The sequence below is a fragment of the Salvelinus namaycush genome, chromosome 8 (assembly GCF_016432855.1).
Source record: "Salvelinus namaycush isolate Seneca chromosome 8, SaNama_1.0, whole genome shotgun sequence".
Classification (NCBI taxonomy): Eukaryota; Metazoa; Chordata; class Actinopteri; order Salmoniformes; family Salmonidae; genus Salvelinus; species Salvelinus namaycush.
Window position 1 is genome coordinate 175,834 of NC_052314.1, and position 69,364 is coordinate 245,197.

The following is a 69,364-nucleotide window of genomic DNA, read 5'->3' on the forward strand; positions in this document are numbered from 1 at the left end:
AAATGTCGGAAACATTAACCTGCTTGACCTTGCTGTAGGTCATGTAACTGTCTGTTAAATACAATACGCTTTGTGGACTCCACCGGACAGATGTTGCTCTCTGGTTTTGTGATAAAGACAAAGGTGTGGTTTGAATTTATTCTGCCACTGTGTCTTCTTATTGTCTCGGACTTGGTAATTATATATTAATAACAGTGATTTTACCCACGCACCGATACTGGTGGGACCTCATAATTGGCGTGGATGTAATGTGGACACCCCCGCTTTAGGCTTCTGTGGGACTGAACCTGTTGATGTAAGAGCTACGGAATGTTTTAATTACAGGCTATGTCCTGGCGTTCTCCGTTCTATTTTACAATCTGTATCATGTCATTAAATATCAGCCACTATCGAGAACCACGGTCAGTAATACCCACATACATTTATAACTGTCACTTGAGTGTTCGTTCTCCTCAAATTGTAGCTTACATTGTTGCCTCATTCCATTCTATCGTATAGGACCCCACCTATTCAACCTCTATTGTACACTTTTGTACACCTTCCAATGTTTCATGGATTCAACTTGAATATGAACATTTTCAGGATGAATCAAACCGCTGTATTTATTATTTATCAATATATTTCGTGTGAAAACACTGTTGAATGAAAACTCCACCAGTAAATCTGTTGGCCTGCAAGTGGGTGTATTCAGTGATTAAATTACATTTATTCAGCGCACGCGAGGGAACCACGCCTGCAAAGCCCGTTATGTAACTTAACAAGGTAAGTATGAATATAAACTGGTGAGAAGTGCGTAGGAAAGGCGTTCATAAGAAGGGCGTAATTTCGTAAAATTGGAATAGTGCCCATAGTGAATACACACATGCACTGCTTGAGTTCACATGAGGTGCGATCAGTTTATCTCGCCCGTTGTACCGGGGCTTGTATTCAGAAGAAAGGTGTGTCGACAACGGTTGAACCAGTGAGTCACATTACGCAACGGTGCACCGGCCAAGTTATATCGAGCGCACAGCAGTGAGCAAAACGGACCACCACTTTCCTGATCCGTGTCGCCAGAAAGCATTTTCGACGTTGATTTAGCCCTACATTCAAATAGTTTCTATGCCCATTGTTGCTCGTCACTTTTACTTGGCTGACTTGACTAAACAGAGTGTTTTCTTTAGTGACAGCTTTAAAGAATTCCAATTCACGTCTTCTAACGTAGTTTCGTCACGCGGTTAATAATCACGATAATGCGCTGTCCGTCACCTTTACCAATAATACCATACCTCATAGCCCTGTAGTCTATAACAATAATACCATACCTCATAGCCCTGTAGTCTATAACAATAATACCATACCTCATATCCCTGTAGCCTATAACAATAATACCATACCTCATAGCCCTGTAGCCTAGAACAATAATACCATACCTCATAGCCCTGTAGCCTATAACAATAATACCATACCTCATATCCCTGTAGCCTATAACAATAATACCATACCTCATAGCCCTGTAGTCTATAACACTAATACCCTACCTCATAGCCCTGTAGCCTATAACAATAATACCCTACCTCATAGCCCTGTAGCCTCTAACAATAATACCATACCTCATATCCCTGTAGCCTATAACAATAATACCCTACCTCATAGCCCTGTAGTCTATAACACTAATACCATACCTCGTAGCCCTGTAGCCTAGAACAATAATACCATACCTCATAGCCCTGTAGCCTATAACAATAATACCATACCTCATAGCCCTGTAGTCTATAACAATAATACCATACCTCATAGCCCTGTAGCCTATAACAATAATATCATACCTCATATCCCTGTAGCCTATAACAATAATACCATACCTCATAGCCCTGTAGTCTATAACAATAATACCATATCTCATAGCCCTGTAGCCTATAACAATAATATCATACCTCATAGCCCTGTAGCCTATATCAATAATACCATACCTCATAGCCCTGTAGTCTATAACAATAATACCATACCTCATAGCCCTGTAGCCTATAACAATAATACCATACCTCATAGCCCTGTAGCCTATAACAATAATACCCTACCTCATAGCCCTGTAGCCTATAACAATAATACCATACCTCATAGCCCTGTAGTCTATAACAATAATACCATATCTCATAGCCCTGTAGCCTATAACAATAATACCATACCTCATAGCCCTGTAGCCTATAACAATAATACCATACCTCATAGCCCTGTAGCCTATATCAATAATACCATACCTCATAGCCCTGTAGTCTATAACAATAATACCATACCTCATAGCCCTGTAGCTTATAACAATAATATCATACCTCATATCCCTGTAGCCTATAACAATAATACCATACCTCATAGCCCTGTAGTCTATAACAATAATACCATATCTCATAGCCCTGTAGCCTATAACAATAATACCATACCTCATAGCCCTGTAGCCTATAACAATAATACCATACCTCATAGCCCTGTAGCCTATAACAATAATACCATACCTCATAGCCCTGTAGCCTATAACAATAATACCATACCTCATAGCCCTGTAGCCTATAACAATAATACCATACCTCATAGCCCTGTAGCCTATAACAATAATACCAAACCTCATAGCCCTGTAGTCTATAACAATAATACCATACCTCATAGCCCTGTAGCCTATAACAATAATACCCTACCTCATAGCCCTGTAGCCTATAACAATAATACCATACCTCATAGCCCTGTAGCCTATAACAATAATACCATACCTCATAGCCCTGTAGCCTATAACAATAATACCATACCTCATAGCCCTGTAGCCTAGAACAATAATACCATACCTCATAGCCCTGTAGCCTAGAACAATAATACCATACCTCATAGCCCTGTAGCCTATAACAATAATACCATACCTCATAGCCCTGTAGCCTATAACAATAATACCATACCTCATAGCCCTGTAGCCTATAACAATAATACCATACCTCATAGCCCTGTAGCCTATAACAATAATACCATACCTCATAGCCCTGTAGCCTATAACAATAATACCCTACCTCATAGCCCTGTAGCCTATAACAATAATACCATACCTCATAGCCCTGTAGCCTATAACAATAATACCATACCTCATATCCCTGTAGCCTAGAACAATAATACCATACCTCATAGCCCTGTAGCCTATAACAATAATACCATACCTCATAGCCCTGTAGTCTATAACAATAATACCATACCTCATAGCCCTGTAGCCTATATCACATCACATCTTATTGATTAGGCTAATCACTATGAATCAACAACAATGTAAATAAACCTAAAATAATCATTCTTGAAAGTTTAAATCAATATTGTATTAACTTGGCGGATGTTTTACCCCTAAATCATTTCTCTCTTTGTGATAATCTAACTTCTCAAAAATATTTTTCTACATGACATTGTAAAAGAACGCTACAAACCTCTGAAACGTGTTTCTTCGACGATAACGCCCGTTACTTCCTTATACTAGTATTTCCTGTTTCAACTACTGATGGGTCGTTCGATAACGAAACGTTGTTTTTGAACGATCTTTTTGGTGAACGTCGGTAACCGAATTGCATCGGTGAAAGAGCCGTTCATTTAGCTCCCTGGTTTACATACAGCTACGAGGTGCTTTTTCAGCTCAAAACAACGATTACCTGCAGATAAGTAACACAATAATTCTCTAAAGAGGGTGAATCCTTACTGCAGAAACAATAAATAGTGGGGAGAGCGCGTCATTCTTGTCAAGGCTTTGTAGTGCGTAAAAAACAACAGGTGATCTAATAATTGAAATACTAGTTATCCAAAAAAATGTAAACGCCAACTTACTTTTTTGGCCAAAACTTTTGTATTTTCCTGATGTTATGAATTTTAGTGACGTTCCCGAATGTATTTCGTTATTTGGTCCTCAAAACTTGAACTCGAGATTTACCATTTGGAGAACGCAGCGTTTCCCGCAACCATATGATTGGTCGGGTAAGATAACGCGTCATCACACTCCCTCATCTGATTGGTCGGGTAGGCGGATCTTCTGACTTTGTCCGACTGGGAAAAATCGATTTGAACGGTCCTCTTTCTCAAGCGCTGACATCGTATTTTTCTGAGTTCCCTGTTGTTGTGAACGCGGCATAAACTTTCCACATTAGCCCTTCATTTAGTTTCAATGCCCATTGCTGCACGTCACTTTTACTTGGCCGAATTGACGAGAAGGACTTTTATTTTTCAAAGAAACTAGTTTACGTGATACACGTCTTTCTCCGGGAAGTGAAAGAGCGCAAAGATAATCATCACGATCATGTGGAGTCAATCGCCCATACCCTACCTCATAGCCCTTAAAACAATCATTTACAGAAGAAAAGGTGATGTCTGTGTCTGAATGTCTGTATCGGGATAGCCTGCTCCTTTAACGACAGAACTAACAGAAAATACTGTCAGCTTGAGACCTAAATATCCCTGGATAAACATTCACAATAATGTGTTTGTAAAAGTGAATTCAAAGGCTGTGTAGAATGACTGTATATCCTAATAATGCATTGAAGTAATATATTTATTTTATTCAGCCTAAAGGCAAAATGTATTGGCATGATGTTGAAGTGCTGTTGTTGATGAGTTGTTGAAATGCTGAGCGCTCCTGCCAGCCTCTAGCATGTCACACATACTTCACAATTTATTTCTGAACTGGCCTTGAAATAATAATAATAATAATAATATAGGCTAAATGTCTTGTTCCTGACTGATTCAGAGTTAGTATGTTGTTTAGTAGCCAGTTGAAATGATGAAAGTCATTGTTCCTGACTGATTCAGAGTTAGTATGTTGTTTAGTAGACAGTTGAAATGATGAAAGTCATTGTTCCTGACTGATTCAGAGTTAGTATGTTGTTTAGTAGCCAGTTGAAATGATGAAAGTCATTGTTCCTGACTGATTCAGAGTTAGTATGTTGTTTAGTAGCCAGTTGAAATGATGAAAGTCATTGTTCCTGACTGATTCAGAGTTAGTATGTTGTTTAGTAGCCAGTTGAAATGATGAAAGTCAATTGACAGTGACAGAATCCGACATTATTTCCCAGCAAAGTCCATGTTTTTGTTTCCTCGGCTATAGAAGGTTGCAGCACAGCCTCTGAATGTCATAGAGACAAACCAATGATATTCTGTATGCAACACAAATCCCTCTTGTTGTTAGTAACCTAAAGTCAAATTAAAATAAACGCTGTTTATGTGAATTAAGCCTCGAATTAGCCTACTTTCAGCACATATGCGCTGTTCATCTCCGCGGCTGCCGCTTCATATGTCAATTATGTAAATGAATTAAATATGGTTTATTGTTTATTTCTATATTTAATTGAAATGAATCAGGGGAGCCCAGTTGAGACCAGTGTCTCATTTGTAATGGTGTCTTGAGGACAACAATTCCATCAATACAACAACAAAAGATTAAAAGAAACTACAAGACAGCTGTAAATACATTCAGCACTGCTTGAGATCACATGAGGTGCGATCAGTTTACCTCGCCCGTTGTACCGGGGCTTGTATTCAGAAGAACGGTGTGCCGACAACGACTGAACCAGTGAGTAACATTATGCAACGGTGCACCGGCCAAGTTATATCGAGCGCACAGCAGTGAGAAAAACGGACCACCACTTTCCTGATCCGTGTCGCCAGAAAGCATTTTCAACGTTGATTTAGCCCTACATTCAAATAGTTTCTATGCCCATTGTTGCTCGTCACTTTACTTGACTGACTTGTCGAAACAGAGTGTTTTCTTTAGTGACAGCTTTACATAATTCCGATTCACGTCTTCTAACGTAGTTTCATCATGCGGATAATAATCACGATAAGGCGCTGTCCGTCGCCTTTACCAATAATACCCTACCTCATATCCCTGTAGCCTATAACAATAATACCCTACCTCATAGCCCTGTAGCCTATAACAATAATACCCTACCTCATAGCCCTGTAGCCTATAACATCACATTGGATCATATTGATTAGGCTAATCAATACGAATCAACACCAATGTAAATAAGATGTGACTTATTATTTTGTAAAGTTGAAATCAGTATTGTACTAATTTAACAATTCTTCAAACGGCTTTCCCTTAAATCATCTGTCTCTATATGAAAGCCTAACTTCTCCACGACATTTTTCTACGTTAAATCATAAAAGACTCTACAAACCTCTGCTGTTTTAGTCTTCTACCCGTAAAGTCCATTTCTTCCTCTAGGTCCTTAAACATGGACTTCCTGAGTTGGGACATGAGGTGGAGGGAGGGAGAGGGAGAAGACATGGAGAGGTGGAGGGAGGAGACAGGGACAGGTGGAGGGAGGGAGAGAGGGAAGGAGGGAGGGAGAGAGGGGGAGGTGGAAGGAGGAGAAAGGGGGAGGGAGAAGACATAGAGAGGTGGAGGGAGGAAAGAGTGAGGGAGGGAGAGAGGGGAATGGTGGAGAGAGGAAGGTAGAGAGGTATCAGTGATATACTGTAAAAGTAGTGCACTATAAATGGAAAAGGGTGTCATTTGAGGGTACGCACTCTATACACTGTGGAGTAACATAGGACCTTATAGATTATTGACATAGGATCTGTCTCACTAACACACACACACACACTTAACAGACTGACTACAATAGATATATTACAGTAATGATATACTGTGGTATATATTTGAATTTATTACAATAATGATATACTGTGGTATATATGTAGAATATATTACAATAAAGATATGTTGTGGTATATATTTATAATATATTACAGTAAAGATATGCTGTGGTATATATTTAGAATATATTACAATAAAGATATGCTGAATAAAGCTGTAATGGAACAAAATTTGGAAAAAGTCAAGGGGTCTGAATACTTTCCGAAGGCACTGATAGAGGTTCATGAGAGAGACTGAATATCAACACAACCATTCTCAGAGCCAGTTTCCACAGACACATTCTCAGTTACCCAACTAGCCAGGACTTGACCCATACCAACCATCTCTGGCGTGACCTGAAAATAGCTGCGCGGCAACAGTCCTCATCCAACTTGTCAGGATCTGCAGAGAAGAATTGGAGAAACTCCCCAAATACAGGTGTGCCAAGCTTGTAGTGTCATACCCAAAAATTCACAAGTACTGAGTAAAGGGTCTGAATACTTATGTAAATGTGATATTTCCTGGTTCTTTAAAAAAAAAAAAATCTAAAATTTCTAAAAACCTGTTTTTGCTTTGTCATTATGGAGTTTTGTTGAGGGGAATAAACATGTTTTTTTTTATAAGGTTGTAACGAATCAAAATGTGTTAAAAGTCAAGATGCTGTATCTCCATGAAGACCAACAGGTCCCTGTATAATGATTCCTAGCTTGGCAGTGGTCCAGTGGTGTCTGGACAGAGTTCTACACACACAGGGAGAAAGAGAGAGAGAGGGGGGGAACACAGACACACACAGGGAGAGAGAGAGAGGGAGAGGGAGGTACACATGTAACAGTATAGCTTTAGTCCGTCCCCTCGCCCCGACCCGGGCGCGAACCAGGGACCCTCTGCACACAGACAACAGTCACCCACGAAGCATCGTTACCCATCGCTCCACAAAAGCCACAGCCCTTGCAGAGCAAGGGGAACCACTACTTCAAGGTCTCAGAGCAAGTGACGTAACCGATTGAAACGCTATTAGCGCACACCACCGCTAACTAGCTAGCCATTTCACATCGGTTACACACAGACACACAGGGAGAGAGAGAGAGGTACACAGACAGACACAGGGAGAGAGAGAGAGGTACACAGACAGACACAGGGAGAGAGAGAGAGGTACACAGACAGACACAGGGAGAGAGAGAGGTACACAGACAGACACAGGGAGAGAGAGAGGGGTACACAGACAGACACAGGGAGAGAGAGAGAGAGGTACACAGACAGACACAGGGAGAGAGAGAGAGAGGTACACAGACAGACACAGGGAGAGAGAGAGGGGTACACAGACAGACACAGGGAGAGAGAGAGAGGTACACAGACAGACACAGGGAGAGAGAGAGAGAGGTACACAGACAGACACAGGGAGAGAGAGAGGTACACAGACAGACACAGGGAGAAGAGAGAGAGTACACAGACAGACACAGGGAGAGAGAGAGGTACACAGACAGACACAGGGAGAGAGAGAGAGGTACACAGACAGACACAGGGAGAGAGAGAGAGAGGTACACAGACAGACACAGGGAGAGAGAGAGGTACACAGACAGACACAGGGAGAGAGAGAGAGAGGTACACAGACAGACACAGGGAGAGAGAGAGAGAGGTACACAGACAGACACAGGGAGAGAGAGAGAGAGGTACACAGACAGACACAGGGAGAGAGAGAGGGGTACACAGACAGACACAGGGAGAGAGAGAGAGGTACACAGACAGACACAGGGAGAGAGAGAGAGAGGTACACAGACAGACACAGGGAGAGAGAGAGGTACACAGACAGACACAGGGAGAGAGAGAGAGGTACACAGACAGACACAGGGAGAGAGAGAGGTACACAGACAGACACAGGGAGAGAGAGAGAGGTACACAGACAGACACAGGGAGAGAGAGAGAGAGGTACACAGACAGACACAGGGAGAGAGAGAGGTACACAGACAGACACAGGGAGAGAGAGAGAGAGGTACACAGACAGACACAGGGAGAGAGAGAGAGAGGTACACAGACAGACACAGGGAGAGAGAGAGGTACACAGACAGACACAGGGAGAGAGAAAGGGAGATATCATTAAGGTCTACATTTTCATCGTGACTATGTACATGGTTGGGGTCACTTCCATTTTAATTCCAGTCAATTCCGAAAATAAACAAAATTATAATCCAAATTGTCTTAATTGAAAAGCATTGAGGAGAATTGGAATTAGAATTTCAGTCTACTTCCTGAATTGACTGGAATTGAGTGGAATTGACCCCAACCCTGACTATGTATTGGTTTACCAACATTTCTCAATATATTTTTCACTGATGAATTCTCACACCAAGGGGCCATTTTAATCCAATCAAATGTTATTTGTCACATACACATATTTAACAGATGTTATTGGTCCATACACATATTTAACAGATGTTATTGGTCCATACACATATTTAACAGATGTTATTGGTCCATACACATATTTAACAGATGTTATTGGTCCATACACATATTTAACAGATGTTATTGGTCCATACACATATTTAACAGATGTTATTGGTTCATACACATATTTAACAGATGTTATTGGTCCATACACATATTTAACAGATGTTATTGTGGGTGTAGTGAAAATGGTCTAAAGTTGGCAGGAAGGTGAGTGTCTGTCTGTCTGTCTGTCTGTCTGTCTGTCTGTCTGTCTGTCTGTCTGTCTGTCTGTCTGTCTGTCTGTCTTCACATATATCTATATTTCTTAATTATTTTAGATTTGTCAGTATTGTTAGATACTACTGCACTGTTGGAGCTAGGAACACAAGCATTTAGTTTAGCAGCTGTGAAAAGGGTTGAGGGTTTGAATGGTGCATCAGAAGAGTCCATGGTGGTGGATAGGCCTACACTGCAGGATGCAGGGGTTTCCTTTCAACAGCAGGATCCTGACATTTTAAAGGTTAAGAAGGTGGACTTTGTGGCCTTTATAGCTGTGGTAATTAATGGCACTGCAAAGGTGGAGAGAAGGTGGACTTTGTGGCCTTTATAGCTGTGGTAATTAAGGGCACTGCCAAGGTGGAGAGACAAATAGTGAGTAAAAAATACCCTAAATATGTTTAGAACTACAAATGAACTTTCTTCTGTCGATTCTTCTTTTTTTATGTCACAATTCCAACCCCAACCCTCCTCTTTTATCCGGGCTTGGGACCCAAAAGAGAAGCTGCTGCGGAGTTACTTAGTTTTTATTTCGTTTTCTTAATGTGGTTTGGTTTTTAACCTTATGGTCCACTTAGGAGCCTACAACAAGTCACAGTAAAACATGAACGTTTTTAATCATTACATTTTTTACATTGTATACAAAAACTATCTAAATGGACCGAAAAAAGACAATAGAATAAACTGTCAATGGCAATGTGAGAAAATTATGGTAACTAGTCTGGCCCTAATTCAGGTTAATTTTTTATTTTAATGTAAATCAGGGCGGGATCAGCCAGCGGCGACTTCCCGCATGCGCGATTCATTTGCAGTCTGGACGCGGAGGGGTGAACATCTCCTGCTCTGACTGCAGCGCGACGACTGGGCCGCCTGTGAGTGCTTTGGGACGGGGGTGGGGCCCACGGCAGCACCCGCTGCTCGTTGAGAAGAGTGAGAACGATACGTGCCTTCACGTCAGAGTCTCCAAAAGTCTCAAATAACACCAGAAAAAGTCGCTAGATTTGTCGCTAGTCGCTTTTTTGAAAATGTGTCGTTAGAGGGGTCTGAATACTCGCTAAATATAGCGACAAAGTCGAACCCAAATTGGCAACACTGCGTCGTTCTGCCTCCCAGTTTTGAGGCACGAAGGTTATAAATTGTAATAAATTCCGTTGTGTAATTGTAAACTAATGATTTGAAATTACAGGTAATTTTCAGTCATTCTGTCTATATCAGAACATCTAACAAGCTATTCGATTTTTAAAATGTTTAAATCAATATATTTTATTATATTGTGAATATCAAAATAATAATCAAACTTATGCTATATGCAATATTGTATAATTGTATTGGTGTATCTCATGCATTTCAATGAGTACAAGCTGATCAGGCTGACCTTCGGCTATATTTGGACCAAAACGGACGGACTAAATACAGCCCAGTTTTCGGGAAGACAATTTTGTGGGAAATAAAGTCCATGACCAACAGACCTGATATAGTCCTGATATAGTCTTGATATAGTCTTTATATAGTCCTGATACAGCCGAAAATTAGCCGTACGTGGACGTCACGTGCTGAGTGGGACTCGTCATGGCCAGAAAAGGTGAGGAATTTATTATGATGTATTATGTTTATAAATTAAATATTGTGTAAGCAAGAAATGTCACATAACAGTCTCGTCATATATTCCCCATCTGCACCAGGCTACTACTAGTCTACTTTTGTCTTCTTGCAATGCAAGACTTCCACCACTAGAAAGTGTAAGGACGCCTGGTCTAAAGTTAGCGGGAGGATTAGCACATTCTCATGTCAAGTTCACTTTTTATCAATGACAACATTTGCGTGAAAACTGGCACATGGATGTTTTGTGGCATATTTTGTGTGTAGACAACGTTTACAAATGAGGCCCCTGGTATTTTACATAGAGCAAAATACTTGAAATAGCTGATCTATTTACTGCTGTGAAGTGGGTCCAATTAAACGAGAGATGGGACGAATGGTAACCTCGTTGTAGGCCTGTATGCTACCTCGTGAGAATGAAACCATCACAGAAAAGGTGAGGAATTTATTATGCAATAATCATGGAAACGAAATAAATAATAACCTAGGAAATAAACGGCTATTTCTAATGATTTTAAAATGCAAAGATAAACTGAATGGATGTTCTCTCTTCTCACTAACGGTAAATGCAGAGATAAACTGAATGGATGTTCTCTCTTCTCACTAACGGTAAATGCAGAGATAAACTGAATGGATGTTCTCTCTTCTCACTAACGGTAAATGCAGAGATAAACTGAATGGATGTTCTCTCTTCTCACTAACGGTAAATGATTACATCTTGTTATCAACCTTGTTATTGTTATGAATAAGCGTGTCCATCATATCCCACATTCACACTAAATACTAATCTACTGGCCTGCTTGAAATGCAATACTTCAACCACTAGAAACGGTGCATACGCCTGGTCTAAAGTTAGCGGGAAGGAGAGTGTGTGTGAGTCTGTGTCTGTCTGCGCGTGTGCTTTGTGTGTGTGTGTCTTCACATATTTCTATATTCTTCTACTTTAGATGTGTGTATTATTGTGTATTGTTGTGTACTATGGTGTATTATTGTGTATTGTTGTGTATTGTTGTGTATTATTGTGTATTGTTGTGTATTATTGTGTATTGTTGTGTATTATTGTGTATTATTGTGTATTGTTAGATACTACTGCACTGTTGGAGCTAGGGACACAATAATTTCGCTACACCCACAATAACGTCTGCTAAATATGTGTATGTGACCAATAACATTTGATTTAATAAATGGCCCCTGGGTGTGAGAATTCATAATTGAAAAATATATTGAGAAAGGTTGGTAAACCAATACATAGTCAGGGTTGGGGTCAATTCCATTTAAATTCCAGTCAAGTCAGGAAGTAGACTACTTGTGTGTGTGTGTCGCTGTCTGTGTGTGAGTCTGGCTGTCTGTCTGTGTGTCTTCACATATTTTAATATTTTTTAATTCCTTTCTTCTACTTTTAGATTTGTGTGTATTGTTGTGTATTGTCGGTATTGTTAGATACTACTGCACTGTTGGAGCGAGAAACACAAGCATTTCACTACACCCGTAATAAAATCTGTTAAATATGTGTATGGACCAATAACATCTGCTAAATATGTGTATGGACCAATAACATCTGTTAAATATGTGTATGGACCAATAACATCTGTTAAATATGTGTATGGACCAATAACGTCTGTTAAATATGTGTATGGACCAATAACATCTGTTAAATATGTGTATGGACCAATAACATCTGCTAAATATGTGTATGGACCAATAACATCTGTTAAATATGTGTATGGACCAATAACATCTGTTAAATATGTGTATGGACCAATAAAATGTGATTTGATTTAAATGGCCCCTGCGTGTGGGAATTCATAATTGAAAAATATATTGAGAAAGGTTGGTAAACCAATACATAGTCAGGGTTGGGGTCAATTCCATTTAAATTCCAGTCAATTCAGGAAGTAGACTGAAATTCTAATTCCAATTCTGGAATTTGGTTTACTTTCTGAATTGACTGGAATTAAAATGGAAGTGACCCCCATCATGTACATAGTCACTATGAAAATATAGACCTAAATGATATTTTTAGTAAAAGTTAAATACTGTGTTATCCTGTAGTGTTTTAATCTCTCTGTGTGTCTGTGTCTATTTCTGTGTGTGTGAATTGGTGAGATATTGAATAAATAATGAGTTGATTTGTATCACATTATTCTAGGTCAGTTTATTCCAAACCTCTCCTCTGGGACCCCTAAGGGGCTGCATGTTTTAGTTCTTACCCGAGAACGAACACCTTACATTAAACTAATTAACTCATTATCATCAAGCCTTTGATTAGTAGAATCAGTTGTGTTAGGACAAAAACATTTATTTAGTTTTTATTCAAATGTTTATCTACCTGCCCAGGGACTACAGTTGAAAACTAGCTCGCTGGCTAAATCTGTCACATTTACAGACATGTTGATTGATGTGCAGAATCTCTGTCAAATACATTTTCAATAAATAAAATGAAAAGGAATGAAATGTATTTATGTGTCTCTGTGGTCTTTAATAAATGTGATTAGTTCAATGTAACGTAATCTACTACACATTGTAATCAGTCTGTTTTGGGTTCTGAAGATTCATTGTCTATCATTTGTTACCCATCCTGTCATGTGACCCTAACCCTACCATAACAACACAGATATGACCGTCTAGCGTCCTTCTGCCGAACCTGGTTGTTGTCACACTGCCCTCTGCTGGTAGCACTGCAAAACATCACTCAATCAAATCCTGAAATAAAATAATACAAAATACACTTTTACCAGATAGAATATGAATTTATGGGCTGAACACCTGCATGAAGTGTATGAAGACTTTATATGACATAAATATGAACGTATAATATATAAACCTATACGTGTTGAACCCGCCCACTGTGTTGAAATGGGAATTAGCCAACATTTTATAAGGAAGTAGAGAAATAACGGTCGAAGAAACATGTTATGAGGTTTGTAGCCTTTTACAATTTAATATAGAAAAGTGTTTTTGAGAACTTAGACTATTGTACAGAGAGGTGATCTAGCGGTAAAACATCCGCAGAATTGTAAAGTTATTACAATACTGATTTCAACTTTCAAGAATAATAATTGTAGGTTTATATGTTGATTCATATTGATTATCCTAATTAATATGATGTGATGTTATAGGCTATGAGGTATAGAGTCGTTGTTATAGGCGATTGATAGCACCTTATCGTGATTTGCTATCCGCGTGATCCCCAACAGTCGACACTTTGCGTTGTTTCAATTCCCGAAAGAAGACGTGCATCGGAAATGTGTAAATCTGTCGCTAAAGAAACTAGTCCGTCTCGTCAAGTCGGTCAAGTAAAAGTGACATGCAACAAATTGGCACATAAACGATGTAAATGTTGACTAAATCAGGGTTCCCAAAAGTCGGTCCGGCTCTGAATTACCTGAATTTGAAACTCGTTGTCGTTCCAAAACGTTTTGCAACGGTTTGGTACGGTGTGCTCTAAGTAGTACACCCCAGCTCAACAATCAAACGTACTTGCCAGACAAACCAATGTTTCGATTTTTTGACATTTTCTTGCATAACAAAGCAATGCGTATCACCTTGTAGGCAACTATTAAACCAGAACAAGAAACGATGGTGTGTAGGCTGTATTCTCTTAAAGGGTTAGGAAGAAATATCTGTCAGCTATTTTAAATTAAGCTCCCGAGTGGCGCAGCGGTCTAAAACATAGCTACAAACCCGGGTTCGATCGCGGGCTGTAACCGTCCGTGATCTGGAGACGCATAGGGCTGCGCACAATTTGGCCCAGAGTCGTGCGGGTTAGGGGACTTAATGTTACATAAATATGAACGTATAATATACAAACCTATACAAACCTATACGTGTTGAATGCGTCGACTGTGTTGAAATGGGAAGTAGCCAACATTTTATAAGGAAGTAGAGAAATAACGGTCGAAGAAACATGTTTGAGGTTTGTAGCTTTTTACAATTTAATATAGAAAAGTGTTTGAGAACTTAGACTATTGTACAGAGAGGTGATTTGGGGGGTAAAACATCCGCAGAATTGTGAAGTTATTACAATACTGATTTCAACTTTCAAGAATAATCATTTTAGGCTTTTATGTTGATTTATATTGATTAGCCTAATTATTATGCGATGTTATAGGCTATGAGGTATAGAGTTGTTGTTATAGGCGATTGATTGCACATTATAATGTCTACTACCGTCTTTCAATGTAAAGTAGATGTCTATAATGTATTTTAGTTGTGTGTGGAGCCCATGTAGACTAGCTGTTGTTATGGAGTGAGGGGATCCAACCAGGTGGACTAGCTGTTGTTATGGAGTCAGGGGATCCAACCAGGTAGACTAGCTGTTGTTATGGAGTCAGGGGATCCAACCAGGTAGACTAGCTGTTGTTATTGAGTCAGGGGATACAACCAGGTAGACTAGCTGTTGATATGGAGTGAGGGGATCCAACCAGGTAGACTAGCTGTTGTTATGGAGTCAGGGGATCCAACCAGGGAGACTAGCTGTTGTTATGGAGTCAGGGGATCCAACCAGGTAGACTAGCTGTTGTTATGGAGTCAGGGGATCCAACCAGGTAGACTAGCTGTTGTTATGGAGTCAGGGGATCCAACCAGGTAGACTAGCTGTTGTTATGGAGTCAGGAGATCCAACCAGGTAGACTAGCTGTTGCTATGGAGTCAGGGGATCCATCCAAGTAGACTAGCTGTTGTTATGGAGTGAGGGGATCCAACCAGGTAGACAAGCTGTTGTTATGGAGTCAGGGGATCCAACCAGGTAGACTAGCTGTTGTTATGGAGTCAGGGGATCCAACCAGGTAGACTAGCTGTTGTTATGGAGTGAGGGGATCCAACCAGGTAGACTAGCTGTTGTTATGGAGTCAGGGGATTCAACCAGGTAGACTAGCTGTTTTTTATGGAGTCAGGGGATCCAACCAGGTAGACTAGCTGTTGTTATGGAGTCAGGGGATCCAACGGTAGACTAGCTGTTGTTATGGAGTCAGGGGATCCATCCAGGTAGACTAGCTGTTGTTATGGAGTCAGGGGATCCAACCAGGTAGACTAGCTGTTGTTATGGAGTCAGGGGATCCAACCAGGTAGACTAGCTGTTGTTATGGAGTCGGGGGATCCAACCAGGTAGACTAGCTGTTGTTATGGAGTCAGGGGATCCAACCAGGTAGACTAGCTATTGTTATGGAGTCAGGGGATCCAACCAGGTAGACTAGCTGTTGTTATGGAGTCACGGGATCCAACCAGGTAGACTAGCTGTTGTTATGGAGTCAGGGGATCCAACCAGGTAGACTAGCTGTTGTTATGGAGTCGGGGGATCCAACCAGGTAGACTAGCTGTTGTTATGGAGTCAGGGGATCCAACCAGGTAGACTAGCTATTGTTATGGAGTCAGGGGATCCAACCAGGTAGACTAGCTGTTGTTATGGAGTCACGGGATCCAACCAGGTAGACTAGCTGTTGTTATGGAGTCAGCTAATGGTGATCCAAGTCAAATCAAATGAATAACATATTGGACTGTGTATGTTTAATATCATATTGGACTGTGAATGTTTAAATACAATATGAAGTCTTTGTCCACAGACAGTAAAACTGTTGTCATTGTTAATGGTTCTTCAACAATGTTCAGAAATATTGACTGTTCCCCTTATTTCATATTGTAGCTGAGTGAGCTGTGACTTACATCTAAAATGAGTCTCTCTGGGGAAAGATAGGAGGGGACCACTGCCTCTAAAATGAGTCTCTCTGGGGAGAGAGAGGAGGGGACCACTGCCTCTAAAATGAGTCTCTCTGGGGAGAAAGAGGAGGGGACCACTGCCTCTAAAATGAGTCTCTCTGGGGAGAGAGAGGAGGGGACCACTGCCTCCAAAATGACTCAAGACACCAGTTCTAAGAGGTAAGAGATTAAATGTAAAATATACAGTTCTCTTAAAGATGTGAAACTAAGTGAGAAGTGTTCCCACATTACATAAAATGTAGGTCTACATCATTCATTTAAAAGCCCCAAATGGATTTACCAATTGCAGACTGTAGCTTTAAAAGAAACATCAGGACTTCTAGAAGTTCCACTATACAGTTGTTAAAATGAAGTAGATGAGGTATTGATGTGATATTGATGAGGTGATCTGTCTCCCTGTTTTGTTCAGTGTCCAGAAGCCCAGAGCAGAGTCACCTACAACCAGCCTGCTATCAATGAAGAGTGATCAGCCACTTGCTTTCAGCCAGGAACCATTACCAGATGACAATAAGGAAGTGGAGAGTTTGGACAGTGAGGATGCATTAAAGATCACAAACAACCTTCTGGACAGAAGAAGTAAGACTGTGTTTCATTCAATATTACAAAGAACGGTACAAAGGCCCTTATAAAACACACCACACAAACTTATGAGTCCCAACTCTCATTGTTTTCCTACAGGTCAAACTCTGCTGACAGTCCAACAAGACATTAAGGCTAAACTGATACACAAGTATCAACACATATCTGAAGGAATTGGACACCATGGAAACCAAAATCTGTTCAATGACATCTACACAGAGCTCTACATCACAGAGGGTGGAAGTGGAGGGCTCAATAATGAACATGAGGTTAGACAGATAGAGATGGCATCCAAGAAACAAACCACACAAGAGACATCAATCAAATGCAACGACATCTTCAAGCCTTTACCTGGACAAGACAAACCTATCAGAACTGTGCTGACAAAAGGAATCGCTGGTATTGGAAAAACAGTCTCTGTGCAGAAGGTCATCCTTGACTGGGCAGAGGGAAAAGCAAATCAGGACGTTCATTTCATGTTTCCTCTTCCTTTCCGTGATCTGAACCTGAAAAAGGACCAATACAGTCTGATGCAACTTCTTTCCCACTACTTCTCAGAGCTGAAAGAGATTGACAGCATTGAAGATGGTGAAACCAAAACTGTTTTCATTTTTGATGGTCTGGATGAGTGTCGACTTCCTCTAGACTTCAAAAACAATGAGAAGTGCTGTGATGTCACGAAGCCAACCTCAGTGGACGTGCTGCTGACAAACCTCATCAAGAGGAATTTGCTTCCCTCTGCTCTCCTCTGGGTAACCTCAAGGCCTGCAGCAGCCAATCAGATCCCTCCTGAGTGTGTTGACCAGGTGACAGAGGTACGAGGGTTCAATGATCCACAGAAGGAGGAGTATTTCAGGAAGAAAATCACAGATCAGATTCTGGCCAATGATATCATCAAACACATGAAGACATCAAGGAGCCTCCACATCATGTGCCACATGCCAGTCTTCTGTTGGATATCAGCCACTGTCCTTGAGATGATACTGAAAGAGGCATGGAAGGATGAAGTCCCCAAAACTCTGACCCAGATGTACTCACAATTCATACTCATCCAAATCATCGTGAAGAACAGGAAGTACAACAAAGCCACAGAGACAAACCCAAAGGAACTGTCTCAGTCAGACAAAGAGATTATCCTGAAACTGGCAAAGCTGGCTTTCCAACAGCTGCAGAAGGGCAACCTGATCTTCTATGAGGAGGACCTGAGAGAGTGTGGCCTTGATGTCACAGAGGCATCAGAGTACTCAGCATTGTGTACAGAGATCTTTAAAGAAGAATCTGGGCTGTACCAAGAGAAGGTCTACAGCTTTGTGCATCTGAGCATTCAGGAGTTTCTAGCAGCAGTGCATGCTTTAGAATCATGTCTGGACAAGAAGGAAAATGTTTTCTCCCCCAAAGCAGTCACTAGTGATGATGATGATGAAGATAAGGAGTCAATCATAAAAGCAGTCACTAGTGATGATGAAGAGGAGTCAATCATAAAAGCAGTCACTAGTGATGATGAAGAGGAGTCAATCATAAAAGCAGTCACTAGTTATGATGAAGAGGAGTCAATCATAAAAGCAGTCACTTGTGATGATGAAGAGGAGTCAATCATAAAAGCAGTCACTAGTGATGATGAAGAGGAGTCAATCATAAAAGCAGTCACTAGTTATGATGAAGAGAAGGAGTTAATCATAAAAGCAGTCACTAGTGATGATGAAGAGGAGTCAATCATAAAAGCAGTCACTAGTTATGATGAAGAGAAGGAGTCAATCATAAAAGCAGTCACTAGTTATGATGATGATGATTACTGTGATTATGGTGATGATGATTACAATCATGATGAAGACGAGAAGGATGATGAAGAGGAGTCAATCCAGTTGTCTGACTTACACAGGAGAGCAGTGGACCAGGCCTTGAAGAGTGAGAATGGACACCTGGACCTGTTCCTCCGCTTCCTTCTGGGTCTCTCACTGGAGTCCAATCAGAATCTGTTACGAGGCCTTCTGACACAGACAGGAAGTACAACACAGACCAATGAGGAAACAGTTGAGAGAACAGTTGAGTACCTTTCAGATAAGATCGTGGAGGAATCCTCACCAGAAAGGATCATCAACTTGTTCCACTGTCTGAATGAACTTGGTGCCAACTCTCTAGTTGAAGACATGCAGACCTCCCTGCATTCAGGAACTCTTTCAGAAATAAAACTAAAACCTGACCAATGTTCAGCCCTGGCCTACCTGTTACTGATGTCAGAGGAGGTGCTGGAGGAGTTTGACCTGAAGACATACACCACATCAGAGGAAGGTTATCAGAGGTTGCTGCCGGTAGTGAAAACCTGCAAGAGAGCAAGAGAGCACTGTAAGTTCTGTTATTGAGTTGATGTTTACAGTATCATTATAATGAAGGGTTTGTATATCTAACAGATTATCTCCTCTCTCTAGACTGGATGGCTATCTTCAGGATCCACTGTCTTTATAGTGTTTATATATTTGTAGTAATTATGTGTTATTATGTTTTTAACATTATTTGAACATCTTGGTAAATATGCAGAAACATACATAGATGTGATAAATATATGAAACTAAGGTAAAATATCTTGAGTGAGTTAGTATGTTTTTAACATAGTCTAATCATGTCCTTTTGTTATTGTCTTAATGCATCTTATTATTATTAAAGCTTTGCATATTTAACAGTGTATCGACATATCTCCTCTCTCCAGACTAGCTGGCTGTGAACTCACATATGAATCCTGTGAGACTCTGGCCTCAGCTCTGCAGACACCAAACTCCCCCCTGAGAGAACTGGACCTCAGCTACAATGACCTGGGAGACAGAGGAGTGGAGTTGCTCTGTGTTGGACTAACCAGTCCACTCTGCAACATACAGACACTAGTGTGAGTTAATAATCTTCGGTATGAGTTATTACGTGGATGTTTTAAACATGTGTTAATCATGTGCTCTTCTGCCCTCTAGTCTAGGTCAGTGTGGTCTGACAGAGGGTGGCTGTTCAGATCTGGCCTCAGTCCTGAGTTCACCCAACTCACAACTGAAACAACTGGAGCTGAGAGACAATGACCTGCAGGACTCAGGAGTTACACTGCTGTCTGCTGGACTGGAGGATCCAGACTGTAAACTACACACACTGGGGTAAGTACAGCTGTTTCAGTCAGGTCGGTACTGAGCTTAGTAAAACAAATACTCTATAAATCTGATGTTTCATCACAATATTTGTGTCATGGACAAATGGATGGGTGTCCTACAAGATGATTGACACCAGTACATCAACCTAGACAGCTGTTGTGTGTCTCTCTGTAGGCTGTCTGGCTGTCTGGTCACAGAGGAGGGCTGTGCTGCTCTGTCTTCAGCTCTGAGGTCAAACCCCTCCCACCTGAAAGAGCTGGACCTGAGCTACAATCACCCAGGAGACTCTGCAGGGGGACTGCTTTCAGCTGCTCTGGTGGATCCCACATATAAACTGATGAAGCTGAAGTAAGTCAGAATAGATGTCCTAATAGTGTGAGCAGCGGTTGTGTCATATGTAGTGTAGTAGGGTCAGTAACATGAGGACATGATGGTAGAATTAAGGGGAAGTTTACTCAGCAGGATGAGCACTCCAACACAGCATACATCATCACCACATGAATACTCTTCTTCTGCATCTCTGATATCCTGTTGGAATTGTTCTCCGTTCTGTATGCAGTAGGTAGGATAGAATACCTGTATGTCTCTAGTAATGAATTGTACTCTGTTATGTATGCAGTAGGTATGATAGAATACCTGTATGTCTCTAGTAATGAATTGTACTCTGTTCTGTATGCAGTAGGTAGGATAGAATACCTGTATGTCTCTAGTAATGAATTGTACTCTGTTCTGTATGCAGTAGGTAGGATAGAATACCTGTATGTCTCCAGTAATGAATTGTACTCTGTTCTGTATGCAGTAGGTAGGATAGAATACCTGTATGTCTCTAGTAATGTATTGTACTCCGTTCTGTATGCAGTAGGTAGGATGTTTTATTAGGTCTTTGTCAGTCAATAACCTGTTTCTCCTACAGTGTGGATCATGGTAGAGAGTGCTGGCTGAAATCAGGGCTGAGGAAATGTAAGTCTCATCAATCCTAATTAACTGCATATTCAGAACTATAGTAACATAGTAACTAATCAATACTTGTTCTGTAACTACAAAACAATCTAGAAGAGAAAGAAACGCACACCTATTTAGGCGAGGTGCTGGCTAGCGGAGTAGAAAACTTGAAAATAAAAGAGAGCCGCACACTCTAGGAGCTCAGATGCAAAAATATTTAATTTTTAATTTAAAAATATTTTTAATTTACCAACGTTTACCAACGTTTACCAACGTTTTTAATTTAATTAAATATTTTTGCATCTGAGCTCCTAGAGTGTGCGGCTCTCTTTTATCTGTAACTACAAAACAACATTTTATATGAAGATGTGGTTTCATTAAAAACTTCTTGTCAATAGGGGGGCGCTATTTTCACTTTGGAAAAAATCGTGCCCAAATTAACCTTTTCTCAATAGGGGGTGCTGTTTACACTTTGTAAAAATTTCGTTCCCAAATTAAACTGCCTCGTACTCAATTCTTGCTCGTACAATATGCATATTATTATTACTATTGGATAGAAAACACTCTCTAGTTTCTAAAACCGTTTGAATTATATCTGTGAGTTAAACAGAACTCGAGTTGGAGCAATTTTCCTGTGAGGAAGTGAGAAGTCTGAAATCATGCAGGCTGTTCTGAGGTCGGTTTATTAATTTGCCTGTCTTCTATTGGTTGAGATGCACTGCATACGCCTTCCACTGGATGTCAGCAAATAGTGAGAATTGGAATGGAGTTGCTAGGCAGATCTGAGGCCTTATAAATAGGCTCGGAACGTGAGGTCCCCTCTTTCCTTCGTTCGCCATGACGCAAAGCAGACCTCAGGATGGCGTTCTAGAATGCTCCCGTTATAGCCCTTAGATATATCCGGCTCTGATTTTATTCGATATAGGTGTTAGAAACATCATAACGTAGTTATTTTAAACCGAGTTATTTCAGTTTATGTGAGTATATTGCGATTTTCGAAATTTTCTTTGTGCTGCGCAATAGTGAGTTGGGCACGTCTTCGCCACATGGCTAATGTTTACAGCTAATTCCAAAGTTGAAGGCGACAATCTACAACCGAGCAACGATTCTTTTGGACAAAGGACAACTTGCCCAAGATTCTGATGGAAGCTCATCAAAAAGTAAGAACTATTTATGATGTTAATTCGTTGTTCTGTTGAAAAATGTAAAACTCCTATTCCGCCATTAATTTCGGCACGGTCTCGCTGTAACGCACGCTGTATGTCTAGTAACGTTAATTTAAAAAAATCTAACACAGCGGTTGCATTAAGAACTAATGTATCTTTCATTTGCTGTCCAACCTGTATTTTTTAGTCAAGTTTATGATTAGTTACTGATTAGATTAGGTGCCTCTCCCAAGATTTCTTCTGACATATTGTTGGCAGCTTGGCTACTCTTCTCATTGTATAACCACGATTTGTGCCGCTAAATATGCACATTTTCGAACAAACTCTATATGTATTGTGTAATATGATGTTATAGGACTGTCATCTGAAGAAGTTTGAGAAGGTTAGTGAAAAAATTAATATATTTTGCTGGTTTATTCGTTATCGCTATTGTTGGCTTGAATCAATGCTGTTGTGTGGTTCGCTATTGTAGTAAGCTAATATAATGCTATATTGTGTTTTCGCTGTAAAACACTTAAAAAATCTGAAATATTTGTCACGTTCCTGACCTGTTTTCTGTTATTTTTTATGTGTTAGTCGGTCAGGACGTGAGTTTGGGTGGGCAGTCTATGTTATGTGTTTCTATGTTGGTTTTGGGTGACCTGATATGGTTCTCAATTAGAGGCAGGTGGTTTACGTTTCCTCTGATTGAGAGCCATATTAAGGTAGGTGGTTTCACATTGTTGGTTGTGGGTGGTTGTCTCCTGTGTCTGTGTTTGTATGCACCACACGGGACTGTTTCGTGTTTTCGTTCGTTTGATGTAGTTTGTACCTGTTCGTGCGTTCTTCGTGTTTTCGTAAGTTCTCAAGTCTAGGTCTGTCTACGTCGTTTATTGTTTTTGTAATTCTCTAGTGTTCTTCGTGTTTTCGGTTTGTTTAAATAAATATTATGTCATATCACAATGCTGCGCTTTGGTCCAATCCCTACTCCTCCTCTTCAGACGAAGAGGAGGAGGAAATCCGTTACAGAATCACCCACCAACCTAGGACCAAGCGGCGGGGGAGAGCTCAACAGCGAAACCAGGACTCGTGGACTTGGGAGCAAATATTGGACGGAGAAGGACCCTGGGCTCAACCAGGAGAATATCGCCGCCCCAAAGCTGAGTTGGAGGCAGCGAAAGCAGAGAGGCGGCGATATGAGGAGCTAGCGCGGAAGCAGGCAAAGGTCCCGGGCTACACTACGTGGGAGGAGATCGACAGGTGGTCGATCGACCCAGGGCGAGTGCCGGAGCCCGCCTGGGATTCTCTGGCGCAGTGCGAGGAGGGATACCGGCGAATGGAGGCAGCACGACGACGCGGTAGGAAGCCTGTGAGTAAACCCCAAAAATTTCTTGGGGGGGGGCTTAAAGGGAGAGTGGCGAAGTCAGGTAGGAAACCTGCGCCTACTCCCTGTACTTACCGTGGAGAGCGAGAGTACGGGCAGACACCGTGTTACGCAGTAGAGCGCACGGTGTCTCCTGTACGTGTGCATAGCCCGGTGCGGGTTATTCCACCTCCCCGCACTGGCAGGGCTAGATTGAGTATTGAGCCGGATGTCATGAAGCCGGCCCTACATATCTGGCCACCAGTGCGTCTCCTCGGGCCGGCTTACATGGCACCAGCCTTACACATGGTGTCCCCGGTTCGCCTACATAGCCCGGTGCGGGTTATTCCACCTCCCCGCACTGGTCGGGCGACGGGGAGCATTCAGCCAGGTAAGGTTGGGCAGGCTCAATGCTCAAGGGAGCCAGTACGCCTGTACGGTCCGGTATTTCCGGCGCCACCTCCCCGCTCCAGGCCAGTACCACCAGTGCCTACACCACGCACCAGGCTTCCAGTGCGTCTCCAGAGCCCTGTTTCTCCTCCACGCACTAGCCCTGTGGTGCGTGTCTTCAGCCCAGTGCCTCCAGTTCCGGCACCACGCATCAAGCCTCCTGTGCGTCTCCAGAGCCCTGTACGCACTGTTCCTTCTCCCCGTACTCGCCCTGATGTGCGTGCCCTCAGCCCGGTACCACCAGTGCCGGTACCACGCACCAGGCCTATAGTACGCCTTGAGAGTCCAGTGTGCCCTGTTGTTGCTCCCCGCACTAGCCTGAAGGTGCGTGTCCTTAGCCCGGTGCCTCCAGTTCCGGCACCACGCACCAGGCCTACAGTGCGCCTCATCCGGCCAGAGCCATCCGTCTGCCCAGTGCCATCTGAGCCATCCGTCTCCCCAGCGCCATCTGAGTCATCCGTCTGCCCAGTGCCATCTGAGTCATCCGTCTGCCCAGTGCCATCTGAGTCATCCGTCTGCCCAGTGCCATCTGAGTCATCCGTCTGCCCAGTGCCATCTGAGCCATCCGTCTCCCCAGCGCCATCTGAGCCATCCGTCTCCCCAGCGCCATCTGAGCCATCCGTCTGCCCAGTGCCATCTGAGCCATCCGTCTGCCCAGTGCCGTCTGAGCCATCCATCTGTCCCGAGCCATTAGAGCCGCCCGTCTGTCTCGAGCCGTCAGAGCCGTTCGTCAGTCAGGAGCCGCTAGAGCCATTCGTCAGTCAGGATCTGCCAGAGCCGCCAATCAGACAGGATCTGCCAGAGCCGCCAACCAGACAGGATCTGCCAGAGCCGCCAACCAGACAGGATCTGCCAGAGCCGCCAACCAGACAGGATCTGCCAGAGCCGCCAACCAGACAGGATCTGCCAGAGCCGCCAATCAGACAGGATCTGCCAGAGCCGCCAGTGAGCCAGGATCTGCCAGAGCCGCCAGTGAGCCATGAGCAGCCAGAGTCGCCAGTGATCCATGAGCGTCCAGAGCCGTCAGCCAGCCATGAGCGTCCAGAGCCGTCAGCCAGCCATGAGCGTCCTGAGCCGTCAGCCAGCCATGAGCGTCCTGAGCCGTCAGCCAGCCATGAGCGTCCTGAGCCGTCAGCCAGCCATGAGCGTCCAGAGCCGTCAGCCAGCCATGAGCGTCCAGAGCCGTCAGCCAGCCATGAGCAGCCCCTCAGCCCGGAGCTGCCATTAATCCAGAACTGCCCCTCAGTCCAGAGCTGTCTCTCTGTCCGGAGCTGCCCTTCAGTCCGGAGCTGCCCCTCTATCCTGAGCTATCTCTCTATCCTGAGCTACCTCTCTATCCTGACCTACCTCTCTGTCCTGAGCTACCTTATCCCGGTGCTGCCCCTTGTCCCGGTGCTGCTCCTTATTTCGATGTTACCCTTTAAATTAAGTGGGTGTAATGGGAGGGTGGTCATTCGGAGGGGGAGACGTAAGCTGGGATTGACTATGGTGGGGTGGGGACCTCGCCCAGAGCCTGAGCCACCACCGTGGTCAGATGCCCACCCAGACCCTCCCCTAGACTTTTGGTGGTGCGTTCGGAGTACGCACCTTGAGGGGGGGGGTTATGTCACGTTCCTGACCTGTTTTCTGTTATTTTTATGTGTTAGTCGGTCAGGACGTGAGTTTGGGTGGGCAGCCAATGTTATGTGTTTCTATGTTGGTTTTGGGTGACCTGATATGGTTCTCAATTAGAGGCAGGTGGTTTACGTTTCCTCTGATTGAGAGCCATATTAAGGTAGGTGGTTTCACATTGTTGGTTGTGGGTGGTTGTCTCCTGTGTCTGTGTTTGTATGCACCACACGGGACTGTTTCGTGTTTTCGTTCGTTTGATGTAGTTTGTACCTGTTCGTGCGTTCTTCGTGTTTTCGTAAGTTCTCAAGTCTAGGTCTGTCTACGTCGTTTATTGTTTTTGTAATTCTCTAGTGTTCTTCGTGTTTTCGGTTTGTTTAAATAAATATTATGTCATATCACAATGCTGCGCTTTGGTCCAATCCCTACTCCTCCTCTTCAGACGAAGAGGAGGAGGAAATCCGTTACAATATTGGCTGGATTCACAAGATCTTTGTCTTTCATTTGCTGTACGCTGTGTATTTTTCATAAATGTTTTATGATGAGTATTTAGGTAATTCACGTTGGTCTCTGTAGTTATTCTAGTTGCTTTGGTGAGAGTTGTGATGGTGGCTGCAATGGTAAACTATGATTTATACCTGAAATATGCACATTTTTCGAACAAAACATATGCTATACAATAAATATGTTATCAGACTGTCATCTGATGAAGTTGTTTCTTGGTTAGTGGCTATATATATCTTTATTTGGTCGAATTTGTGATAGCTACCTATGCAGTAAAAAAATGGTGGAGAAAAAAAAGTTGGGTCTTTTGCTATCGTGGTTAGCTAATAGAAATACATATTGTGTCTTCCCTGTAAAACATTTTAAAAATCAGAAATGATGGCTGGATTCACAAGATGTGTATCTTTCATCTGGTGTCTTGCACTTGTGATTTCATGATATTTAGATGCTAGTATTTACTTGTGGCGCTATGCTAGGCTATGCTAGTCAGCTTTTTTACTGATGAGGGTGCTCCCGGATCCGGGATGAGTACCAAGTAAAAGTTAATTAGTTACGCTATTACTCAGTTGATCGTGTAATCCCTAATTACAGGAATCTTTGATAAAAACTATAAGTCTTCAATTTAATGATAGCAAAGACACGACACCGCAAAGGTAGCGATCGCAAAAAAACAGCAAAAGATATAAAATTATTCACTAACCAAACAAACTTCATCAGATGACAGTCCTATAACATCATGTTACACAATACATATATGTTTTGTTCGAAAATGTGCATATTTAGTGGTCCAAATCGTGGTTTTACAATGTGAATACGTAGTCAAAATGCACAAAATTGTCCGGAGATATTTTGGACAGTCACCTAATCTAATCAAATAACTCATCATAAACTTTACAAAAAAATACATGTTGTACAGCAAATGAAAGATACACTAGTTCTTAATGCAACCGCTGTGTTAGATTTTTAAAAATAACTTTAGTACGACATACAGCTTACGTTATAGCGAGACAGCGCCTGCAATGAGGGCGGAAAATAGAACTAAACATTTTCCACAGAAATACGAAATAACATCATAAATGGTTCCTACTTTTGCTGAGCTTCCATCAGAATCTTGTACAAGGAGTCCTTTGTCCAGAATAATTGTTGTTTGGTTGTAGAATGTCCTCTTCTCCTGTCGAATTAGCAACCATAGCTAGCCATGTGGCGCAAACGTGCCCAACTTCACATGACGAAAAGAAAATTCCAAAAATCGCAATAAACGTTCAATAAACTGATATAACTCGGTTGAAAAAAACTACATTATGATGTTTTTATCACATCTATCAAATAAAATCAGAGCCGGAGATATCTAACGTGTATACCGAAAGCTTTTCAGAAGGCAATCTGGCGTTCCTTCTTGCGCCTTCGAAGACAATGAAATTTCTAGACACGTCATTCCAAAAGCTCTTGTTCGGCCTCAGATCAAGCTAGACACCCCATTCCACCTCTCACTGCCTGTTGACATCTAGTGGAAGGCATATGAAGTACATGTATATCCATAGATTTCAGGCTAATTAATAGGAAGGCCCTGGAACAGAGCCTCGATTTCAGATTTTCCACTTCCTGTCAGGAAGTTTGCTGCAAAATGAGTTCTGTTTTACTCACAGATATAATTCAAACGGTTTTAGAAACTTGAGTGTTTTCTATCCAATAGTAATAATAATATGCATATTGTACGAGCAAGAATAGAGTACGAGGCAGTTTAATTTGGGAAAATAGCGTGAAAATAGCGCCCCCCTACTGACAAAATGTTAAGAACCAGTGTATCTTTCATTTGCCATACAACAAGTATTTTTATGTAAAGTTTATGATGAGTTCTTTGGTCAGATTAGGTGAGTGTCCAAAATAGCTCCTGACATTCTGGGGAAATGTTGCTACATTTTCACAATGTATAACCACGGTTTGCAGCTCTAAATATGCACATTTTCGAACAAAACATAAGTGTATTGTATAACCTGATTTTATAAGACTGTCATCTGATGAAGTTGTTCAAGGTTAGTGATTCATTTTATATCTTTTGCTGGTTTTTACGAATGCTAGCTATGCGGTGAATAAATGCGGTTGTGTGTTTGGCTATTGTGGTAAGCTAATATAATGCTATATTGTGTTTTCGCTGTAAAACACTTAAAAAATCGGAAATATTGGCTGGATTCACAAGATGTTTATCTTTCATTTGCTGTACACCATGTATTTTTCATAAATGTTTTATGATGAGTATTTAGGTATTTCACGTTGCTCTCTGTAATTATTCTGGCTGCTTTGGTGATATTTTTGATGGTAGCTGCAATGTAAAACTATGATTTATACCTCAAACATGCATATTTTTGAACAAAACATACATTTATTGTATAACATGTTATAAGACTGTCATCTGATGAAATTGTTTCTTGGTTAGTGACTAATTATATCTCTATTTGGTCGGTTTTGTGATAGCTACCTATGCGGTAGAAACATGGTGAAAATATGCGGTTGAGTCTTTGGCTATTGTGGTTAGCTAATAGAAATACATATTGTTTTTTCGCTGTAAAACATTTTAAAAATCGGAAATGATGGCTGGATTCACAAGATGTTTATCTTTCATTTGCTGTATTGGACTTGTGATTTCATGAAAATTATATTATATGATATCCCTGTCCCGTTAGGCTAGGCTATGCTAGTCAGCTTTTTTGATGAGGATGCTCCCGGATCCGGGATGGGTATTACTGAAAGGTTAAACTCTCATTTTGTTTACAGATGCCTGTCATCTCACCCTGGACCCAAATACAGCACACCCAAACCTGAGACTATCTAAGGTGAACAGGAAGTTGAAACGGGTGGAAGAGAAGCAGCATTATGAAGACCATCCAGACAGATTTAATTGTCTTTCCCAAGTTCTATGCAGAGAAGGCTTATCTGGATGTCGTTATTACTGGGAGGTGGAGAGGCATGGCAGCAAGGCTGACATTGGTGTGGTGTACAAAGGAATGAAGAGGAAGGGATTGGGGTTTGACAGTAGGATTGGAAACAATAGGAAGTCCTGGTGTTTATTCTGCTCTCATAGAGGTTATGACTTTATCCATGCTGGAGTCAGCAGATCCATCTCTGATCCTGTTTCTGACAGAGTTGGAGTGTATCTGGACTGGTCAGCTGGTACTTTGTCCTTCTATGGTGTGTCCTCCTCTGGTACACTTACACACCTTTACACAGAACACACCACATTCACTGAACCCCTCTATCCTGGGTTTGGGGTTAGGTTTGGGGATTACTCCACACTAACCCTGTGTCAGATAGATGTCCAACACATTCATAGGTGAGTTATACCAATGTTTTATCATTTGTTTTCCTCTGCAATCATTCCTACAATTAGATTAGTAGTAGTGGTGTGTTTTAATGTGTTCTGTTGGACCTACAGACAGTTAGATTAGTAGTAGTAGTGGTGTGTTTTAATGTGTTCTGTTGGACCTACAGACAGTTAGATTAGTAGTAGTGGTGTGTTTTAATGTGTTCTGTTGGACCTACAGACAGTTAGACTGTGCCTAGTTTAATGTCACCATCAGTATTGACTTTATGGAAGGTGACATAGTGGGTTATGTCACATTTAGGTAATGCACCCTACATAGTCTGTCAACCTTTAAACACCCTTTGTATTGCCTATGAAGACTGTATGTATGTTATTTCAAGCCTTAATAAGTTGTATTTAGTTTAATCACAGTCTATCCCACTGTTTTACCAACACCAGAGACCATGGTGGAGAGTGTTGGATCAAGCCTGGACCTGAGGACACCAGAGACCATGGTGGAGAGAGTTGTATCAAGCCTGGACCTGAGGACACCAGAGACCATGGTGGAGAGAGTTGGATCAAGCCTGGACCTGAGAACACCAGAGACCATGGTGGAGAGTGTTGGATCAAGCCTGGACCTGAGGACACCAGAGACCATAGTGGAGAGAGTTGGATCAAGCCTGGACCTGAGGACACCAGAGACCATGGTGGAGAGAGTTGTATCAAGTCTGGACCTGAGGACACCAGAGACCATGGTGGAGAGTGTTGTATCAAGCCTGGACCTGAGGACACCATAGACCATGGTGGAGAGTGTTGGAACAAGCCTGGACCTGAGAAATGTGAGTGTTATTTGATTTAATTGTTTTTAAATCAAAATTGTTTTAAAGCGTTCATTATAGTTGATTCCCAGGCAAGGAACACAATCACGATCTATTTGGTCAAAACAAACTTAATAAAGGGTGAGTCAGCGATATGACGTAGATGCACAAAGTAAACAGCATAGTGGGTCAATTTCTACAACAACTAAGAGTGTTGGAGCACGAGGCTAAACTTCTCCGCTGTAAGAGAGTGAAGAGAACCCTTGCACATGGGCAGATACTGTGTGTGACTGTGTGAGAGAGAGAAGTCAGGCATCTTGCTCATCACAATATCTGTGGTGCTGCTCGTACATCATCATTTAGCTGACTCTACCTTTAAGCTCTCATCCTAGGATCTACCAGAAATCAGACCCCAACATCTACAAAACACCAGAACGATGTTGTTTCCTGCTTCCACAAACATTAATTAATATAACACTAATGTCAGATTATGGTATGCTAATGAGTGTACATTCTGATACTGTTGCTCACTTATATTCATTTTTATTACAAGTCTATTTAATAATTAATAATTATTAATTCATTATTCCATGAGATTGTCCATTTTAAATAACAACTACTTTTGACTTTAGGGATTCCTCAGAGCTGTAAGAACTGTGACCATGTTGAGGTAAGTCATAATGTCAATTCTTACTTTTACATACCTGCAGGAGTAAGGCACAGTCTCAAAGCCAGGTGTGTACTGACCAACCATTCATACTGGGATATAGACAGTCCTGTGTTCTGCTTTAGTAATATAAACACAGTCTCAAAGCCAGGTGTGTACTGACCAACCATTCATACTGGGATATAGACAGTCCTGTGTTCTGCTTGGAGGCATGCAGGATTTTAGCTGTTAGATTAGCATTAGATTAGTTACTTTGGTTAATGGGCCAGTTTCCTTGACACAGATTAAGTCTAGTCCTGGACTTTAAAGAACTTTCTATTGAAACTTCCATTGAGCATGCTTTTAGAGTCCAGGAAACAGGCCCCATATGTGTTACTGACATGCTTGTCCTTGTTCAGGACTCCACACACTGGCTTCAGATTGAACCCTTGACTTCCACTGTCCAGGGAGTGACAATGTTCAGGTAAAATAACTACTTTTAACATTTCATTCCACGTGCTAGTGTATTTCCCCATTACCTTTGGGAATAGTCTTCTAATCCAACCTCTCCATTTGACCATTGACCCTCTCTACCATATCTTGTTGTTGCCCTCAGGCACAGGACACCCAAAGGGAGTTATGAGTGCACAGTGTCTGGCCTCCGCTGGCTGTGTGAGAGAGATGTCATTCTGAAATATCACTTCAGGAACTGGGAACCCTACAGTCAACTTCTGAAATACATGCAGTACACACAAGGTGGTCCATTGCTGGACATCACTATGGAGTTAGGTGAACTGGAGGAAGTTCATCTGCCACACTGTGTCTGTTTAGGTAAAACCATATAGAAATAGTATTCAGAAAGACATTTCCATGTAACTGAGTTTCACTTCCTGAAATAATGAATGAACTATTCTGGGAGTTTGAGTTTACTGTGATCTGGTACTGCATATTCTTTGTGTTTTAGTTGGATGAATAATACAATATTTGTCTTTCTGTCTACTTTTTATTGTGTTGTTCAGGGACCAACCCTTCCCTGAGGAATGAGATGAAGATTCTTCATGTAGAGGAACATGGAGTGTCTTTAGAGGAAGTGCATGAGGTCACCAGATTCCATGCTAAGATTCTCCATCCCAAGTTCTCAGCTATCTCTCTGATACTGAGATTACTGTCTTGGAACAGAGATGTCCACTGTGACGTCGTCCTCTATTTGGCAGTAAAAAGGTCAACAGTAATTTCAAGGCTGTACCTGCTCCTCAGAAACTCCAGTCAGAAAGAGGTGAGGCACTATCATTATGTTGAAACTTACTAAAGGAAAGCTGATAGTTTGTTGAAAATCTCTAGATTACAAAGACAACATGCAGCTCAGTGAGAAATCTATTTCTGTCTCATTCATTTGAAGAGCCAGTAGATGGCACTATTCCCTCTGGTCTAAGGAGAACCCAATGTCCCAGGGCAGTGAAGGGGACATTTCCCTGTGTAGGGTGCTGTCTTTCAGATGGGACGTTAAACGGGTGTCCTCTCCATTGTCACTGAAGATCCCATGGCACTTATCGTGAGAGTAGGGATGTTAAACCTGGTGTCCTGGCTAAATTCCCAATCTGGCCTTCATACCATCATGGCTACCTAATCATCCCCAGCTTCCAATTGGCTCATTTTCCCCCTCTCCTCTCCCCTGTAACTCTTCCCCAGGTCGTTGCTGTAAAAGAGAATCTCTTCTCAGTCAACTTACCTGGTACACCTTTAACATAATCTCCTGGTAAAATAGAGATAGTAAACAGTAGTGTACACATTTGTTGTTGTTGACAAAAATGGATTGCTCAGTGAGCTGCATGTTGTGTGAATTACGAGACTACATTGTTCTGACTGACTACTACATTGCTCATTTTGTAGGCTGTTCAGGAACGGGAGAAAAATCAGGTGTCCCAAGGATATTCAGAATTTCTCCTGCCAAGTCCAAACAGGTCCTTAAAGCTGAACAGTTGGTTTGCGTTCAAGAATCCCCACTCCACTTCCATCAATCCAGAGGTGCAGTTTTATCAGGCTGAGGACATGAATCTGTCATATTGTATATGAATAACTGTAATATCATTCTATTTCACTATTTCTCTCTCTGTCTGATGTCTCAATCGTTGCACCATATGGCCTCCTACAGAAGATTCAGCTGTTACCTGCAGACACCACACCAAGCTGTTGTCAGATGATTATGGGAAACACAGGGGTTGACATTGAGATGGAGTTAATCGGGGATGATGAGAGGACAGTATGGAAATCAGTGGTATCAAAAGGTAAGAAATACTATACATGAACAGTATGTCAATCATAAATGTCCTTTTCTAACAGATGCTATTAAAATGTTTTATGATATTTTCTCTTGTTTGTTTTTCAGACGTATACAGCAACGATTCTCATCCAATATGTAAGTTTGTTTGTTGAGGTTTATAAAACGGGTTACAGAGCTAACATCTCTTCATGTTGTGATGAAGGACACTGATGAAGGTCTTCATGAGTCGTGTTCAGTGGGGTGATGAAGGTCTTCATGAGTCATGTTCAGTGGGGTGATGAAGGTCTTCATGAGTCATGTTCAGTGGGGTGATGAAGGTCTTCATGAGTCATGTTCAGTGGGGTGATGAAGGTCTTCATGAGTCGTGTTCAGTGGGGTGATGAAGATTTTCATGAGTCATGTTCAGTGGGGTGATGAAAGTTTTCATGAGTCATGTTCAGTGGGGTGATGAAGGTTTTCATGAGTCATGTTCAGTGGGGAGATGAAGGTCTTCATGAGTCATGTTCAGTGGGGTGATGAAGGTCTTCATGAGTCATGTTCAGTGGGGTGATGAAGGTCTTCATGAGTCATGTTCAGTGGGGTGTTGAAGGGATTCATGAGTCATGTTCAGTGGGGTGATGAAGGTCTTCATGAGTCATGTTCAGTGGGGAGATGAAGGTCTTCATGAGTCGTGTTCAGTGGGGTGATGAAGGTCTTCATGAGTCGTGTTCAGTGGGGTGATGAAGGTCTTCATGAGTCATGTTCAGTGGGGTGATGAAGGTCTTCATGAGTCGTGTTCAGTGGGGTGATGAAGGTCTTCATGAGTCATATTCAGTGGGGTGATGAAGGTCTTCATGAGTCGCGTTCAGTGGGGTGATGAAGGTCTTCATGAGTCGTGTTCAGTGGGGTGATGAAGGTCTTCATGAGTCATGTTCAGTGGGGTGATGAAGGTCTTCATGAGTCATGTTCAGTGGGGTGTTGAAGGGATTCATGAGTCATGTTCAGTGGGGTGATGAAGGTCTTCATGAGTCATGTTCAGTGGGGAGATGAAGGTCTTCATGAGTCGTGTTCAGTGGGGTGATGAAGGTCTTCATGAGTCGTGTTCAGTGGGGTGATGAAGGTCTTCATGAGTCATGTTCAGTGGGGTGATGAAGGTCTTCATGAGTCGTGTTCAGTGGGGTGATGAAGGTCTTCATGAGTCATATTCAGTGGGGTGATGAAGGTCTTCATGAGTCGCGTTCAGTGGGGTGATGAAGGTCTTCATGAGTCGTGTTCAGTGGGGTGATGAAGGTCTTCATGAGTCATGTTCAGTGGGGTGATGAAGGTCTTCATGAGTCGTGTTCAGTGGGGTGATGAAGGTCTTCATGAGTCGTGTTCAGTGGGGTGATGAAGGTCTTCATGAGTCGTGTTCAGTGGAGTGATGAAGGTCTTCATGAGTCGTGTTCAGTGGGGTGATGAAGGTCTTCATGAGTCGTGTTCAGTGGAGTGTAATGATACAGACCATTCAGACAGAAATACAGAGCCTTTCAAAACTATCTGCATCACATGTTATTGTTTTACAATGTGGGATTAAAAGGGATTTCATTGTCATTTCTTGTCAACAATCTACACAAAATACTCTGTAATGTCAAATTATATTATTGTATTATTATATTATATTTAGAATGATAGAAAGTAAATACCTAAAATAGTCGTTCCATAAGTATTCAGCCCCCCGAGTCAATACATGTTAGAAACCCCTTGGCAGCGATTACAGCTGGTAGTCTTCTTTAGTAAGTCTCTAAGAGTCGTTACAGCTGGGAGTCTTCTTGGGTAAGTCTCTAAGAGTCTTTACAGCTGGTAGTCTTCTTGGGTAAGTCTCTAAGAGCTTTACAGCTGGTAGTCTTCTTGGGTAAGTCTCTAAAAGCTTTACAGCTGGTAGTCTTCTTGGGTAAGTCTCTAAGAGCTTTACAGCTGGTAGTCTTCTTGGGTAAGTCTCTAAGAGTCTTTACAGCTGGGAGTCTTCTTGGGTAAGTCTCTAAGAGCTTTACAGCTGGTAGTCTTCTTGGGTAAGTCTCTAAGAGTCTTTACAGCTGGGAGTCTTCTTGGGTAAGTCTCTAAGAGTCTTTACAGCTGGGAGTCTTCTTGGGTAAGTCTCTAAGAGTCTTTACAGCTGGGAGTCTTCTTGGGTAAGTCTCTAAGAGTCATTACAGCTGGGAGTCTTCTTGGGTAAGTCTCTAAGAGCTTTACACACCTGGATTGTACAATATTAGCCCACTGTTATTTTCATAATTCTTCAAGCTCTGTCAAGATGTTGGAGATCATGACTAGACAACCATTTAAGTCTTGCCATAGATTTACAAGCAGATTTAAGTCAGAACTGTAACTTGGCCACTCAGGAACATTCAATGTCTTCTTGGTGAGCAACTCCAGTGTAGATTTGGCCTTGTGTTGTAGGTTATTGTCCTGCTGAAAGGTGAATTCCTCTCCCAGTGTCTGGTGTAAAGCAGACTGAAGCAGGTTTTCCTCTAGGATTTTGTCTGTTCTTAGTTCCATTCCATTTATTTTCATCCTGAAAAACTCTCCAGTATTTGCTGATGACAAGCATACCCATACCATGATGCAGCCACCACCATGCTTGAAAGTAAGGAGGCAGTTACTCAGTGATGTGTTGTGTTGGATTTGCACCAAACAAAAGGCTTTACATTTAGGCCAAAAAGTGCATTCCTTTGCCGTGTTTTTTTCTTCAGTATTACTTTAATGCCTTGTTGCATACAAGCTGCATGTTTTAGAATATTTTTATTCTGTATATTTGTATTCTTCTTTTCACTCTCTCGTTTAAGTCGTTATTATGGAGTCACTACAATGTTGTAGATCCATCCTCAATTTTCTCCCATCACAGACATTGAACTCTGTAACTGTTTTAAATTTCACCAATGTCCTGATGGTAACATCCCTGACAGTTTCATTCCTGTCTTGCAGCTCAGTTCAGAAGGACGACTGTATCTTTGATGTGTCTGGGTGGTTTAATAAGTAATCCACAGAATAATTATTAACTTGACCATGCTTAAAGAGATATGAAATGTCATATTTTATTATTGTTACCCATCTACCAACCACTGCCCTTCTTTATGAGGCTTTCAAAAAGATCCCTGGTCTTTGTGTAAAGTTGAATCTGTGCTTGAAATGCAATATTTGACTGAGGGACCTTACAGATGTTGTATGTATGGGGGACAGGTCCACTTTGACATTACAGAGTATTTTCAGAAGATTGTTGACAAAACATTACAATGAAATCTATTTTAATCCCAGCATGTAACACAATAGAGAAATCCAAGGGGTATGAACACTTTTGCAAGGCTCTGTATGTTATGTAGAATAGACAATCGTGTCAGCCAGGGTAGGCGTCAATTCCAAATAAGTCAGTCAATTCAGGAAGTAAACTGAAATTCCAATTCAATAACCGGAAAAGGGCATCTACTTTCAATGACTTCACAATGAACAGAATAGTAATTTTATTTATTTTTTATTGACTGACTTGAATATGAATTGACTACAACCCTGGAGTCAGCTCTATACAAGAAATTACTATCAGAGAAATTATAACTGGAGAGACTGTTAGATGTAGAAACAGCTGCTGTTCACCCTAAAGACATATTCATCTAATTCACCTCCCTTCAGCATTAACACTCCCTGGGATTCCTGCTGAGGAGTTTCTGAAGAAACACAGGGCTAAACTCATTCAGGGAGTCAAAAACCCAAAGCCAATAGCAGATGTTCTGCGGTCAAAGGACATGATTGGTGATGAAGAGTACTCCAGAATAACAGCTGAAACAACTGAACAGGAGCGAATGAGAGAACTACTGAATGCAGTCCTCCCTAAAGGACCAGAAGTGATGGGAGCTTGTCTCAAAGCTCTCAGTGAACATGAACGCCATCTTGTTAAGTACTTGAGTAAATCTAGGTAAGACCCTTTTCTTTTCTCCCTCCCTTGAATATGTGGAATGATTAAATATAGGTCAAATGAAAACATAGCTACCCAGATCAAAGAGAAAGTATTTTTCAGAATGGAAGCATGTTTTTGTGTTGCTGCCTGTAATAAATGTATCTTATTATAGTTCTATCATAGGACCATCATCACATCATTATCTCAGGTGTATCATAGGACCATCATCACATCCTTATCTCAGGTATATCATAGGACCATCATCACATCATTATCTCAGGTGTATCATAGGACCATCATTACATCATTATCTCAGGTGTATCATGGGACCATCATCACATCATTATCTCAGGTGTATCATAGGACCATCATCACATCCTTATCTCAGGTGTATCATAGGACCATCATCACATCCTTATCTCAGGTGTATCATAGGACCATCATCACATCCTTATCTCAGGTGTATCACAGGACCATCATCACATCCTTATCTCAGGTGTATCATAGGACCATCATCACATCATTATCTCAGGTGTATCATAGGACCATCATCACATCATTATCTCAGGTGTATCATAGGACCATCATCACATCATTATCTCAGGTGTATCACAGGACCATCATCACATCATTATCTCAGGTGTATCATGGGAACATCATCACATCATTATCTCAGGTGTATCATAGGACCATCATCACATCATTATCTCAGGTGTATCACAGGACCATCATCACATCATTATCTCAGGTGTATCATGGGAACATCATCACATCATTATCTCAGGTGTATCATAGGACCATCATCACATCCTTATCTCAGGTGTATCTCACTCCTCATTCTTCTCCATACTTTCTGATCTCTCTCTTCCCTTCTCCTCCATCCTCTGTCTTGTAGCACCTAATCTGAAGATGCTGAGGCCTGTCTCCTATTCTGTGGACAAAGACACTTCTCCAACTAATCTGAAGACGCTGAGGCCTGTCTCCTAGTCTGTGGACAAGGACACTTCTTCACCTAATCTGAAGATGCTGAGGCCTGTCTCCTAGTCTGTGGACAAAGACCCTTCAATGATTTATTCATGTGCTGTTTTATAAACCAATTTGTGTGTTCATCAAGTGGCGGACTGTACAAATCCTCACTATCAGTAGCTGTAATTTGGATTACAGATGGGGAAGCTGATAGTCAGGCACATTCACCATAAATACATTAAAAAAAGAACTGTCATTGTAGTGACAAAAATATTAGCTCACAAAAGATACATAAGATAAAATATGCATGAAATTCTCAGCTAGTCAGGCTAGTCAAAGATACACACCACCACGTTGACATCTTGACCAAAGACCTTCCTTAGATTCTTTATGGGATTACAACTCACTCTGTCTGAAGGAAGTGAGGAAATTGACTCACTAAAGGGGATAGCTGAGAGGGCAGAGAAGGCACGTGACATCATCGCCATGGTGTTGAGAAAAGGAACTGAGTCAAGTACCAGGATGATCAACCTTCTTGTGGAGCTGGACCCCTGTCTTTGTTCACAGCTTCAGATCAACAGTTGTAGTCAACCCCTGGGTGTGGGGAGACCAGGCAGAATAGACAGGCAGGATGGTTCAACATGTTCTTGCTGTCTGTTGCTTTAATTCAGGGTACAGAAAATGTCAATCAAACATGACCACTATAATAACAATAAACTTACTGAAGGACCAACCACACAGCGTTTCTCCTTCTGCAGCCTCTTGGAAGTGTGGATCTTCTAGCAGGAGGGTCAGTCAGTCCTACACTAGGTACCTAGCTGGACCCCTATCTAGCAGGAGGGTCAGTTAGTCCTCCACTAGGTACCTAGCTGGACCCCTATCTAGCAGGAGGGTCAGTTAGTCCTACACTAGGTACCTAGCTGGACCCCTATCTAGCAGGAGGGTCAGTCAGTCCAAAACACTAGGTACCAATGACTTGAGAGTGGCTGAAGGACAATCAGCCCCCATCTATACACAATGTTTTACTAAATGTTTTTTAATGTATTTTTTAATGTTTATCTACCTGCCCAGGGACTACAGTTGAAAACTAGCTCGCTGGCTAAATCTGGCACATTTACAAAAATGTTGATTGATGTGCACAATCCCTGTCAAATACATGTAGTACATTTAAATTAAAAGGAATGTATTTTGATTGAGTGTATGTGTCTGTCTTTGTATATACTGTGTGTGTGAGTTGGTCTCTGATTTCTGTGATTAGTTCAATTTAACGTCATATACTATACATTGTATTCAGTCTGTTTGGGGTTTGCAGAATCATTGTATGTCATTGGTTACCCATCCTATCATGTGACCACACAGATGTGACTGTCTATCTCAGTGGTTCCCATCCTATCATGTTACCACACAGATGTGACTGTCTAGCTCAGTGGTTCCCATCCTATCATGTTACCTCACAGATGTGACTGACTAGCTCAGCGGTTCTCATCCTATCATGTTACCTCACAGATGTGACTGACTAGCTCAGTGGTTCCCATCCTATCATGTTACCTCACAGATGTGACTGACTAGCTCAGCGGTTCCCATCCTATCATGTTACCACACAGATATGACTGTCTATCTCAGCGGTTCCCAACCTTTCCCATTCTGGAGACCATCAAATCACCATCAAAAGCTCTTGACGACCACCATTCACCATTCACAGAGTCGCTGATCTTTTTCCACACCAAATATATTGATGGTTAAATTCTGTCAATACATGTGAATGTAACAAGGCCTGTAAAGGTCTATTATCATAAACTATTTGCATTGTGAAAAGGAATGTAAAATTGCTTATAATACCATTAATACTCCTGTTATTATTTTTGAATAATAAAATGCTACAATCTAAAAATAATTGTGGACCAGCTGTGAACAGGTTGTGAACCACTGGTCTAGAGTCTTACTGCCCTCTCCTGGTAACACTGCAAAACATCACCTTAAATAAATCAAATCATTAAATACATTTTTTTAATTGCACTTTTACTAGTTAGAATCTTAATTTATAGGCTGAATACTGGTATTAAGTGTATGAAGACTTTACATGACATAAATATCAACCAATAAACCTATAGGTGTTGAATCCGCCCACTGTGTTGAAACAGGAAGTCCATTAATAAGGAAGTAGAGGAAAGGGTCTCTTATTATAGCTCAATGGTGCCGCTGCTTCGCTTCACCTCCGTTCTGCCAGTAAGAAGACCTAGCAAGAAATAAGGTTGTGATCTCTGTGATTTTCCTTCAAAATAAAAGTCCCGCAGTGATGATGATGAAAAATAATACAAATGGTTGAAATGTGTAACATTTTATGAGGAAATGTTAGCAGACTTAGAATGTTGTTTAACAATATGAAAAAACGCAATGAAGTCAATATTCTTTATAGCACAAATAATAATATAGCATTGACATTTGTTAACAGCATTAAAAGTAATTATTACTAGATAATTGCCATGGTAACAGCAGTAATACAAATAACCAAACATTATCCAAGATATCCAACAGAATGATCCAACATAAATCCAAGATGGCGTAGCAGTCAGACGTCTTTGTCCTGTCGTGTCCCTTCTATATATATTTTTATTCAAATTCTTTTAAAAATATTTTCTTAAACCTCAACTTCTAAATACTCTCCTGCAACCAGCCTCACCCAATGTGGCGTGGATCTGTTTTTTTATCTAAAGTATTTCTACTTACTTCGGATCTGGAATCCCTCATCTGAAGCTAGCCAGCTACCAGCTACCAGTCAGAAAACCACTACTAGCGGTCATCAGCTAACCTTTAGCTCGGAAAGCTCTCTCCAGTTCGTACAACGTGACTCAAACCAGAGCATAAAGGACCTATTTTTCTCTCCATATCCCCGGATTCCTACCGCAAACTCTGAACCTTTTCATCTGGATCCTCGCAACTAGCTAACCGCAATACTGGTTCATAGCATTTGACAGACCAACACCTCACCAGTCTTCTTCTCTCTAAGCTGAGACCTTGAAACTGAGATATCTCGTTCTCAAAACATCATCTGGGCTTGCTGCCAAATTACAGCTACTGATAGTGAGGATTTGTACAGTCAGCCACTTGATGAACACACATTGGTTTATAGAACAGCACATTAACAAAATACAGACATTTGTTAAAAGAAAAGGAAACATAATTTCCCTAACAATAATTTAAGTGTCTTTGTCCACAGACTAGGAGACAGGCCTCAGCATCTTCAGATTAGGTGAATAAATGTCTTTGTAAACACACTAGGAGACAGTCCTCAGCATCTTCAGATTAGGTGAAGAAGTGTCTTTGTCCACAGACTAGGAGACAGGCCTCAGCATCTTCAGATTAGGTGAAGAAGTGTCTTTGTCCACAGACTAGGAGACAGGCCTCAGCATCTTCAGATTAGGTGGAGAAGTGTCTTTGTCCACAGACTAGGAGACAGGCCTCAGGATCTTCAGATTAGGTGGAGAAGTGTCTTTGTCCACAGACTAGGAGACAGGCCTCAGCATCTTCAGATTAGGTGCTACAAGACAGAGGATGGAGGAGAAGGTAAGAGAGAGATCAGAAAGTATGGAGAAGAATGAGAAGAGAGATACACCTGAGATAATGATGTGATGATGGTCCTATGATACACCTGAGATAATGATGTGATGATGGTCCTATGATACACCTGAGATAATGATGTGATGATGGTCCTATAATACACCTGAGATAATGATGTGATGATGGTCCTATGATACACCTGAGATAATGATGTGATGATGGTCCTATGATACACCTGAGATAATGATGTGATGATGGTCCTATGATACACCTGAGATAATGATGTGATGATGGTCCTATGATATAACTATAATAAGATACATTTATTACAGGCAGCAACACAAAAACATGCTTCCATTCTGAAAAAGACTTTCTCTTTGATCTGGGTAGCTATGTTTTTATTTGACCTATATTTAATCATTCCACATATTCAAGGGAGGGAGAAAAGAAAAGGGTATTACCTAGATTCACTCAAGTACTTAACAAGATGGTATTCATGTTCACTGAGAGCTTTGAAACAAGCTCCCATCACTTCTGGTCCTTTAGGGAGGACTGCATTCAGTAGTTCTCTCATTCGCTCCTGTTCAGTTGTTTCAGCTGTTATTCTGGAGTACTCTTCATCACCAATCATGTCCTTTGACGACAGAACATCTGCTATCGGCATTGGGTTTTTGACTCCCTGAATGAGTACAGCCCTGTGTTTCTTCAGAAACTCCTCAGCAGGAATCCCAGAGAGTGTTAATGCTGAAGGGGGGTGAATTAAATGACAGAGTGAAAATAATACAAATATACAGAATAAATATTCCAAATATTCCAAAACATGCATCTTATATGCAACAAGGTAATAAAGTAATACTGTAAAAAACACAAAGTCTTATGTTTGGGGCAAATCCAACACAACACATCACTGAGTAACTGCCTCCTTATTTTCAAGCATGAGGGTGGCTGCATCATGGTATGGGTATGCTTGTCATCAGCAAATACCGTAGAGTTTTCAGGATGAAAATAAAGGGAATGGAACTAAGAACAGACAAAATCCTAGAGGAAAACCTGCTTCAGTCTGCTTTACACCAGACACTGGGAGAGGAATTCACCTTTCAGCAGAACAATAACCTACAACACAAGGCCAAATCTACACTGGAGTTGCTTACCAAGAAGGAATGTTCCTGAGTGGACAAGTTACAGTTCTTACTTAAATCTGCTTGTAAATCTATGGTAAGACTTTAAAAGGGCTGTCTAGCCATGATCCCCAACATCTTAACAGAGCTTGAAGATATTTGAAAATGATAATGGGCTAATATTGTACAATCCAGGTGTGACTTACCCAAGAAGACTACCAGCTGTAAAGCTCTTAGAGACTTACCCAAGAAGACTACCAGCTGTAATGACTCTTAGAGACTTACCCAAGAAGACTACCAGCTGTAAAGCTCTTAGAGACTTACCTATCAATCTAAATATATATATTCTTTGACATTACAGAGTATTTTGTGTAGATTGTTGACAGGAAATTACAATGAAATCCCTTTTAATCCCACCTTGTAACACAATAACATGTGATGCAGATACTTTTGCAAGGCTCTGTATTTCTGTCTGAATGTTCTATATCATTACACTCCACTGAACATGACTCATGAAGACCTTCATCACCCCACTGAACACGACTCATGAAGACCTTCATCACCCCACTGAACATGACTCATGAAGACCTTCATCACCCCACTGAACATGACTCATGAAGACCTTCATCACTCCACTGAACACGACTCATGAAGACCTTCATCACCCCACTGAACATGACTCATGAAGACCTTCATCACTCCACTGAACATGACTCATGAAGACCTTCATCACCCCACTGAACACGACTCATGAAGACCTTCATCACCCCACTGAACACGACTCATGAAGACCTTCATCACCCCACTGAACATGACTCATGAAGACCTTCATCACCCCACTGAACATGACTCATGACGCCCTTCATCACCCCACTGAACATGACTCATGAAGACCTTCATCACCCCACTGAACACGTCTCATGAAGACCTTCATCACCCCACTGAACACGACTCATGAAGACCTTCATCACCCCACTGAACATGACTCATGAAGACCTTCATCACTCCACTGAACACGACTCATGAAGACCTTCATCACCCCACTGAACACGACTCATGAAGACCTTCATCAGTGTTCTTCATCACAACATGAAGAGATGTTAGCTCTGTACCTCGTTTTATAAACCTCGTCCACAAAAACAGACTTACATATTGGATGAGAGTCGTTGCTGTATACGTCTGAAAAACAAACAAGAGAAAATATCATAAAACATTTTAATAGCATCTGTTAGAAAAGGACATTTATGATTGACATACTGTTCATGTATAGTATTTCTTACCTTTTGATACCACTGATTTCCATACTGTCCTCTCATCATCCCCGATTAACTCCATCTCAATGTCAACCCCTGTGTTTCTCATGATCATCTTACAACAGCTTGGTGTGGTGTCTTCAGGTAACAGCTGAATCTTCTGTAGGAGGCCATGTGGTGCAACGATTGAGACAACAGACAGAGAGAGAAATAGTGAAATGGAATGATATTACAGTTATTCATATACAATATGACAGATTCATGTACTCAGCCTGATAAAACTGCACCTCTGGATTGATGGAAGTGGAGTGGAGATTCTTGAACGCAAACCAACTGTTCAGCTTTAAGGACCCGTTTGGACTTGACAGGACCAATTCTGAATATCCTTTGGACACCTGATTTTTCTCCCGTTCCTGAACAGCCTACAAAATGAGCAATGTAGTAGTCAGTCAGAACAATGTAGTCTCGTAATTCACACAACATGCAGCTCACTGAGCAATCCATTTTTGTCAACAACAAAAAATGTGTACACTATTGTTATTGTATTACTATCCCTATTTTACCAGGATATTATGTTAAAGGTGTACCAGGTAAGTTGACTGAGAAGAGATTCTCTTTTACAGCAACGACCTGGGGAAGCATTACAGGGGAGAGGAGAGGGAGAAAATGAGCCAATTGGAAGCTGGGGATGAATAGGTAGCCATGATGGTATGAGGGCCAGATTGGGAATTTAGCCAGGACACCGGGGTTAACATCCCTACTCTTACGATAAGTGCCATGGGATCTTCAGTGACGAAGATGAGGACACCCGTTTAACGTCCCATCTGAAAGACAGCACCCTACACAGGGAAATGTCCCCTTCACTGCCCCGGGGCATTGGGTTCTCCTTCGACCAGAGGGAAGTGTGCCGTCTACTGGCTCTTCAAATGAATGAGACAGAAATAGATTTCTCACAGAGCTGCATGTTGTCTTCGTAATCTAGAGATTTTCAACAAACTATCAGCTTTCCATTAGTAAGTTTCAACATACTGTTGTCACTTCAATGATAGTGCCTCACCTCTTTCTGACTGGAGTTTCTGAGGAGCAGGTACAGCCTTGAAATTACTGTTGACCTTTTTACTGCCAAATAGAGGACCACGTCACAGTGGACGTCTACGTTCCAAGACAGTAATCTCAGTATCAGAGAGATAGCTGAGAACTTGGGATGGAGAATCTTAGCATGGAATCTGGTGACCTCATGCACTTCCTCTAAAGACACTCCATGTTCCTCTACATGAAGAACCTTCATCTCATTCCACCGGGAAGGGTTGGTCCCTGAACAACACAATACAAAGGAGACAGAAAGACAAATATTGTATTATTCATCCAACTAAAACACAAAGAATATGCAGTACCAGATCACAGTAAACTCAAACTCCCAGAATAGTTAATTCATTAACTCAGGAAGTGAAACTCAGTTACATGGAAATGTCTTTCTGAATACTATTTCTATATGGTTTTACCTAAACAGACAAAGTGTGGCAGATGAACTTCCTCCAGTTCACCTAACTCCACAGTGATGTCCAGCAATGGACCACCTTGTGTGTACTGCATGTCTTTTAGAAGTTGACTGTAGGGTTCCCAGGTCCTGAAGTGATACTTCAGAACGACATCTCTCTCACACAGCCAGCGGAGCCCAGACACTGTGCACTCATAACTCCCTTTGGGTGTCCTGTGTCTGAGGGCAACAACAAGATATGGTAGAGAGGGTCAATCGTCAAATGGAGAGGTTGGATTAGAAGACTATTCCCAAAGTAATGGGGAAATACACAAGCAGGTGGAATGAAATGTTAAAAGTAGTTATTTTACCTGAACATTGTCACTCCCTGGACAGTGGAAGTCAAGGGTTCAATCTGAAGCCAGTGTGTGGAGTCCTGAACAAGGACAAGCATGTCAGTAATACATATGGGGCTTGTTTCCTGGACACAGATTGAGTCTAGTGCTGGACTAAAAAGCATGCTCAATGGAAGTTTCAATAGAAAGTTCTTTAAGGTCCAGGACTAGACTTAATCTGTGTCTGGGAAACTGGCCCATTAACCAAAGTAACTAATCTAATGTATTAATTCAATGCTACATGGAATGCTGGGGATTTATCAATTAAACTGTCTATTGACAAAATATGAAAACAGCTGAAATCCTGCATGACTACAAGCAGAACACAGGACTGTCTATATCCCAGTATGAATGGTTGGTCAGTACACACCTGGCTTTGAGACTGTGTTTATATTACTAAAGCAGAACACAGGACTGTCTATAATCCCAGTATGAATGGTTGGTCAGTACACCTGGCTTTGAGACTGTGTTTATATTACTAAAGCAGAACACAGGACTGTCTATATCCCAGTATGAATGGTTGGTCAGTACACACCTGGCTTTGAGACAGTGTTTATATTACTAAAGCATAACACAGGACTGTCTATATCCCAGTATGAATGGTTGGTCAGTACACACCTGGCTTTGAGACTGTGCCTGACTCCTGCAGGTATGTAAAAGTAAGAATTGACATTATGACTTACCTCAACATGGTCACAAGTCTTACAGCTCTGAGGAATCCCTAAAGTCAAAAGTAGTTATTATTTAAAATGGACAATCTCATGGAATAATGAATTAATAATTATTAAATAGACTTAAAAATGAATATAAGTGAGCAACAGTTTCTGAATGTACACTCATACCTAGAGTGACCCATTTGAAACACAACTTTAAGCATAGAATAGAAAGGTTGCCGATGAGTTTAAAATAATAATCTGACATTAGTGTTATATTAATTAATGTTTGTGGAAGCAGGAAACAACATCGTTCTGGTCCATGTTTTGTAGATGTTGGGAATCTGATTTCTGGTAGATCCTAGGATGAGAGCTTAAAGGTAGAGTCAGCTAAATGATGATGTACGAGCAGCACCACAGATATTGTGATGAGCAAGATGCCTGACTTCTCTCTCACACAGTCACACACAGTATCTGCCCATGTGCAAGGGTTCTCTTCACTCTCTTACAGCGGAGAAGTTTAGCCTCGTGCTCCAACGCTCTCAGTTGTTGTAGAAATTGACCCACTATGCTGTTTACTTTGTGCATCTACGTCATATCGCTGACTCAACCTTTAAGTTTGTTTTGACCAAATAGATCATGATTGTGTTCCTTGCCTGGGAATCAACTATAATGAACGCTTTAAAACTATTTTGATTTTAAAACAATTAAATCAAATAACACTCACATTTCTCAGGTCCAGGCTTGATCCAACACTCTCCACCATGGTCTCTGGTGTCCTCAGGTCCAGGCTTGTTCCAACACTCTCCACCATGGTCTCTGGTGTTCTCAGGTCCAGGCTTGATCCAACACTCTCCACCATGGTCTCTGGTGTCCTCAGGTCCAGGCTTGATACAACACTCTCCACCATGGTCTCTGGTGTTCTCAGGTCCAGGCTTGATACAACTCTCTCCACCATGGTCTCTGGTGTTCTCAGATCCAGGCTTGATACAACTCTCTCCACCATGGTCTCTGGTGTCCTCAGGTCCAGGCTTGATCCAACACTCTCCACCATGGTCTCTGGTGTTATCAGGTCCAGGCTTGATCCAACTCTCTCCACCATGGTCTCTGGTGTCCTCAGGTCCAGGCTTGATACAACTCTCTCCACCATGGTCTCTGGTGTCCTCAGGTCCAGGCTTGATCCAACACTCTCCACCATGGTCTCTGGTGTCCTCAGGTCCAGGCTTGATCCAACACTCTCCACCATGGTCTCTGGTGTTCTCAGGTCCAGGCTTGATCCAACTCTCTCCACCATGGTCTCTGGTGTCCTCAGGTCCAGGCTTGATACAACTCTCTCCACCATGGTCTCTGGTGTCCTCAGGTCCAGGCTTGATCCAACACTCTCCACCATGGTCTCTGGTGTCCTCAGGTCCAGGCTTGATCCAACACTCTCCACCATGGTCTCTGGTGTTGGTAAAACAGTGGGATAGACTGTGATTAAACTAAATACAACTTATTAAGGCTTGATATAACATACATACAGTCTTCATGGGCAATACAAAGGGTGTTTAAAGGTTGACAGACTATGTAGGGTGCATTACCTAAATGTGACATAACCCACTATGTCACCTTCCATAAAGTCAATACTGATGGTGACATTAAACTAGGCACAGTCTAACTGTCTGTAGGTCAAACAGAACACATTAAAACACACCACTACTACTAATCTAACTGTCTGTAGGTCCAACAGAACACATTAATACACACCACTACTACTAATCTAACTGTCTGTAGGTCCAACAGCACACATTAAAACACACCACTACTACTAATCTAACTGTCTGTAGGTCCAACAGAACACATTAAAACACACCACTACTACTAATCTAACTGTCTGTACATCCAACAGAACACATTAAAACACACTACTACTACTAATCTAATTGTAGGAATGATTGCAGAGGAAAACAAATGATAAAACATTGGTATAACTCACCTCTGAATGTGTTGGACATCTATCTGACACAGGGTTAGTGTGGAGTAATCCCCAAACCTAACCCCAAACCCAGGATAGAGGGGTTCAGTGAATGTGGTGTGTTCTGTGTAGAGGTGTGTCAGTGTACCAGAGGAGGACACACGATAGAAGGACAAAGTACCAGCTGACCAGTCCAGATACACTCCAACTCTGTCAGAAACAGGATCAGAGATGGATCTGTTGACTCCATCATGGATAAAGTCATAACCTCTATGAGAGCAGAATAAACACCAGGACTTCCTATTGTTTCCAATCCTACTGTCAAACCCCAATCCCTTCCTCTTCATTCCTTTGTACACCACACCAATGTAAGCCCCGGTACCACGCCTCTCCACCTCCCAGTAATAACGACATCCAGATAAGCCTTCTCTGCAGAGAACTTGGGGAAGACAATCAAATCTGTCTGGATGGTCTTCATAATGCTGGTTCTCCACCACCCGTGTCACCTTCCTTTTCCCCTCAGACAGTATCAGGTTTGGGTGTGCTGTATTTGGGTCCAGGGTGAGATGACAGGCATCTGTAAACAAAATGAGAGTTTTTTACCTTTCAGTAGTAATACCCATCCCGGATCCGGGAGCATCCTCATCAAAAAAGCTGACTAGCATAGCCTAGCCTAACGGGACAGGGATATCATATAATATAATTTTCATGAAATCACAAGTCCAAGACAGCAAATGAAAGATAAACATCTTGTGAATCCAGCCATCATTTCCGATTTTTAAAATGTTTTACAGCGAAAACACAATATGTATTTCTATTAGCTAACCACAATAGCCAAAGACTCAACCGCATATTTTCACCATGTTTCTACCGCATAGGTAGCTATCACAAAACCGACCAAATAGAGATATAATTAGTCACTAACCAAGAAACAACTTCATCAGATGACAGTCTTATAACATGTTATACAATAAATGTATGTTTTGTTCGAAAATGTGCATATTTGAGGTATAAATCATAGTTTACGTTGCAGCTACCATCAAAAATATCACCAAAGCAGCCAGAATAATTACAGAGAGCAACGTGAAATACCTAAATACTCATCATAAAACATTTATGAAAAATACATGGTGTACAGCAAATGAAAGATAAACATCTTGTGAATCCAGACAATATTTCCGATTTTTTAAGTGTTTTACAGCGAAAACACAATATAGCATTATATTAGCTTACCACAATAGCCAAACACACAACCGCATTTATTCACCGCATAGATAGCATTCGCAAAAACCAGCAAAAGATATAAAATGAATCACTAACCTTGACCAACTTCATCAGATGACAGTCTTATAAAATCAGGTTATACAATACACTTATGTTTTGTTCGAAAATGTGCATATTTAGAGCTGCAAACCGTGGTTATACATTGTGAAAATGTAGCAACATTTCCCCAGAATGTCAGGAGCTATTTTGGACACTCACCTAATCTGACCAAAGAACTCATCATAAACTTTACATAAAAATACTTGTTGTATGGCAAATGAAAGATACACTGGTTCTTAATGCAACCGCCGTGTTAGATTTTTAAAAATAACTTTACCATAACAAACAGCTTGCGTTATTGCGAGACAGCGCCCGCCAAAACGGCGGAGAATAGAAATAACATTTTCCACAGAAATACGAAATAACATCATAAATTTTTCTTACTTTTGCTGAGCTTCCATCAGAATCTTGTACAAGGAGTCCTATTTCCAGAATAAATCGTTGTTTGGTTTTAGAATGTCCTTTTCTCCTGTCGAATTCGCGCCACAATGCCAGCCAATGTTGATGACGTTCCCAGTTTCTCTCAACGCAAAGAACGGAAAACTCCAAAAGTCCCAATAAACGTTGAATAATCTGATAAAACTCGGTTGAAAAAACATACTTTACGATGTTATTATGTATCAAATAAAATCAGAGCCGGAGATATTAGCCGTGTATACCGAACGCTTATCAGAAGACAATATGGAGGTGCTTCGCGCGCCTAGGTAGAGAAAGGAAATTCCTGACCTGCCACTCCAAAAGCTCTTGTTCGACCTCAGATCAAGCTAGACACCCCATTCCACCTTCCACTGCCTGTTGACATCTAGTGGAAGGCGTATGAAGTGCATGCATATCGATAAATATAAGCCAGTTGAATAGGCAGACCCTGGAACAGAGCCTCGTTTTCAGATTTTTCACTTCCTGTATGGAAGTTTGCTGCAAAATGAGTTCTGTTTTACTCACAGATATAATTCAAACAGTTTTAGAAACTTGAGAGTGTTTTCTATCCAATAGTAATAATAATATGCATATTGTATGATCTAGAATAGAGTACGAGGCAGTTTAATTTGGGCACGATTTTTTCCAAAGTGAAAATAGCGCCTCCCTATTGACAATAAGTTTTTAATCAAACCACATCTTCATGTAAAATGTTGTTTTGTAGTTACAGAACAAGTATTGATTAGTTTCTATGTTACTATAGTTCTGAATATGCAGTTAATTAGGATTGAAGAGACTTACATTTCCTCAGCCCTGATTTCAGCCAGCACTCTCTACCATGATCCACACTGTAGGAGAAACAGGTTATTGACTGACAAAGACCTAATAAAACATCCTACCTACTGCATACAGAACGGAGTACAATTCATTACTAGAGACATACAGGTATTCTATCCTACCTACTGCATACAGAACAGAGTACAATTCATTACTAGAGACATACAGGTATTCTATCCTACCTACTGCATACAGAACAGAGTACAATTCCAACAGGATATCAGAGATGCAGAAGAAGAGTATTCATGTGGTGATGATGTATGTTGTGTTGGAGTGCTCAGCCTGCTGGGTAAACTTCCCCTTAATTCTACCATCATGTCCTCATGTTTCTGACCCTACTACACTACATATGACACAACCGCTGCTCACACTATTAGGACATCTATTCTGACTTACTTCAGCTTCATCAGTTTATATGTGGGATCCACCAGAGTAGCTGAAAGGAGTCCTCCTGCAGAGTCTCCTGGGTGATTGTAGCTCAGGTCCAGCTCTTTCAGGTGGGAGGGGTTTGACCTAAGAGCTGAAGACAGAGCAGCACAGCCCTCCTCTGTGACCAGACAGCCAGACAGCCTACAGAGAGACACACAACAGCTGTCTAGGTTGATGTACTGGTGTCAATCATCTTGTAGGACACCCATCCATTTGTCCATGACACAAATATTGTGATGAAACATCAGATTTATAGAGTATTTGTTTTACTAAGCTCAGTACCGACCTGACTGAAACAGCTGTACTTACCCCAGTGTGTGTAGTTTACAGTCTGGATCCTCCAGTCCAGCAGACAGCAGTGTAACTCCTGAGTCCTGCAGGTCATTGTCTCTCAGCTCCAGTTGTTTCAGTTGTGAGTTGGGTGAACTCAGGACTGAGGCCAGATCTGAACAGCCACCCTCTGTCAGACCACACTGACCTAGACTAGAGGGCAGAAGAGCACATGATTAACACATGTTTAAAACATCCACATAATAACTCATACCGAAGATTTTTAACTCACACTAGTGTCTGTATGTTGCAGAGTTGACTGGTTAGTCCAACACAGAGCAGCTCCACTCCTCTGTCTCCCAGGTCATTGTAGCTGAGGTCCAGTTCTCTCAGGGGGGAGTTTGGTGTCTGCAGAGCTGAGGCCAGAGTCTCACAGGATTCATATGTGAGTTCACAGCCAGCTAGTCTGGAGAGAGGAGATATGTCGATACACTGTTAAATATGCAAAGCTTTAATAATAATGAGATGCATTAAGACAATAACAAAAGGACATTATTATTTAAAAACATACTAACTGTCATGTTTTGTCTTTCATCATGTCTTGTCCCTGTGCTTCCCTCTGCTGGTCTTATTAGGTTCTTTCCCTCTTTCTCTCTCTCTATCGTTCCGTTCCTGCTCCCAGCTGTTTCTCATTCTCCTAACGACCTCATTTACTCTTTCACACCTGTCCCCTATTTTGCCCTCTGATTAGAGTCCCTATTTCTCCCTCTGTTTTCCGCTTCTGTCCTTGTCGGATTCTTGTTTGACGTTTGCTGTTCCTGTGTCCTTGTTCCGCCCTGTCGTGTTCTTTGCCTTCTTCAGATGCTGCGTGTGAGCAGGTGTCAATGTCAGCTACGGCCAGTGCCTTCCTGAAGCGACCTGCAGTCTGTGGTCGCGTCTCCAGTCGTTCCTCTCTGTTGACGAGAGGATAGTATCCAGGAGAATCATTATTTGTTTTATTCTGGAATAAAGACTCTGTTACTATTACGTCGCTTTTGGGTCCTCATTCTGCAGCACAACAGAAGAATCCGACCAAGAATGGACCCAGCGACTGCGGATTCTCGCAACACTGCCGTCGAGATCCAGGGAGCAATGCTCGGCAGACACGAGCAGGAATTGTCTGCTGCTCGTCATGCCGTTGAGACCCTGTCCGCTCAGGTCTCCGATCTCTCAGGACAGTTTCAGAGTCTTCGTCTCGTGCCACCAGCTACTTCCTGGTCTTCCGAGTCTCCGGAACCTAGGGTTAATAACCCACCATGTTACTCTGGGCAGCCCACTGAGTGTCGCTCCTTTCTCACCCAGTGTGATATTGTGTTCTCTCTCCAGCCCAACACATACTCAAGAGAGAGAGCTCGGATCGCTTACGTCATATCACTCCTTACTGGTCGGGCTCGGGAGTGGGGCACAGCTATCTGGGAGGCAAGGGCTGAGTGTTCTAACGTTTATCAGAACTTTAAAGAGGAGATGATACGGGTTTTTGATCGTTCAGTTTTTGGGAAAGAGGCTTCCAGGGCCCTGGCTTCCCTATGTCAAGGTGATCGATCCATAACGGATTACTCTATAGAGTTTCGCACTCTTGCTGCATCCAGTGACTGGAACGAGCCGGCGTTGCTCGCTCGTTTTCTGGAGGGACTCCACGCTGAGGTTAAGGATGAGATTCTCTCCCGGGAGGTTCCCTCCAGCGTGGACTCTTTGATTGCACTCGCCATCCGCATAGAACGACGGGTAGATCTTCGTCACCGAGCTCGTGGAAGAGAGCTCGCGTTAACGGTGTTTCCCCTCTCCGCATCTCAACCATCTCCTCCCACCGGCTCAGAGACTGAGCCCATGCAGCTGGGAGGTATTCGCATCTCGACTAAGGAGAGGGAACGGAGAATCACCAACCGCCTTTGCCTCTATTGCGGTTCTGCGGGACATTTTGTCATGTCATGTCCAGTAAAAGCCAGAGCTCATCAGTAAGCGGAGGGCTACTGGTGAGCGCTACTACTCCTGTCTCTCCATCAAGATCCTGTACTACCTTGTCGGTCCATCTACGCTGGACCGGTTCAGCTGCTTCCTGCAGTGCCTTGATAGACTCTGGGGCTGAGGGTTGTTTTATGGACGAAGCATGGGCTCGGAAACATGACATTCCTCTCAGACAGTTAGGGAAGCCCACGCCCATGTTCGCCTTAGATGGTAGTCTTCTCCCCAGTATCAGATGTGAGACACTACCTTTAACCCTCACAGTATCTGGTAACCACAGTGAGACCATTTCCTTTTTGATTTTTCGTTCACCTTTTACACCTGTTGTTTTGGGTCATCCCTGGCTAGTATGTCATAATCCTTCTATTGATTGGTCTAGTAATTCTATCCTATCCTGGAACGTTTCTTGTCATGTGAAGTGTTTAATGTCTGCTATCCCTCCTGTGTCTTCTGTCCCCTCTACTCAGGAGGAACCTGGTGATTTGACAGGAGTGCCGGAGGAATATCATGATCTGCGCACGGTCTTCAGTCGGTCCAGAGCCAGCTCCCTTCCTCCTCACCGGTCGTATGATTGTTGTATTGATCTCCTTCCGGGGACCACTCCCCCTCGGGGTAGACTATACTCTCTGTCGGCTCCCGAACGTAAGGCTCTCGAGGATTATCTGTCTGTTTCTCTCAACGCCGGTACCGTGGTGCCTTCTTCCTCTCCCGCCGGAGCGGGATTTTTCTTTGTTAAGAAGAAGGACGGTACTCTGCGCCCCTGCGTGGATTATCGAGGGCTGAATGACATAACGGTTAAGAATCGTTATCCGCTTCCCCTTATGTCGTCAGCCTTCGAGATTTTGCAGGGAGCCAGGTTCTTTACTAAGTTGGACCTTCGTAACGCTTACCATCTCGTACGCATCAGAGAGGGGGACGAGTGGAAAACGGCGTTTAACACTCCGTTAGGGCATTTTGAATACCGGGTTCTGCCGTTCGGTCTCGCTAATGCTCCAGCTGTCTTTCAGGCATTAGTTAATGATGTACTGAGAGACATGCTGAACATTTTTGTTTTCGTTTACCTTGACGATATCCTGATTTTTTCACCGTCACTCGAGATTCATGTTCAGCACGTTCGACGTGTACTCCAGCGCCTTTTAGAGAATTGTCTCTACGTGAAGGCTGAGAAGTGCGCCTTTCATGTCTCCTCTGTCACATTTCTCGGTTCTGTTATTTCCGCTGAAGGCATTCAGATGGATCCCGCTAAGGTCCAGGCTGTCAGCGATTGGCCCGTTCCTAAGTCACGTGTCGAGTTGCAGCGCTTTCTCGGTTTCGCTAATTTCTATCGGCGTTTCATTCGTAATTTCGGTCAAGTGGCTGCCCCTCTCACAGCTCTGACTTCTGTCAAGACTTGCTTTAAGTGGTCCGGTTCCGCCCAGGGAGCTTTTGATCTCCTCAAGAAGCGTTTTACATCCGCCCCTATCCTTGTTACTCCTGACGTCACTAAACAATTCATTGTCGAGGTTGACGCTTCAGAGGTGGGCGTGGGAGCCATTCTGTCTCAGCGCTCCCAGTCTGATGATAAGGTCCATCCTTGCGCTTACTTTTCTCATCGCCTGTCGCCATCGGAACGCAACTATGATGTGGGTAACCGCGAACTGCTCGCCATCCGCTTAGCCATAGGCGAATGGCGACAGTGGTTGGAGGGGGCGACCGTTCCTTTTGTCGTTTGGACTGACCATAAGAACCTTGAGTACATCCGTTCTGCCAAACGACTTAATGCACGTCAGGCTCGTTGGGCGTTGTTTTTCGCTCGTTTCGAGTTCGTGATTTCCTATCGTCCGGGAAATAAGAACACCAAGCCTGATGCCTTATCCCGTCTCTTTAGTTCTTCTGTGGCTTCTACCGACCCCGAGGGGATTCTCCCTGAGGGGCGTGTTGTCGGGTTGACTGTCTGGGGAATTGAGAGACAGGTAAAGCAAGCACTCACTCACACTGCGTCGCCGCGCGCTTGTCCTAGTAACCTTCTGTTCGTTCCTGTCTCTACTCGTCTGGCTGTTCTTCAGTGGGCTCACTCTGCCAAGTTAGCTGGCCACCCCGGCGTTCGGGGTACGCTTGCTTCTATTCGCCAGCGGTTTTGGTGGCCTACTCAGGAGCGGGACACGCGCCGTTTCGTGGCTGCTTGCTCGGACTGCGCGCAGACTAAGTCAGGTAACTCTCCTCCTGCCGGTCGTCTCAGACCGCTTCCCATTCCTTCTCGACCATGGTCTCACATCGCCTTAGACTTTATTACCGGTCTGCCTTCGTCTGCGGGGAAGACTGTGATTCTTACGGTTATCGATAGGTTCTCTAAGGCGGCACATTTCATTCCCCTCGCTAAGCTTCCTTCCGCTAAGGAGACGGCACAAATCATCATTGAGAATGTGTTCAGAATTCATGGCCTCCCGTTAGACGCCGTTTCAGACAGAGGTCCGCAATTCACGTCACAGTTTTGGAGGGAGTTCTGTCGTTTGATTGGTGCTTCCGTCAGTCTCTCTTCCGGGTTTCATCCCCAGTCTAACGGTCAAGCAGAAAGGGCCAATCAGTCGATTGGTCGCATATTACGCAGCCTTTCGTTTCGAAACCCTGCGTCTTGGGCAGAACAGCTCCCCTGGGCTGAGTACGCTCACAACTCGCTTCCTTCGTCTGCTACCGGGCTATCTCCGTTTCAGAGTAGTCTTGGGTACCAGCCTCCTCTGTTCTCGTCCCAGCTCGCCGAGTCCAGCGTTCCCTCCGCTCAGGCTTTTGTCCAACGTTGTGAGCGCACCTGGAGGAGGGTCAGGTCTGCACTTTGCCGTTACAGGGCGCAGACTGTGAGAGCCGCCAATAAACGTAGGATTAAGAGTCCTAGGTATTGTCGCGGTCAGAGAGTGTGGCTTTCCACTCGTAACCTTCCCCTTACGACAGCTTCTCGCAAGTTGACTCCGCGGTTCATTGGTCCGTTCCGTGTCTCTCAGGTCGTCAATCCTGTCGCTGTGCGACTGCTTCTTCCGCGACATCTTCGTCGCGTCCACCCTGTCTTCCATGTCTCTTGTGTCAAGCCTTTTCTTCGCGCCCCCATTCGTCTTCCCTCCCCCCCCCCCGTCCTTGTCGAGGGCGCTCCTATTTACAGGGTACGGAAGATCATGGACATGCGTTCTCGGGGACGTGGTCACCAGTACTTAGTGGATTGGGAGGGTTACGGTCCTGAGGAGAGGAGTTGGGTTCCATCTCGGGACGTGCTGGACCGTTCGTTGATTAATGATTTCCTTCGTTGCCGCCAGGGTTCCTCCTCGAGTGCGCCAGGAGGCGCTCGGTGAGTGGGGGGGTACTGTCATGTTTTGTCTTTCATCATGTCTTGTCCCTGTGCTTCCCTCTGCTGGTCTTATTAGGTTCTTTCCCTCTTTCTCTCTCTCTATCGTTCCGTTCCTGCTCCCAGCTGTTTCTCATTCTCCTAACGACCTCATTTACTCTTTCACACCTGTCCCCTATTTTGCCCTCTGATTAGAGTCCCTATTTCTCCCTCTGTTTTCCGCTTCTGACCTTGTCGGATTCTTGTTTGACGTTTGCTGTTCCTGTGTCCTTGTTCCGCCCTGTCGTGTTCTTTGCCTTCTTCAGATGCTGCGTGTGAGCAGGTGTCAATGTCAGCTACGGCCAGTGCCTTCCTGAAGCGACCTGCAGTCTGTGGTCGCGTCTCCAGTCGTTCCTCTCTGTTGACGAGAGGATAGTATCCAGGAGAATCATTATTTGTTTTATTCTGGAATAAAGACTCTGTTACTATTACGTCGCTTTTGGGTCCTCATTCTGCAGCACAACACTAACTCACTCAAGATATTTTACCTTAGTTTCATATATTTATCACATCTATGTATGTTTCTGCATATTTACCAAGATGTTCAAATAATGTTAAAAACATAATAACACATAATTACTACAAATATATAAACACTATAAAGACAGTGGATACTGAAGATAGTTAACTCACACTAGTGTCTGTATGTTGCAGAGTGGACTGGTTAGTCCAACACAGAGCAGCTCCACTCCTCTGTCTCCCAGGTCATTGTTGCTGAGGTCAAGTTCTCTTAGGGGGGAGTTTGGTGTCTGCAGAGCTGAGGCCAGAGTCTCACAGGATTTATATGTGAGGTTACAGCCATCCAGTCTAGAGAGAGGAGATAATCTGTTAGATATACAAATTCTTCATTATAATGATACTGTAAACATCAACTCAATAACAGAACTTACAGTGCTCTCTTGCAGGTTTTCACTACCGGCAGCAACCTCTGATAACCTTCCTCTGATGTGTTGTATGTCTTCAGGTCAAACTCCTCCAGCGCCTCCTCTGACATCAGTAACAGGTAGGCTAGGGCTGAACATTGGTCAGGTTTTAGCTCTGTTGCTGAAAGAGTTCCTGATCGCAGGGAGGTCTGCATGTCTTCAACTAGAGAGTTGGCACCAAGTTCATTCAGACAGTGGAACAAGTTGATGATCCTTTCTGGTGAGGATTCCTGGTTGATCTTGTATGAAAGGTACCTGACTGTTCTGTTAACTGTTTCCTCATTGGTCTGTGCTGTACTTCCTGTCTGTGTCAGAAGGCCTTGTAACAGATTCTGATTGGACTCCAGTGAGAGACCCAGAAGGAAGCGGAGGAACAGGTCCAGGTGTCCATTCTCACTCTTCAAGGCCTGGTCCACTGCGCTCTCGTGTAAGTCAGACAACTGGATTGACTCCTCTTCATTGTCATCATCATCCTCCTCCTCATCATCACTAGTGACTGCTTTGGGGGGGAAAACATGTTCCTTCTTGCCCAGACATGATTCTAAAGCATGCACTGCTGCTAGAAACTCCTGAATGCTCAGATGCACAAAGCTGTAGACCTTGTCTTGGTACAGCCCAGATTCTTCTTTAAAGATCTCTGTACACAATGCTGAGTACTCTGATGCCTCTGTGACATCAAGGCCACACTCTCTCAGGTCTTCCTCATAGAAGATCAGGTTGCCCTTCTGCAGCTGTTGGAAAGCCAGCTTTGCCAGTTTCAGGATCATCTCATTGTCTGACTGAGACAGTTCCTTTGTGTTTGTCTCTGTGGCTTTGTTGTACTTCTTGTTCTTCACAATGATTTGGATGAGAATGAAGTGTGAGTACATCTGGGTCAGAGTTTTGGGGACTTCATCCTTCTCTGCCTCTTTCAGTATCATCTCAAGGACAGTGGCTGATATCCAACAGAAGACTGGCATGTGGCACATGATGTGGAGGCTCCTTGATGTCTTCATGTGTTTGATGATTTCATTGGCCAGATTCTGATCTGTGATTTTCTTCCTGAAGTACTCCTCCTTCTGTGGATCATTGAACCCTCGTACCTCTGTCACCTGGTCAACACACTCAGGAGGGATCTGATTGGCTGCTGCAGGTCGTGAGGTTATCCAGAGGAGAGCAGAGGGAAGCAGATTCCCCTCGAGGAGGTTTGTCAGCAGCACGTCCACTGAAGTTGGCTTCGTGACATCACAGCACTTCTCATTGTTTTTGAAGTCTAGAGGAAGTCGACACTCATCCAGACCATCAAAAATGAAAACAGTTTTGGTTTCACCATCTTCAATGCTGTCAATATTTTTCAGCTCTGGGAAATAGTGGGAAAGAAGTTGCATCAGACTGTATTGGTCCTTTTTCAGGTTCAGATCACGGAAAGGAAGAGGAAACATGAAATGAACGTCCTGATTTGCTTTTCCCTCTGCCCAGTCAAGGATGACCTTCTGCACAGAGACTGTTTTTCCAATGCCAGCGATTCCTTTGGTCAGTACAGTTCTGATAGGTTTGTCTTGTCCAGGTAAAGACTTGAAGATGTCGTTGCATTTGATTGGTGTCTCTTGTGTGGTTTGTTTCTTGGATGCCATCTCTATCTGTCTCACCTCATGTTCATTATTGAACCCTCCACTTCCACCCTCTGTGATGTAGAGCTCTGTGTAGATGTCCTTTAACAGACTTTGGTTTCCATGGTGTCCAATTCCTTCAGATATGTGTTGATACTTGTGTTTCAGTTTAGCCTTAATGTCTTGTTGGACTGTCAGCAGAGTTTGACCTGTAGGAAAACAATGAGAGTTAGGACTCATAAGTTTGTGTGTGTGTTTTATAAGGGCCTTTGTACCGTTCTTTGTAATATTGTATGAAACACAGTCTTACTTCTTCTGTCCAGAAGGCTGTGTGTGATATTTAATACATCCTCACTGTCCAAACTCTCCACTTCCTTATTGTCATCTGGTAATGGTTCCTGGCTGAAAGCAGGTGGCTGATCACTCTTCATTGATAGCAGGCTGGTTGTAGGTGACTCTGCTCTGGGCTTCTGGACACTGAACAAAACAGGGAGACAGATCACCTCATCAATTTCTCATCAATACCTCATCTCCTTCATTTTAACAACTGTATATAGGAACTTCAAGAAGTTCTGATGTTTCTTTTAAAGCTACAGTCTGCAATTGGTAAATCCATTTTTGGCTTTTTGAATGAATGATATAGACCTACATTTTATGTCATTTGTGAACACTTTTCTCTTAGTTTATTATCATTAAGAGAACTGTATATTTTACATTTAATCTCTTACCTCTTAGAACTGGTGTCTTGAGTCATTTTAGAGGCAGTGGTCCCCTCCTCTCTCTCCCCAGAGAGACTCATTTTAGAGGCAGTGGTCCCATCCTCTCTTCCCCAGAGACTCATTTTAGAGGCAGTGGTCCCCTGCTCTATCCCCAGAGTGACACATTTTAGAGGCAGTGGTCTCCTCCTCTCTCTCCCCAGAGAGACTCATTTTAGATGTAAGTCACAGCTCACTCAGCTACAATAAGAAAAAACAGAACAGTCAATATTTCTGAACATTGTTGAAGAACCATTAGCTTCTTATGGCTGAGATCCCGTTAACGGGATCGATATGACAACAGCCAGTGAAAGTGCAGGGCGCCAAATTCAAAACAACAGAAACCTCATAATTAAAATTCCTCAGACATACAAGTATTTTACACCATTTTAAAGATAAACTTGTTGTTAATCCCACCACAGTGTCCGATTTCAAAAAGGCTTTACGACAAAAGCACACCAAACGATTATGTTAGGTCTGCACCTAGTCACAGAAAAACGCCATTTTCCCAGCCAAAGATAGTCACAAAAAGCAGAAATAGAGATAAAATGTATCACTAACTTTTGATGATCTTCATCAGATGACACTCAGGACTTCATGTTACACAATACATGTATGTTTCTTTCAATAAAGATCATATTTTTATTCAAAAATCTCAGTTTACATTGGGGCGTTACGTTCAGTAATGTTTTGCTTCCAAAACATCCTGTGACTTGTCGGAGAGCCACATCATTTTACAGAAATACTCATCATAAATGTTGATGAAAATGCAAGTGTTAAGCACTGAACTTTAGATAAACTTCTCCTTAATGTAACCGTGGTGTCAGATTTCAAAAAATCTTTACCGAAAAAGCACACCATGCAATAATCTGAGTAAGCGCTCAGAGACCAAAACAAGCCATACAGAGACCCGCCATGTTGTGGAGTCAACAGACGTCAGAAATAGATGTATAAATATTCACTTACCTTTGATGATCTTCATCAGAATGCACTCCCAGGAATCCCAGTTCCACAATAAATGTTTGATTTGTTCGATAAAGTCCATCATTTATGTCCAAATACCTCCTTTTTGTTCGCGTGTTTAGTACACAATCCAAACCCACGACGCGCGGGCAAGTCCAGGCAAATGTTCAGACAAAAAGTCATATTACAGTTCGTAGAAACATGTCAAACGTAGTATAGAATCAATCTTTAGGATGTTTTTATCATAAATCTTCAATAATGTTCCAACCGGAGAAATCCTTTGTCTGTAGAAATGCAATGGAACACTCTCACGGGAGCGTGCGAGACTGAGCTCGTGGCACTCTGCCAGACCCCTTACTCAATCATCTCCCATTCCCCCCTCCTTCACAGTAGAAGCATCAAATAAGGTTCTAAAGACTGTTGACATCTAGTGGAAGCCTTGGGAAGTGCAATATGACCAGAATTCCACTGTATATTCGATAGGCAAAGAGTTGAAAAACTACAAACCTCAGATTTCCCACTTCCTGGTTGGATTTTTTCTCAGGTTTTTGCCTGCCATATGAGTTCTGTTATACTCACAGATATTAGTCAAACAGTTTTAGAAACTTCAGAGTGTTTTCTATCCATATCTACTAATAATATGCATATATTCGCAACTGGGACTGAGTAGCAGGCAGTTTATTCTGGGCACCTTATTCATCCAAGCTACTCAATACTGCCCCCAGCCATAAGAAGTTTAACAACACATTTACTGTCTGAGGGCAAAGAGTTAAATCACACTTCATATTGTATTCAAACATACACAGTCCAATATGTTATTCATTTGATTTGACTTGGATCCCCATTAGCTGACTCCATAACAACAGCTAGTCCACCTGGTTGGATCCCCTGACTCCATAACAACAGCTAGTCTACCTGGTTGGATCCCCTGACTCCATAACAACAGCTAGTCTACCTGGTTGGATCCCCTGACTCCTGTCGTGTCTTTGGCTTTGCCGGATTAATTGCTATGACATGCTATTCTATAAAATAATTTCTCCGTAATTAATATTACCTGATTGAACTAATCATGTAAATGTAATTAACTAGAGAGGGACACCACGAAAGAATATTTATAGAGCTGTTATCTTCCGAATAAACTTTTAAAGATTTAGTAATATTTTACATCCATAGCAGTCAACATTAATCGTCATCTCATTCAGTCTAATCTGAAAGTTGTAAATCCTTGGTTATCTGCAAGAATCCTGGCTAACAAGTTGAATCAGCAATACAAAATTGGGTTTAATTATTTATTTACTAAATACCTCACTAATCACACAGAATCACACATACACAATTAAATCATAACTTGATTACAAATTGCCGTCATAAAGGAAAACGTCCCCAGCGGGCGGAATATATATGACAGCTTGTTTCACAAAGGAAAGGGGCTGGGTTTTAGTGAAAGAGCGGGAGACTGGAACAGAGGCGAAGCTGTGCTATCGTAAATACAGCATCTTATGCATTCTAAATTACCGCCCATTTGGAAAAGGAAAATGCAATAAATATTTACTCTGAGCTGCGCTTCAGTAGGTTGGTGGTAGATGGAAGACCGTGTCGCCAACCCGAGTCCTCTGTCCTTTGAAGAATGTCTCTGGTGGTCACTGGATACGTTGTAGTAACGTTGTTGTGTAGTAGACGGGATACTCTGACTGTCCTTCCTAACCTGCGTTTGTAGCAGCTGTTGCTAACTCAACGGCTAGGAGGTATCACTTCTGTAGTGAATACGAGTTCAAAGTTCATACCATTCACAACCAAAGTTCATGCTGATGTTGGCTTAGTTCTGTAGTTATTATCTGAACCATTCTGACATGGGATCGTCACCCTCATCTCCTCGGAACAGAAGGTTATATTTTTGTCAATGGCTTTATATAGTGGAGGGAGAGAGGGGTGTGTCTGAAAAGTTTATTACCCATGTCTCTTCACAGGGGCGGGCCACTGGTTGAGCAGAGGCCCAAACTTATGAAAACCCAAATCTCTCATTTGAAGGCTAAAATTACATTTAATCTCTTCGCAAATAATTTCATATTCAAGCATTTGAATTAAACAACAATTCCATGTGAATCCGATACCTCTGATGTTTAGACTTTCCACAGTAGAGTCTATGTCATCCTATCATTGATGAGAATGTCTCAGATGACAACCGAACTGACATAATATACCTTAAGTACCACCGCATATGTTCAGTTGGTCGGATTACCATAATATAGTTCATTTCCCCCCAACTTCTGATGTTCCCAGAATCTCTATGTTAACCAAAGGGTTTTCTTATGTCACATCAGTATAGTAGGGAAGAGGAACGGGGGAGGGGGGAAAGAGGTATTTATGACTGTCATAAACCTACCCCCAGGCCAACGGCATGACACTCCATAACAACAACTAGTCTACCTGGTTGGATCCCCTGACTCCATAACAACAGCTAGTCCACCTGGTTGGATCCCCTGACTCCATAACAACAGCTAGTCCACCTGGTGGATCCCCTGACTCCATAACAACAGCTAGTCCACCTGGTTGGATCCCCTGACTCCATAACAACAGCTAGTCCACCTGGTTGGATCCCCTGACTCCATAACAACAGCTAGTCTACCTGGTTGGATCCCCTGACTCCATAACAACAGCTAGTCTACCTGGTTGGATCCCCTGACTCCATAACAACAGCTAGTCTACCTGGTTGGATTCACCTGGTTGGATCCACTGACTCCATAACAACAGCTAGTCTACCTGGTTGGATCTCCTGACTCCATAACAACAGCTAGTCTACCTGGTTGGATCTCCTGACTCCATAACAACAGCTAGTCCACCTGGTTGGATCCCCTGACTCCATAACAACAGCTAGTCTACCTGGTTGGATCCCCTGACTCCATAACAACAGCTAGTCTACCTGGTTGGATCCCCTGACTCCATAACAACAGCCCCGTTTTGGGGAGAAATCTATTCCAGCAAAGTACTTCATTAATTGTTAAAACCAGAAATGATTTGATATTGATATAAAAATGCCTGCATTGGGTCTCTAAAGCTAGAATCCTTAGTTGCTACATCCATTTTTTGACTTATGAATGAATGATATACTGTATACTGATTCATTCTTGAAGAATATAACTTATAAATGTCTCATGAGTTCAGTTCAACTGTCGTACTCCATCAGAACCCAAAATATAAGCTTGTTTTACTCCAATGTTTGTAAACAAACACCTTAGCCTTAAAACATGGTTAAAACTGTAATTTAATGTTGATATCATGTATGGTCAGTCCTTGCATCCATAGCTCCGTCTATGAATTTAAAAACCCTTAGCCTACAATGGTTGCGCCCCCGCGGAAATCAAATTAACATAAAACAATCCCTAAAATCTATTATGACCTATAAACTATTATGACCTATAAACTATTATAGACTACAATCTATTATGACCTATAAACTATTATGACCTAAAATCTATCTATTTTTTTTTTTTTTTTTTTGCATGGGCTGCGTCTCAATCCACTACATCTGCCGATATCGCCCTTCCGCATCTGGGGTGAAAGGTGGCAGAGCTAGAGCGGTGTTTGTCAGACCATGAGACATCCCGAAAATCGGTCTTCTCACAAAATCTTATGTAGCGTCTGAACGGTTTGGCCTACAAACTATTATGACCTACAAACTATTATGACCTACAAACTATTATGACCTATAAACTATTATGACCTATAAACTATTATAGACTACAAACTATTATGACCTATAAACTATTATGACCTATAAACTATTATGACCTACAATCTATTATGACCTATAAACTATTATGACCTATAAACTATTATGACCTACAATCTATTATGACCTATAATCTATTATGACCTATAATCTATTATAGACTACAATCTATTATGACCTATAATCTATTATGACCTATAAACTATTATGACCTACAATCTATTATGACCTATAAACTATTATGACCTATAAACTATTATGACCTACAATCTATTATGACCTATAAACTATTATGACCTATAAACTATTATGACCTATAATCTATTATGACCTATAAACTATTATGACCTACAATCTATTATGACCTATAAACTATTATGACCTATAAACTATTATGACCTACAATCTATTATGACCTATAATCTATTATGACCTATAAACTATTATGACCTATAAACTATTATAGACTACAATCTATTATGACCTATAAACTATTATGACCTACAATCTATTATGACCTATAAACTATTATGACCTATAAACTATTATGACCTACAATCTATTATGACCTATAATCTATTATGACCTATAATCTATTATAGACTACAATCTATTATGACCTATAATCTATTATGACCTATAATCTATTATGACCTATAAACTATTATGACCTACAATCTATTATGACCTATAAACTATTATGACCTATAAACTATTATGACCTACAATCTATTATGACCTATAATCTATTATGACCTATAAACTATTATGACCTATAAACTATTATAGACTACAATCTATTATGACCTATAAACTATTATGACCTACAATCTATTATGACCTATAAACTATTATGACCTACAATCTATTATGACCTATAAACTATTATGACCTATAAACTATTATGACCTACAATCTATTATGACCTATAATCTATTATAGACTACAATCTATTATGACCTATAAACTATTATGACCTACAATCTATTATGACCTATAATCTATTATGACCTATAATCTATTATAGACTACAATCTATTATGACCTATAAACTATTATGACCTACAATCTATTATGACCTATAAACTATTATGACCTACAATCTATTATGACCTATAAACTATTATGACCTATAAACTATTATGACCTACAATCTATTATGACCTATAATCTATTATGACCTATAATCTATTATGACCTATAAACTATTATGACCTACAATCTATTATGACCTATAAACTATTATGACCTATAAACTATTATGACCTATAAACTATTATGACCTATAAACTATTATGACCTATAAACTATTATGACCTATAAACTATTATGACCTATAAACTATTATGACCTAACTATTATGACCTATAAACTATTATGACCTATAAACTATTATGACCTAAAATCTATTATGACCTAAAACTATTATGACCTATAAACTATTATGACCTATAATCTATTATGACCTATAAACTATTATGACCTACAATCTATTATGACCTATAAACTATTATGACCTATAAACTATTATGACCTACAATCTATTATGACCTATAATCTATTATGACCTATAATCTATTATAGACTACAATCTATTATGACCTATAATCTATTATAGACTACTAATCTATTATGACCTATAAACTATTATGACCTACAATCTATTATGACCTATAAACTATTATGACCTATAAACTATTATGACCTACAATCTATTATGACCTATAATCTATTATGACCTATAAACTATTATGACCTATAACTATTATGACTACAATCTATTATGACCTATAATCTATTATGACCTATAATCTATTATGACCTATAAACTATTATGACCTACAATCTATTATGACCTATAAACTATTATGACCTATAAACTATTATGACCTACAATCTATTATGACCTATAATCTATTATGACCTATAAACTATTATGACCTATAAACTATTATAGACTACAATCTATTATGACCTATAAACTATTATGACCTACAATCTATTATGACCTATAATCTATTATGACCTATAATCTATTATAGACTACAATCTATTATGACCTATAAACTATTATGACCTACAATCTATTATGACCTATAAACTATTATGACCTACAATCTATTATGACCTATAAACTATTATGACCTATAACTATTATGACCTACAATCTATTATGACCTATAATCTATTATGACCAAAACTCTTATGACACAATCTATTATGACCTATAAACTATTATGACCTATAAACTATTATGACCTACAATCTATTATGACCTATAATCTATTATGACCTATAAACTATTATGACCTATAAACTATTATGACCTATAAACTATTATAGACTACAATCTATTATGACCTATAAACTATTATGACCTATAAACTATTATCATAATAGCCGATCTTTATCCAGCGTAGGTCCCCTCACCTTCAGCTTGTGTCAACTTTGTGAGCGCACACTTGGAGGAGGGTCAGGTCCTGACACTTTCGCCAACTATATACAGGCGCAGAACGTGAGCGCCTTTGCCAATTAAACGTAGGATTACAGTCCTAGGTCATTGTCGCTGTCAGGAGAGTGTGGCTTTCCCCTCTTCGTAAACCTTCCCCTTTAACGACAGTCTTCATCCGCAAGTTGTCATCTCCGCGGAGGATTCATTTGGTCCGTATCCGTTTCTACGTCAGTGTCGTCAAGTCCTGATCGTCATAGCTGTTTGCCGTATTCTTCGCTGTCTTCATCAGCATGTTATCAATCTTCTTCGCGTCCCACCCTAGTTGCTTCCCATGTCTCTTCGATGTCAGCCTTTTCTTTAATAGATTCGCTAGGGTCGGATAAATAGATGTGAACCTTAGCGCATTCGTTTTCCCATGTCCCCCACACTAGTTTTATCCCCGTACGGCCTTTCGTGAGGGCGCTCACCATGTTACAGGGTACTTGGGATCCTGGACATTGCGTTCGCTCCGTGGACTTGGTCACCAGTACTTAGTGGATTGGGAGGGTTACGGTCCTGAGGAGAGGAGTTTGGGTTCCCTCATCTCTGTGGACTGCTGACCGTCTGTTATCGTTGATAATATTTCCTTCGTTGCCGTCCAGGGTTCCTCCTCGAGTGCGCCAGGGGCGCCTCGGTGAGTGGGGGGGTACTGTCATGTTTTGTCTTTCATCATGTCTTGTCCCTGTGCTTCCCTCTGCTGGTCTTATTAGGTTCTTTCCCTCTTTCTCTCTCTCTATCGTTCCGTTCCTGCTCCAGCTGTTTCTCATTTCCCTACCGACCTCATTTACTCTTTCACAGCCTGTCCCTATTTTGCCCTCTGATTAGTCCACTATTTCTCCCTCTCTGTTTTCCGCTTCTGACCTTGTCGGATTCTTGTTTGACGTTTGCTGTTCCTGTGTCCTTGTTCCCCCCGGTCGTGTTCTTTGCCTTCTTCAGATGCTGCGTGTGAGCAGGTGTCAATGTCAGCTACGGCCAGTGCCTTCCTGAAGCGACCTGCAGTCTTGGTCGCGTCTCAGTCCGTCTTCCTCTCTGTTGACGAGAGGATATATCCAGGAGAATCATTATTTGTTTTATTCTGGAATAAAGACTCTGTTTAGACTATTACGTCGCTTTTGGGTCCTCATCTCTGCAGCACAACACTAACTCACTCAAGATATTTTACCTAGTTTCATATATTTATCACATCTATGTATGTTTCTGCATATTTACCAGATGTTCAAATAATGTTAAAAATATATAACATAATTACTAAATATAAACACTATAAAGACAGTGGATACTGAAGATATTTAACTCACACTAGTGTCTGTAGGTTGCGAGTGGACTGGTTAGTCCACCCAACAGAGATGCAGCTCCACTCCTCTGTCATGTCCAGTCATAGTGTTAATGACATAGAGGTCTTATAGGTCAGCATACGTATATGGGGTAGGATTGTATCGTGTGTGATCTAGCAGATTTATAGGTCATAAGTAGATGTATAAAAGGTTTTTCCCCCCAAAGTAATAGATTGTAGGTCATAATAGTTTATGAGGTCTAATAGTTTTATAGTCATAATAGATTGTAGGTCACTCAATAGTTTATCGGTCATAATGATTTGTAGTC

At 41.8% G+C, this 69,364-nt stretch overlaps 3 protein-coding genes across 3 annotated transcripts; 1 reads left to right on the top strand and 2 right to left on the bottom strand.

Annotated features, from left to right (window-relative positions):
* Window positions 1-16,781: 16,781 nt before the first annotated feature.
* Window positions 16,782-39,419, top strand: LOC120051620 (NACHT, LRR and PYD domains-containing protein 3-like). The gene is given in 20 exon segments (XM_038998518.1): window positions 16,782-16,807; window positions 17,058-17,224; window positions 17,327-17,979; window positions 18,063-18,107; window positions 18,109-19,570; window positions 19,937-20,105; window positions 20,185-20,358; window positions 20,527-20,700; window positions 21,266-21,312; window positions 29,137-29,692; window positions 30,122-30,138; window positions 31,113-31,150; window positions 31,546-31,610; window positions 31,743-31,957; window positions 32,146-32,402; window positions 33,017-33,151; window positions 33,279-33,411; window positions 33,513-33,542; window positions 37,047-37,329; window positions 38,207-39,419. Coding segments are annotated over 20 exon segments (4,653 nt in total). The 3' UTR covers window positions 38,214-39,419.
* Window positions 39,420-41,234: 1,815 nt separating this feature from the next.
* Window positions 41,235-47,501, bottom strand: LOC120052258 (NACHT, LRR and PYD domains-containing protein 1 homolog). Its single transcript, XM_038999077.1, has 10 exons — window positions 47,459-47,501; window positions 46,762-46,799; window positions 46,055-46,119; window positions 45,709-45,923; window positions 45,264-45,520; window positions 44,494-44,628; window positions 44,234-44,366; window positions 44,103-44,132; window positions 42,297-42,579; window positions 41,235-41,815 (listed from the first exon to the last, which is right to left on the bottom strand). Exons 3-10 carry the CDS (start codon window positions 46,060-46,062, stop codon window positions 41,809-41,811), a joined length of 1,068 nt encoding a protein of 355 aa, XP_038855005.1. The 5' UTR covers window positions 46,063-46,119; window positions 46,762-46,799; window positions 47,459-47,501; the 3' UTR covers window positions 41,235-41,808.
* Window positions 47,502-47,703: 202 nt separating this feature from the next.
* On the bottom strand, window positions 47,704-60,645 carry LOC120051621 (NACHT, LRR and PYD domains-containing protein 3-like). Its single transcript, XM_038998519.1, has 11 exons — window positions 60,552-60,645; window positions 60,134-60,300; window positions 58,202-60,032; window positions 57,945-58,118; window positions 52,254-52,427; window positions 52,001-52,174; window positions 51,659-51,832; window positions 51,227-51,273; window positions 48,707-49,262; window positions 48,131-48,174; window positions 47,704-47,714 (listed from the first exon to the last, which is right to left on the bottom strand). Exons 1-11 carry the CDS (start codon window positions 60,620-60,622, stop codon window positions 47,704-47,706), a joined length of 3,423 nt encoding a protein of 1,140 aa, XP_038854447.1. The 5' UTR covers window positions 60,623-60,645.
* Between the last annotated feature and the right edge of the window lie 8,719 nt (window positions 60,646-69,364).

Excerpts from the sequence above, each read along its gene's own strand:
- LOC120052258 (XM_038999077.1), bottom strand. Across the intron at positions 44,629-45,263 it reads GAAACTCCAGTCAGAAAGAG|GCTGTTCAGGAACGGGAGAA; the intron begins GTGAGGCACTAT and ends CTCATTTTGTAG. Across the intron at positions 44,367-44,493 it reads CCACTTCCATCAATCCAGAG|AAGATTCAGCTGTTACCTGA; the intron begins GTGCAGTTTTAT and ends GGCCTCCTACAG.
- LOC120051621 (XM_038998519.1), bottom strand. The coding sequence starts at position 60,622 with ATGAGTCTCTCTGGGGAGAGAGAGGAGGGGACCACTGCCTCTAAAATG. Across the intron at positions 52,175-52,253 it reads TGCAACATACAGACACTAGT|TCTAGGTCAGTGTGGTCTGA; the intron begins GTGAGTTAAAAA and ends TCTGCCCTCTAG. Across the intron at positions 49,263-51,226 it reads GAAATCAGGGCTGAGGAAAT|ATGCCTGTCATCTCACCCTG; the intron begins GTAAGTCTCTTC and ends TTTTGTTTACAG.